This window comes from Ammodytes marinus, assembly GCF_949987685.1.
Source record: "Ammodytes marinus genome assembly, chromosome: 3".
NCBI lineage: Eukaryota > Metazoa > Chordata > Actinopteri > Uranoscopiformes > Ammodytidae > Ammodytes > Ammodytes marinus.
In genome coordinates, this window is record NC_137232.1 from 19,452,031 (window position 1) to 19,512,978 (window position 60,948).

The 60,948-nt window shown below is 40.7% G+C and overlaps 5 protein-coding genes across 9 annotated transcripts in view; 2 read left to right on the top strand and 3 right to left on the bottom strand.

Moving 5' to 3' along the window:
• lrfn1 (leucine rich repeat and fibronectin type III domain containing 1) overlaps positions 1–17,815 on the top strand; it is a 128,877-nt gene extending 111,062 nt beyond the window's left edge. The window contains exons 4-5 of the mRNA XM_080053869.1: positions 12,389–13,784; positions 15,911–17,815. Of these exons, the coding sequence (XP_079909995.1) occupies positions 12,409–13,784; positions 15,911–16,823 (2,289 nt within the window). The 5' untranslated portion in view covers positions 12,389–12,408 and the 3' untranslated portion in view covers positions 16,824–17,815. The remainder of the gene's footprint in view (positions 1–12,388; positions 13,785–15,910) is intronic.
• A 3,334-nt stretch (positions 17,816–21,149) lies between these two features.
• On the bottom strand, positions 21,150–24,323 carry nkapd1 (NKAP domain containing 1). 3 transcript variants are annotated; one of them, XM_080025198.1, is made up of 6 exons: positions 24,265–24,323; positions 23,921–23,997; positions 22,955–23,025; positions 22,668–22,802; positions 22,422–22,475; positions 21,150–22,083 (listed from the first exon to the last, which is right to left on the bottom strand). In XM_080025198.1, exons 2-6 carry the CDS (start codon positions 23,987–23,989, stop codon positions 21,633–21,635), a joined length of 780 nt encoding a protein of 259 aa, XP_079881324.1. In that variant the 5' UTR covers positions 23,990–23,997; positions 24,265–24,323; the 3' UTR covers positions 21,150–21,632. The 3 variants fall into 3 exon arrangements, with proteins under 3 accessions (XP_079881324.1, XP_079881325.1, XP_079881326.1); XM_080025199.1 differs by having other exon boundaries at positions 24,106–24,317; XM_080025200.1 differs by lacking the exon at positions 24,265–24,323 and adding an exon at positions 23,356–23,439 and having other exon boundaries at positions 23,921–23,972.
• Positions 24,324–29,244: 4,921 nt separating this feature from the next.
• Positions 29,245–38,450, top strand: dixdc1a (DIX domain containing 1a). Of its 3 annotated transcripts, none has more exons than XM_080025048.1 (16): positions 29,245–29,378; positions 29,661–29,827; positions 33,162–33,322; positions 33,433–33,578; positions 34,559–34,648; positions 34,904–34,957; positions 35,062–35,112; positions 35,419–35,523; positions 35,644–35,697; positions 35,792–35,884; positions 36,152–36,229; positions 36,616–36,777; positions 36,933–36,999; positions 37,143–37,251; positions 37,518–37,626; positions 37,883–38,450. In XM_080025048.1, the coding sequence occupies exons 2-16, from the start codon at positions 29,805–29,807 to the stop codon at positions 37,964–37,966; spliced, it is 1,386 nt and encodes a 461-aa protein (XP_079881174.1). In that variant the 5' UTR covers positions 29,245–29,378; positions 29,661–29,804; the 3' UTR covers positions 37,967–38,450. The 3 variants fall into 3 exon arrangements, with proteins under 3 accessions (XP_079881174.1, XP_079881176.1, XP_079881175.1); XM_080025050.1 differs by having other exon boundaries at positions 35,795–35,884; XM_080025049.1 differs by lacking the exon at positions 29,245–29,378 and adding an exon at positions 29,481–29,552.
• A 438-nt stretch (positions 38,451–38,888) lies between these two features.
• Positions 38,889–43,011, bottom strand: pih1d2 (PIH1 domain containing 2; the record flags this gene model as incomplete). Its single annotated transcript, XM_080024779.1, has 5 exons — positions 38,889–39,029; positions 39,190–39,464; positions 39,609–39,842; positions 39,955–40,081; positions 42,832–43,011. The coding sequence occupies 5 exons, from the start codon at positions 43,009–43,011 to the stop codon at positions 38,889–38,891; spliced, it is 957 nt and encodes a 318-aa protein (XP_079880905.1).
• Positions 43,012–43,578: 567 nt separating this feature from the next.
• On the bottom strand, positions 43,579–49,317 carry tmprss5 (transmembrane serine protease 5; the record flags this gene model as incomplete). Its single annotated transcript, XM_080024780.1, has 13 exons — positions 43,579–43,587; positions 43,962–44,114; positions 44,236–44,378; positions 44,508–44,606; positions 45,026–45,210; positions 45,376–45,538; positions 45,715–45,758; positions 45,865–45,978; positions 46,203–46,344; positions 46,715–46,828; positions 47,802–47,882; positions 48,260–48,398; positions 49,216–49,317. 13 exons carry the CDS (start codon positions 49,315–49,317, stop codon positions 43,579–43,581), a joined length of 1,488 nt encoding a protein of 495 aa, XP_079880906.1.
• Between the last annotated feature and the right edge of the window lie 11,631 nt (positions 49,318–60,948).

Genomic DNA, 60,948 nt, shown 5'->3' on the forward strand with positions numbered 1-60,948 from the left:
AGGGGGTGGTACCAAAAGTGAGCAATTTTTCGTTGACTCATTTGTTAAACAGGCTGTTTTCACAGTCTTGTTAAACCAATTTACGGACTGGTCCACAAAACCATTCTAGTCTGTATGTTTAGGTCATATCTGATGATTTTTTTTTATATCAGGCTAGTTTTTATTCTTTTGGAGGTTAAAATGTATGAATAATTAGGGGCGCAATTTCTTGAGTGACAGCTATCCACCCGTTGTCCCTCACTTTGCCTCGGAGGTATACGTCAGCTAGATGGGCATATCTCCCTCCCACCGACTACACATCAATGCCCTTTTTCGGCAAGAAGAGTGAGGCGGAGTAAAAAATCTCACAAGATGGCGACGAGCATAAGCCAGGAGAATTGGCTGCAGTAAGGAGGAAAGTCAGCTCACAGTAGGATGCATCATCTGGAAACCATGAATATCTGTACCAAATGTTTTGTCTCTATCTATGTAGATGTATTTGTGGTTTTACTCTTAATGACAATAACCACATTGGGTCTGGAATACTGTGTGTGTGTGTGTGTGTGTGTGTGTGTGTGTGTGTGTGTGTGTGTGTGTGTGTGTGTGTGTGTGTGTGTGTGTGTGTGTAAACATTTGTTTTTGGGTTCACAGACAATCCAAATCTTTGCCTTATTGTAAGCGATTTGAAGGCATTAATTGTTTGTTAATGTATTGTGTAATATCCAGATGGTCTACATTGTTTATTTCAGTTCCTTTCTTACAGAACAAGCTGGTCTTGAATCCATTTTCAAAACATTGCAACAGTTTATATTAATGACAGATCAATGCCTGGCTGTGTATTTCTACAGTGTATTTCAACCAGGAAAGGTTTTAATTTCTGCCACTTGATACATTTTCTCTCTGCAGTGTAAATCAGCTTTTTGGCAGAGTCTGAAACACATAACGAGCGTATATACTGTAATACAGAGCGGGATCGTTGCAGTGTATAAGGTACCTTGGGAGGCGGATTTAAAACCAAGTGTGATTTCTTCAGGATCACTGTAGCACATAGTGGCACCATAACACACCTTTTCACAGGGTCCGTTCAACTCGTCTGCACAGGGCAAGAGGTCACTGACTCGCTACGGTTTGGATCAAAATAGTAGCCATGTGGATCAAATGGAAAATGTAGAGGACAAACAATGAGAAAAATAACAAAAACTGTCACTACATGGGATGGGAACACATGCAGAAACAACATATAGACGAGACGATCATGTTGCTACAGTATTTGTACATCACAGATTCTTGTCTCTGGATTTTAAAATAACTAAGCCTAGAAAATAAAAGAAAATCCCATAAGCTGGCCGTCATTCAGAGCCACTGTCTGTATTCCTCGTATTGTTTTCCAGCAGCTCCTGCTTTTATCATGGCTTGTTCGTCAGTTCTTCTATTTTTTTTTCTTCTACGACAAATATGTCAACTGTTCTTCAACGATCTCTAGGGAAAGTGTCAAGTGTAACAGCTACAGTGAGAAAAGAGCCACAACCCACACTGTGTATTGTCAAATGTTTGTCGATGTCAGGACATGCTACCTCCCAGAATTACTCAGAAATAAACAGGACAAACTTTAGCCGAGCCCTTGTAATCATTCAGTATTGTTTCTTGTGATTTAGATATACTTTAGAAATGCAGTGTTTTGGAGTAAGTAAGGAAAGTTCGACTCAACTCGACTTAAAGCTGTGGTACAGTCCCCTCCATAAGTATCGGAACAGTGAGGCCAATTCCTTTATTTTTGCTGTAGACTGGAAACATTTGGGTTTGACACCAAAAGATGAATATGTGACAATAGCTCAACATTTCAGCTTTCATTTCCAGGTATTCACATCTGGATCTGATACACAACTGAGAAGATATCATTATTTGTAAAGGAACACCACATTTTTAGGCAAGCAAAAGTATTGGAACAGATAGACTTTAAATAAATTAAAGTGAATAAACCGTAATATGTTGTCGTAAGTACTTTGCTTGCAATAACTGCATCAAGCCTGTGACCCGTTGACATCACAAAACGTTTGCATTCTTCTTTTGTGGTGCTTTTCCAGGCTTTCACCGCAGCCTCATTCAGTTGCTGTTTGTTTTGGGGGGTTACTCCCTTCGGTCTCCTCTTTAGCAGGTAAAATGCATGCTCTACAGCGTTTAAGTCTGGAGATTGACTTGGCCAGTCTAAAATCTTCCACTTCTTGCCCCTGATGAACACCTTTGTTGTTTTTGCAGTTTTTTTGGATCATTATCTTGCTGCATGATGGAGCATCTTCCAATGAGTTTGGTTGCATCTTTCTTTAAATTGGCAGACCGAATGTTTCTGTAGACTTCTAAGTTCATTTTGCTGTTGCCATCATGTGTTACTGTGTTGTTGTCAAGATGAACCTTTACCAAAGTGATGGAAAGGCTAAAGTTTGGAGAAAGAAAGGATCTACTCATGACCCCAAGCATACAAGCTCATCTGTGAAACACGGTGGAGGCACTGTCATGGCTTGGGCTTGCATGGCTTCTTCTGGGACGGGCTCATTATTCTTCATTGATGATGTAACACATGATGGCAACAGCAAAATGAACTCAGAAGTTTACAGAAACATTTTGTCTGACAATTTAAGGAAAGATGCAACCAAACTGATTGGAAGATCCTCCATCATGAAGCAAGATAATGATCCAAAACACAACAAAGGAGTTAATCAGGGGCAAGAAGTGGAAGGTTATAGACTGGCCAACTCAGTCTCCAGACTTAAACCCTATAGAGCATGCATTTTAACTGCCAAAGAGGAGACTTAAGAGAGTAACCCCCTAACACAAACAGCAACTGAATGAGGCTGCGGTGAAAGCCTGGAAAAGCATCACAAAAGAAGAATGCAAAAGTTTGGTGATGTCAATGGGTCACAGGCTTGATGCAGTTATTGCAAGCAAAGGATTTGCGACAAAATAGTACGTTTTATTCACTTTAATTTATTTAAAGTCTATCTGTTCCAATACTTCTGCTCGCCTAAAAATGTGGTGTTCCTTTACAAATAATGATATCTTCTCAGTTGTGTATCAGATCCAGATGTGAATACCTGGAAATGAAAGCTGAAATGTTGAGCTACTGTCTCATATTCATCTTTTGGTGTCAAACCCAAATGTTTCCAGTCTACAGCAAAAATAAGGGAATTGGCCTCACTGTTCCGATACTTATGGAGGGGACTGTATGTGATTTCTGATTGGTCAAAATTAACATGAGCTGCCATTTTCTCCACAAATCCTCCACCCCAGCTTTAACTCAACTTGGTTTGTTAGCAGCACGGGTGGTTTTCCACTGCAAAAAGTACCTTCTGAACGTGGGCGGGGTCGACATACAAAGGGTAGAAAGCCGACTCCGGAGCCAAGTAGCAAAGCAGAAATTACGAGCAGTTTTTGTTCTATTAACTGAACCAACCGCCAAAAATACAGATGGAAGAAATACCCCCCTTGTATCTGTTTGCTAATAGAAGTAGAAGAATATTGCGACGGGCTATTAAAAGGGAGGATTGGTGTCCCGGTGAGTGAATCGGCCACTAATCGCGCGCTATCATTTCTGTCCCAGTTGGCTACTATAGGCTAGCTGCCCAACATGTCTCCTCTCCTGTCGTGTACAGTATGTTTAAAGTAACATCTCCAATAACTAACACAACTGGCATTTAATTAAGTTTTTTCGGATCTGTGATGCAAATCAAATGAAAGAGAGCCAGAGAATGCTGCATGCGGCGAGACAAAATACACTCGAAAAGTCCTGTAGAGTTATTACAACAGAATGCAGCCGTAGTCTCTGGCCAATCAGTGGGCGGCAGTCTGCCGACGTCCCCTTTTAGCATCGGCTCAGCTCGCTTGGAACCTATGCGAGGCAATACCAAAACCAGGTACCATGAAATTGCGGTGGAAACGCCAAAAATGCGAGTTGAGTCGAGTCGAGTTGAGCTGATACCATGCAGTGGAAAAGCGCCATAAGAGGTGGTACCAAAACAGGGCAATTTCTCATTGACTCCCATGTTAAATAGGCCGTTTTCACGGCATTATTAAACCTGTTTACGGCCTGGTCCAAAAAAACATTCTAGTCTGTATGTTTAGGTCATATCTCTATGACAACACTGAGGGGGGTGAATTTTTTTATCCAACGCTAGTTTTTATTGTATTGGAGGTTAAAATTTACGAATAATTAGAGGCGCGTCCTCTTGAGTGACAGCTAGCCGCCCGCTGGCCCTCACTTTGCCCCGAAGGTATACGTCAGCTAGATGGGTGTAATTCCCTCCCCCAACGTCACATCAATGTCCTTTTTCGGTAAGAGGAAATGAGGCGGAGTAAAAATCTGACGAGATGGTGACACGCGAGATAGCAACAGGCATGCCTCCTAGTTTCATGTTACACTGAGCGGACTGCAGTGTGAGCACAGGCAGATTTGAACAGGCATGGGGAGGGCAGGGCAGGGACATGTCTGAGCGTGTAGCAGCATGACCATACATGGAAAATCCACTTTGTGTGACTCACACCGCGATGGGCAGCAACCCCAGACAGTAAGCAGGGAATTTATCTAAAATGCATGTATGTCATTATCTGACACTTTGGCATCATTTAGAATGACTGTATAACAGTATAACAGCATTAATAGGTCAGAAAAGAGGAAAAAGCATAATAGTGTCGAGGCTAAAGCCGTTTCAAACTGAAACAACGTATCCGCAGCCACCTTTGTTGTTTATCATCAGGGCTTCGACGGTGCATGCCCAGCACGGTTATCATCCGGTTACGTCCGCCCCAGAGCACCATACATTAGGCTCTGGCCCACCCATATCAGATGGAACGATTTGATTGGCAACTCCGAATTTTCTGACATAGTTAAGGAGCTTCAATAGATCGTGCCCAGTCCAACTGGCAAATTGGATTTGCCAGCGGAATGTCTGGATTTCAAGGCTAGGTTATTCAGGCATCAAGTACAATTTTGAGGTGATTTAAATAAGTATTTAAGTGTATATATATATGCCTATATATATATTTTTTTTAAATCCTATACTTTTACCTGTAACACAGTATTTTTAAATAGTGGCATCGATACCTTTACTTTATTTAAAGGGTATACATCTTCTTCTAGCACAGATGTCATTACACATGAAACCACACAGTTCATCTTTGTCAAAATTGCTGCGGTGTCCTCAATCCAAAGGGTGAAAGTTAAAATGCTGGCTTCCTCCTCTCTGGGTGTGAAGCTTTGCAAAACCTCTTAAGGCAAATCTAAAATAGGCAAGTGGCCATTGTAAATCAGAGGGCAGTGCAATGTTTTATTTATTCGATTAATCGTGACCGCTAACATATGGGAGTCGGTCAGAGTTTGGGGGTGTTCTCTTTTTCTCTCTATTTTTCTAACGTAGTATTGGAGGCAATTTTTGCATAAAGTGGACTGACCGGAACAGGACCATATCTGATTACTCTATTATGCATCATATGGTGCTGGTGATTAATGAGACTATTTTGGCAAATAATTCAGTGAATGTGCTGTGATCACAAGATATGTGCGGAAACGTAGCATGTGAGACTCAAACAGCAGGAAACAATCACTTCACATGGAGAAGCACTCACATGTCATTCATGTAAATCAGGATACTTTCCCCCTTTGATTACTTGAGTGGTCTGACGTATAAAGGGAGCATCATATAACATATTCTTTGTGAGGATTGACTGATGTGTTTAAATTCTTAAACAAATGGTGACATGCTCAATCATTTGAATTGTTTACTAGTTTCAGCCTCCATAAAATAGGAATATTTTCAGGGTTTTTGCATTATTGTTCATGTTTCTTTACTATTATCTAGAATCTAGAATTCAAAAATTCTTCTATCATTTTAACTTCAACTTCATTCAACAACAAGGCTATACAGTATGTCCACAGTGCAAATGTAAACCTGATGTTCTCAAATGGTGTTTAGGGAAGCTCCTACAGCTACATTTTAAGGAGCTGCAATAGTTTGTGCTTCTCAAGAATTAAAAATTTTAAATGGGTTGTAATTGAAAAGACAGTCTTTGCTGACATAATTATAATATGCAAATGCTCCTCCTGTTTACTACGATACCCACCCCATCCCGCTTGATGAGAAGCGACCTGAATTCCGAGGGGCTGTGGAGCCTGGTATTAGGCGTACACTGGTGGAGACAGAGCTGACTCCGATGAACCCGGGCTGTCAATATTTATGCCTGCATCTTGACAAGAGTCACACAAGGGCAGCTAGCATTTCACCGCCTGAGCCTTCTAATTGGCGTTTACGGTTCCCTGACTAAATCATGTCCAGAAAATATCCTCACGAAGCATTGGCTCCAGGCAGATGTGTTTCTTAGGTAAGGACAGACTCTGGCACTGTGTATATTCAACGTTGTCAATGTCACTTACAAGGTTTGCTCGAGCTTCAACTAACTGCTACTTTAACGTTAATCCAGGGCTGCCACTAACGATTATTTTCATTTTCAGCCAAAAAAAAGTTTAACCACTAAAACACTGTCATACTGGCCCATGTTGAGAAAACAGTGCTTTGTGAAGTGCCGTGAACATACCCTCAGTGCTGTGCCTGCAGCAGCATGACCATATAGAAAGATCCGGATCACAGTGAGCTAGAGTTAGAAAAAACCTCCTGTAATAGCGCATTCAGAGCGGTGCAGAGCCAACTAAAACAGCTTTGGTATAGTTTAACAAGAACATAGGACATTGTAACAACATTTATAAGACCGAAAAGCATAATAGGTCCCATTGATTTTAATAATTCAAGCCCTTATTTCTTTCTGATTCAGAGAATATCCTGGAGACTTCATGAATCCCCTTATTAAAATGTTCAACACCATGTGGGTGTAAATGAGAAGGTGCAAAAGCACAAACGTTTTTTCTTCTTGACTTCTTCCAAAGTCGTGAAGATGCATCATCATCCTTGCAGCTGTTTATCCTGTGATATGTGTAAACTGGAAGCTGTGCATGAAGAAGTCATTTCACAGTCAGAAAATAGGACAAGCTTTTTGAGGCATCTTTCCGCCTACTGCATTGTTTATGATGCTCCACAGAGTCTTATTTTGAGGCATTTAGAAGTGAGAAGCGGATCATTCTAACAGAGCTCTACTATGAAGCTGTGTAAGAACATTTTTAAGTTCATCACGCCCTGAAGGCTTACTAAGTTTATGTTCCTCTTTGTTTTCTCCTCTTGGGCATTGAATGCTTTCTTTGTTTGTTCATATGTTTTTATCTTCTTGTGCAGGCAGAGGGATATGTAGATATGTGGTTGTTTTTTCCTTATGTATTCTCCCATGTTTGTTTTGTGGGCGGCTGATCGTTGTGATGGGCTCACGTGTACATGCAATGTGCAGAATGGCACTTGAATGTAAATATAGTTATTCACTATTGTCTCTTGTATGTTGGTGAAGGATAACCATCAACAATAGTATTTGTGTTTAGGAACAGGGATCAAAAACGATTCAGCCAATTTTTTTTGATGGATCGGGATCAGCTTTAACTGTGATCTATTCAAGATCGTTTTCTTTCTCTGATAGGACCACTGTCATCATGTGATTTACATTTTTTTGCAAGAACATCCCGAGTAAGGTCTGCAACTAATGATTATTTTATTATTGATAAATCAATCAATGCTTTTTTCAATTAAAGTGTCCAATTTCCCTGACACCAAGGTCATGTCTTCATTAGCCTCCTTTGATCAAACTGACGGACCAAGGTGTGTAGTGTGCCTACGGTACCATGAAGGCAAAAGTCCTTGCCGGAGCTGCAGACCCGGGTTCGACTCCAGCCCGGGAATCTCTTCTAAAAAAGGTTAAAAAAAGACAAAACAATCTTAAAAAATAAAAAAAATCTTAAAAAATGTACAGACCAAAACTCAGAATTATTCTATTCACAATGGTAAACAGAGTAAAAAAGGTTGAAAATATTTGCGTAGCTGGAACCAAACACTAACCAAGCTTTGGTATTTTCACTTGATAGCAATCGATTATCATAACTCTTAATGATTCATCCTTCCGTCAATTGAGTAAGCATGTTTGTCTAGTTTGGTCTAAGTGTCCAAAGTAAGAGGACAATTCCCACAAGGCTCGATCTTCAGCAGAACATTTTACGACCTCTATTTGAGATAAAACAATTCATTTAAGAGTCAATATAGCCCCCACACTGTCGGATGAAGGACAGCTCCCACTGGTACAGGGTTTAACCACCCTCAAACCTAAATACAGCATATTATGTCTGCTCAAGCGGATAAAACAAACCTCAACACAACCAGTACAAGCAACGCAGGCCACACTGTACCTCAGACTTCAAAATATAACACGTTGAAAACTCGGCTAAGACAAAAGGGTTTTGACAATCCTGCTTACATTAAACGATATACAATTATAATCTCTGACATTCTGGCACAATAACACCTCCCCTTCAGTACATAACTGCCTTCGAAGACGTCAAACATCTCCCTCTCCCTGTCAGTGCCACTGCCATGAAAAAAAGAGAAAAAGAAAAGCCTCTTGTTATCTCACAGGGCGTGTGAGATAACAAGCAGCTTTTTTCCAGCATTTCAATTCACTGTTTTATATTCAGGCTTGTTTCCCGTGCACCCACTCGTATACACCTCTAATACAGATGAGTCATCACTCATTAGTGTCCACAGGGAGAGCTACTTAACCGTCAAATATATCTGAAATGTCTTTACAAAGTCTGACGTGCATTTTAAGCTGTACTATGGAGGCAGAAAAAAAACGTATATAGGATTCTGTATTGGCAGATGTTTTAATGGGTTAGGGACTATTTTAACTGTCAATTTACTGTTCCTGGATAATTATTCTTCAGACTCATACAATGTTTAACCCTTGACTAGAGTAATAATATAAAGATATTTAGATTGGAAGGTATACAAAAGCAGGGTGTGGCATTTTATCAGTGCTATGTTTTTATCACCATCACCAATTCCATGCCTTATGCAGCTCAGATCTCATATGCAGGTTGTTTTTTGCAGGTCTGCCATTCATACGTGCAGCGATTCAGTCCTTTGTAGCCAACGGCAACAAATGTCAATTCAAGCTTGATGGATTTTAGGCTGCGAAATGGATCCAAATTTAGAAAACCTGAGCATAGTGTTGAATGTCAGGTTCACCGTTGGGTGGCTTAGGGGGTCCAATCTTCACATTTTGACTGTAATGGATTATAATGCTTGTCTGACAGTTTTCAGATTGAGTTTGCAAATAAAGTTTACCTGTCACAATGCTGAAGAAGCTTTTTCTAAATATCTCAAACCCAAAGACTGTGCAGATGTGTCATAGCTCCGTAGTAAGTGCATAGTTACAGTATATCTGTAAGCATCCACATAATGTAAGTATAAGTGTCTTAGGAATCATTGTTTGCATCTAGTGTATGTGTGACTTTTATTTTGGTTGTTTAAGTTTCCAAATTCAGTATGTGAATGAATACAAGCTATTCTTAATAGAAAAGAAAGAATGTATGCTAAATAATCCCTTGCTCCTGCATGACTTGAAACGAAAAAAGACTGGACACACAAAAAACAATATTAAAAGAAAACCTAAACTTAAATTTAGCCTATGTTCCCTCTTGGTGTCTACATAAGGACTTGGTGACCTCTGCTGATTACATGCAATAGAACAGAAATAGAAACGTGAGAATGATCTGCCCTTTTCTTTTAATCTACCCGGGCCATTCGTACATTGTTTCACGTGCCTCCTTACTTCTCACCACCCATTATGATTAGAGCTGTGCTTTTTATCCGGCCAGCTCAACATAATTTTAATGCAATTCAAAGACCTACATTCTACATCAGAGTTGCCGTGGCAACAAAGCCCCCCCTCCCCCCCACACCTCCTCCCTGAGATGCTGAGAGATCAATAGAGTATCCTCGACGGCGGGGCAGGAAATGCTCTGGCGCAGATGGTCCTCTGAGAAACCGCCAGCTTTGTGGCCTAGTTAACATCTGAAAACTAACACAATTAAGCAAGGTCACCGCCGTTATATTGAAATTTAACAATATCAAATTTAATTTGGATCAAAGATCACAGCATTGTGCAAATCCTCTCACACTACTGGAGCTACTGGAGCTCTAATATAAAGGAGCTTATTTAACAGGAAGTATGACCTGCAGTGCTGTAGCCTGCTGCATTGTTTTAGCTCTCCCTACATTTTGAAACAAAGTATATTTGGAGAATTAATTTAGACAAGGCAGGCACACTGTGCCAACAATAAATACAATTTTCTCTGGAGGGTTGGGAAATTTTTCTAATGTTTGCTTTCACACATGGAAATGGTTTAACAACATCAGTTCAAATGTGACTGAGCACAGAAAATAACTATGTGTAACTGTTTTTGTTGTTGAATAAATTGCACTGGGGAAATGTTTCTAAATTTTAAATGGTTAAGGTGGGTTTATTTCAGAGAGGTTATGGCTAAGCCGGCAGAGTCCCGAAAAGTAGGGAGGGAGTTGTAAACACAAGCCGAGCCAAGGTTTGAGTCCAGTGATTTTCTTAAATACAGTCTAATGGTCTGACGAAATGTAGTATGAAGTAGAAGTAATACAATTGCAAGTATTGAGATATTTTATCAACCAACATTAAAGAAACTATCCCATGGGTCTGAACTTGTCTTCTAGCTTTTTATACTTCCTTCAGAAAATGGCATCATACAAACCTAGGTTTTAATGAGAGCCCTGATTGAACAGCAGTATTTAATAGTTAACGAGATGCCCTGTTGCCCAGTTGCCAGCCAGCTGTGTGTGTGTGTGTGTGTGTGTGTGTGTGTGTGTGTGTGTGTGTGTGTGTGTGTGTGTGTGTGTGTGTGTGTGTGTGTGTGTGTGTGTGTGTGTGTGTGTGTGTGTGTGTGTGTGTGTGTGCGTGCATGCATGTGCAAGAAAACGAGAAAAAAAAGGCAACTGGGATTTGTCATTGCTGGCTGTCAAATGCAACGCATGTTGATGTAAACCGACAGCAATGTGCTCACAATTTCTCACTTCTCTCAAAGTCTGGAACATGCATCACTACTCTTATCAGACCATGTTTGTTTACTTTGTTTACTTGAAGAAGTGAGTCTTTTTAAATAAGGTAAAGCCTGGGGAAAAGAGCTTGTGTCTGCCATGACATTTGACGTGTGGCAATTAGAATATTCCATATTTTCTTTTTAATCAATTTTGATTTGATTCAGGGCTTGTTGTGAGATTGTTGCTTTTTGCTGTAGGCCAAATGGGGGTCAAAATCGGTGCCGTAATGGACGTCATCGCCACTTGGTGGAACGTAGATATAGAGGCTCTAGAATGAGTCGTGACAAATTGAATGTAGCATAAAAACAACTGCTTTTCATGCCTGGGTGAATTATTTATTATGATTATGATGGACCTGTGAAAAAAGAGACATTGCTTTTTATTGACACAATTGATCTGTTGGGGATTTAAACGTGTCGCCCTATGGGTCTGGATGTGGTGGGCTGTAGTCCTTCTCTTAAGCCCCAGAAAAGAAAAGTCACCTGTCACCGCATAACTCTATCGACGTTAACAGGCTCTCTCATAAACAGTGGAGCTTAAGGCATTAGCAATCGAGATGGATATCAAAAAGGCTCAAACCTCTTTCAATGTGGGATCAGCAGCACATCACCGTTTGTGATCCACTGGGGTCTCTTATGGTTATTATAGCAAAGGATCACTTTTTACTCCTGTCACCACAGGCGTGTTCTTTCCCAGACTGAAATCGATACGTCTAAATGAGAATCAGAGAATTGGAACATCCTCTGTGCCTCCGCCGGCTTTTCGACCCGAAAACAAGCTGTATTTCCGTTTTCACCTTTTGCTTTTTGTTGCTGTGATTTACATGACAGGTTTCTGTCCAATTTTGCGGTACATTTCAGACGCATAGAGAGAGCAGAGAGTATGAAAAGGTCAAAAAAGTCCTTGAGCACTGCTGACAAGTGCCCTTTTCTACCTTTAATTCTCCATCCTTGTGTGGAATTCAGAGCAAGAAAAACACACAGGCCTTGTGATATGATGGAAATGTACATGGCATGTAGTTACCTAATACTGAAAAAACGGTGCTGTGATCATTCAAGAAATTATAGGATTCAGTGGTGGTGCAGCCTGGTGGCACAAAAAAAAAAATCTGTTATTTCCATTAAAAGGCCACAGTGACATGGGTTTCTGACTATGTTGGCACAGCCTTTCATCATCCCAGGTGCCATTACTTCAGAAAAGCTCCATTTCATTTTGTGATTGATACCTTGCTGGCAGACTCGGCAATCTTGGTCAGACTCTGGCTCTTTGCAGCAGGCTTCCATAAAGACTATGATATTTCAAAGATCTAAATTTTTTGACTGAGTGTCTCCTTTTTTCCCTCCTTTTGTCTGTCTCACACACAGGACCTGGATAGTGATCAACAATGGAGCGGCTGCTTGTGTGCTTGCTGCTGTGTGCGGCTCTGGTGAAGGGATACAGCTGTCCAGGCCGATGCATCTGTCAGCACCTCTCCCCCACTCTCACTCTTCTCTGTGCTAAGACCGGCCTGCTGTTCGTCCCGCCCACCATTGACCGCAAGACCGTGGAGTTGCGTCTCACCGACAACTTCATCACCATCATCCGCAGGAAAGACTTTTTTAACATGACCAGCTTGGTCCACCTCACCTTGTCCCGCAACACCATCAGCCAGATCACCCCTCACGCCTTCGTGGGCCTGCGCTCACTGCGGGCGCTCCACATGGACGGCAACCGCCTCAACGAGCTAAAGAACGACCACTTCAAAGGCCTGGTCAGCCTGCGCCACCTCATCCTCGGGAACAACCAGATCCACCAGGTGGCCGCCGCCTCCTTCGACGAGTTTGTCTCCACCATAGAGGACTTGGATCTCTCCAACAACAACCTCCACACTCTCCCCTGGGAAGCCATAGCCAAAATGACCAACATCAACACGCTCACGCTGGACCACAACCTGATCGACCACATTGAAGCGGGGACGTTCACGCTGCTCACCAAGCTGGTGCGTCTGGACATGACCTCCAACAGGCTGCAGAAGCTGCCTCCAGACAGCCTGTTCCAGCACGCGCAGGTGCTGTCTGACACCACGGGCTCCAGCTCCTCCACTCTGGCCGTGAGCTTCGGGGGAAACCCTCTGCACTGTAACTGTGAGCTGCTGTGGCTGCGCAGGCTGACCAGAGAAGACGACCTTGAGACGTGCGCCTCGCCGGACCACCTCATGGACAAGTATTTCTGGTCCATCCAAGAGGAGGAGTTCATCTGCGAGCCGCCGCTGATCACCAAACACCTCTCCACCAAGCCCTTCGTGATGGAAGGCCAGGGCGTGACTCTGAAATGCAAAGCCGTGGGCGATCCGGACCCGGAGATTCACTGGCGGTCACCGGACGGCAAGCTGGTGCACAATAACTCCCGCACCATCCTGTATGAGAACGGCACCCTTGATATCCTCATCACCACGCTGAAGGACAGCGGGGCCTTTAACTGCGTGGCGTCTAATGCGGCTGGCATCGCCACGGCCGCTGTAGAGATCGACATGATCCCCTTACCGTTGTTTGTGAACAACACGGGACACATGCGCGAGGACCCTGGCCTCTCTGACATCACCACTTCCTCCAAATCTGGCAACGACACCAAGGGCTACGACAAGCAGGACAGGAGGGTGATGGTCACCGAGCTGACCTCCTCCTCCGCCGTGCTGCGTTGGCCCTCAGAGCGCCACATCCCCGGCATCCGCATGTACCAGATTCAGTACAACAGCACAGCCGACGATACTTTGGTGTACAGGTAAGAGCCATGGTGGTAGAGAGAGGGTGGATGGAGGGAGGGAGGGGAGGGGAGGGGAGGGGAGGGGAGGGGAGGGGAGGGGAGGGGAGGGGAGGGAAGGGAAGGGAGGGAGGGACATGAGGTAGGTGAGACATCTGCAGTCACCATCTGCTGAATGACACAGCGGAGCAGTATGGCAGATTGACATATCCCTAAGATGCAAAATGATTAAGTATGTCCGGAAATAAGCAGAGCCCCTATATAGCATAATCTAGGGGGGATAAACTGAGGAGACATATTTTTGCATAAATGAAAAAAGTTATCTTAATATGCATAGAATTTACAATACAAATTTACAGATTCAGTAAACGGTGACACCTGAGTAGATTGTTGCAATCAGCTGGGTAGATTACAGAGCCTCTAAAGGGCTTGTTCGGCATCATTAAAAATAAACAATAACATGAAGGACAACTACTTCATTTCATGTAACTGTATCATTAGCAGTTGTGTGCAATAATTGGTTTAAACACACAGTGTGATTAGATGTGGTTGTCTAATGATAGGTTTGGTTGCAGTGGTGGAATTAGTATTCAAATCATTGACTCACTGTAGGTAAAGCCGCAATACCACTCTATATAAACAAGTGAAAGACAACAAAGTATTTTTCGCAAAATGTACCTTATGTCTTACAAGTAAAAATACTTGTTCTGCACTCCCTTGTGAGTGATGCATTACATATGACATTATTATATTCTTCACACTGATGCAATACCGTGTAAGCAGAATTTTCTGCTGCCGCTGTAGCTGTTCAAGATAGATAGGTTTTGACTACTTTATATACAGATTGGTAGTTTAGTACAATGGTTCCCAACCTGAGGCTCAGACCCCTTCAAAAGGTTACACGATAGATCTGATCCCTAAATTTGTTTTCATTTTTGGAACTCCTACTCTGATAATTTTACCTCTTTGGGAGTGGGACTCAAATAGTTTTTCAAATGGAACCATCTGACAAGTTCACAGAAGAAACTCATCTAAAATGTGGTGGACTTACAGAATATCAAGTAATATAATATGTGGAAAATACATTTAATTTGTATTAAAGTGCAGCACTAATGTTACTTGGCATCTCTTTGTTGCAATAAAAAAGACGAATACAGTTCATGAATAAGCACAAGTATACAGAAGCCAAGTTTGTCATAATAAGCTGCTGCAATATATTCTTTATTTGAAATGTAATATATAAAGAAAACTGCACCCTCAAACAATACCTTGTTCATTAAAACAAAGTTATTGATTAAGCAAAATGAGCTCATTCTTTTTAAAGCAGTGAGTAAAAACGCTTGCAAACCTGATTAAAACAGTTTTTAACATCAGAATAAGTTTCATATGATTATGCAATATGTGACGCACATGAACTGAATCCGGTATACCGAGAAGTATCTCAGAATGTATATATTCATAGAGCAAGTTAATAATAGTGCCGACTTTTTTTTATTATTTTTTAAAGGTTTTATCAGATGTAATGAGTTGCGCTCCTGTATAATTTTCTCATCCAGTTTAGGCATGGAGCTGAGTGTTGTTTTGTCTTTAGGTGGTACATTATTACCTACAAATGATAACCATCAAAGTCCGCCTTTAGGGGAAAGGAACAAGCTCCTAATTATATGAACGTCATGTTGACCTGAAGACAGTGCCTTTTCCTCTGTCGTATTTAGAGACGTTGCAGACAAAATATGGCCTACGGTATCCACGCACCAAAACTGCCTTCACGTCATGCGTCACTTGTCTTGCTGCCTGCAGCTGTTGTGGCAGAGACTTCAGTGAGCCTTCTCTGCTGTGTTTATCACCTTGCGGTTTACCCTTGCTGTCATTTTATTCACAAACCCAATTGAAAACCTCTCACTGCTATTTTATAATAATATTCTCTCATAAGTCAGCTTGAATGAATTGTTTGTGTGCAGAATGACGGATATTTAAATGCTGCAGCTCAGAATTAACTTGTGGTCGTTTTTGCTTTGTGGAGCTGACACATTTTGTTTGATTTAAAACACCTTATGCAGATGAGCACATGTGGGCGTTGTAATTCTGTTGATTAACCGTCTACATCCTCACCACCGCTCTGTTTTTTGTTTTTTTCTGTTCTGCAGAATGATCCCATCTAGCAACAAGAACTTCTTAATCAACGATCTGGCCGCGGGGCGGGAGTATGACCTTTGTGTGCTGGCAGTTTACGACGACGGCATCACATCGTTAACGGCGACACGTGTGGTTGGCTGTGTGCAGTTCCACACGGCCAGCGAGGTCAGCCAGTGCCGCTTCATGCACAGCCAGTTCCTGGGAGGAACCATGATCATCATTATCGGAGGCATAATTGTTGCTTCAGTGCTGGTCTTCATTATCATTCTGATGATCCGTTACAAGGCCTACGGCGGCCCAGAGGACGGCAAGACCAAGGTCAGCTCCGGCATGCAACACTCGCAGACCAACGGCAGCCAGCAGCGGCTACAGCGCTCCGCCTCCAAGCAGCCGTCTGACGAGGGCCAGCACCCAGAAGCCCCGGCGGCGCCCAAAGAGTGCATGGCGCTGGTGCTGAGAGTGGACCACGAGAAGAGGGGGGATCCATCCGCAACCACCGCCATCCTGGAGGTGGAGCTGCCTCTGCTGACCTCAGACCAGATGAAGAGGAGGACCAGCCTGGACGCACAGCGCTCTTCTGGGCCCCCGTCCGAGGACACGCAGACTGACAGCAGCCTGACGGGCTCCACCATGTCCCTGTGTCTGCTAGGCCCCAACGCTGGCACCAAGGAGGCTCCCCGGCTCAAGGACAAGAAAGCCGCCCTGGCCAACATGGGACTGCTCCCTAACGAGCTGGCACGAACTAGGCACAGATTCTCCTTCGACGGAGGGGATTACTCCATCTTTCAGAGTCACAGTTACCCGCGCCGAGCGAGGACGAGGTGGCACAAGTCCACCAACCAGCTCAACACGGAGTCCTCGCCGCTCGCCAACCGGAGAGTCACGTTCAGCAGCACTGAGTGGATGCTGGAGAGCACAGTCTAAAAAGAGAGCCGGCCAAGCTACGCACTCACAAAAGCACACATACACACAAACATGTAAACACACAAACATGTCTCTACATTGCCATATGACACACACTTTTTTGTCTCGCACACAGCAAATGATAAACACAAAGCACATTTACCTACAACCCCAAATGCAAACTTTCTGTGAGTTGCTGGAGAAGAACACATGTCTCCCTTTGTCCCTGCCTCCCCGTCATACTCCCAGAGAGGTTTGTTGGCCATGTCCTTTCTTTATGCAGCGGTGCCTTATTCTCAAAGATATACCAATGGAGGATGCTGCTCACTGTAGTCATAAACCTTCCTCTCTTATCATTGCCTCCCATTGTGATAACGGGAAGCCTTTCTTTGGATATTTTTAATTTTCTCATTTTCTTTCTGTGACATGCCGAGGAGGGTGTTGGCATTTGGATGTGACTGTTTTATTGTTTAAGAAAAAAAGGGGAGAAAAAAAACTTCATCATAACTGTAAAGTGAACAGCCAGGTATCCTGTTATGTCTTTAAGATGTTTTTAAGTTCTTTCAACAAAAAAAAAAAAAAAAACTTTTGCACAGAAGACACGAGATACAAGGACAAGTATCACCACCAGTCTATACAATAATAATAATAATTGAAAAAAAGAAACCAGGATTTTACACATGCCGATTTTTCTTCTAATGTTAGCCTAGAAAGGACGGACCTGGAAACCAACCGCGGATTCCTCTTTGACGGTCGGACTGTATGATGTTAAATAGCTATTGTTCCAGATTGTGACTGTATATTAATCGGTACTGTATCTGGCGGGTCTAGATAAAAAGACAACAAACAAAAAAGACATATATAAGTATATTAAAACATTGGTGTATGTGTACTAACTATGTAAGTAATGAAGTCATATGTCACATGACTTTTTACAAAGCATTTGGGTGTTGGCTGCAAGTTTTTACATTAAAAACCTGTGTCATCACACCGCTCCCTATTTAGTATGTCAACGTTTGGACCATTATCCCCTCATGAAGGGTATTAAAAATTTTGTGTGGGTTAACCGTTTCAGTGACGTCTTCTTCTTGTGCCTTTAGGAGGAGCAGTGTGTGTCCACTGCATGCAAGGACAAACCAATCCAGATGATAAATATTTGATTCTCCGAATACTATTTATAGGGTTTCTGCGAAAGCAAGCTGCACAGGGACCACGCAACAGAGGGACTAAATTACTAGAACGTGACGGTGAATTCAAATGTGACCAGCTGTCATCAACAACAGTGGGGTGTAGGATCTGTTGCATCCCACAGGGGGGAGACAAAGCGCTGCAAAGTCCCTATTAACTTGCAGACAGAAGTGAGGACGCTTTCATAACTGGTATTGGCACTAAGCCTCAGTAGCATCCTTCCTTTGAAGCCCCTGGAAACCCAAATCCACAAAATCCTTCTAACTATGTCATTTGGGGAGTTAGTTGCATGACATAAGGCATCTCAAGAGAGTTAGGCATATGTATCAATCCAAATTAAAGATATTGTCATTTAAGTTTAATACATTTTATAGAAATTCGGTTTAGATGAGGCGTGCTCAAGTATTTTGAGCCACTCATGGCATTTCTCTGCCCAAAAACAATGACCGTCATGGAATTTTTCTCACCACGTTATATAATATTTATGAACATTTATTTTGAATCAGATTATTGTTTATTGAGACACCCAACTTTGATATAAACATATTTTTACTATTTTAGACCAGGTTTCCAGCCACTATTAGCAGGAAGCATCAGTAGAATCCTGCTTTTCAAGTTTTAGTTTTTCTCAGGCGGGCTTTGAACCTGAAAATGTTATCTGTGTACAATTACCTTTTATAATGTGTGATGAACCATAAACTGCTTTTAGGGTTACTTAAACAGAAAAAGGCAGTGACACAGTGAGTAAAGATACGATCAGGGTGTATGAGTTTTTTTGTTTTTGTTTGCTGCTACAGAAAAGCTCCTTCTCCAAATGATTACAGCTATGTAGCACAGGCTGAGATGAAACCGAGCCGCATGGAGAGAGATAAGACCCATACAGGAGCTTTTCAATCCTCTTGAATGTACTATTTGCATCCTTGGTGGCAGAGAGTGTTGAGTTTAAGAACAGGCATTTCCCTTTTCCTCGCTCCTCATCACATTCAAACCTGTTTTCAGGCCAAAAACGCTCACTTTTACGAAGCCCATACTATTTTTTTCCCAGATACACGACAACTCAACTTCAAAGTGTAAATTGCCTCTGCTGTCAATTTTCGGGTGCAAAATATTTTCAATAGCCTGTCCATCATTGGAACTACCCTGTCGGCTCCCATCTGTAACCATGTTTCTGCTTGAGAAAATGGGAACGGCAGAGGAGGCTTCACCCAGTCTTCCAAATTGGCCAGAGCAGCCAAACTACTAGTGAACACTGAGAGAAGAGCAAAGTGTGTTGTGTCTCATCAGCAGTTCTGAGGGACTGCAATGAAGAAGAAGAAAAGTGCCTGGACTGGTTGAGAATGAGTTATTTTCACTTTAGATCCCATTAAATGTTTAATGCATAGTAATGTGCTTTAAAAAGTCCAGTTTGACCATGGTTTAGTACCAGTGACATTTAAAGTTTTATCCACGCCAACAGTTCCAACTGAAACCCAAGAGACGCTGATGTAAAATTAATTCCTTTTGTTGATTTTTAATCTTAGTCGAAAATGACACCGACAAATGGACAACAGCCTAAAATCATCACGTGATGTTTGTTTAACTACACTGCTTTGCTTTTAAATAACTCACTTATCATATCTGGTATCTATGTTTTTCCAGCAAATATTGTTTCCACTTAAAATGGAGTTTGTTAGAAAAACTGCTACTGTGGAAAGAGTCATTTTACAATTATTGCAAATTAGCATTTTGTTAATTGAAGTTACAGCCATCTCAACCACTTGAGGAGATTAGTGACACTGGAAAAACGTCATCCCTAGAATTGAGCATAGCTAAAAGCTACACAAGAGTTATGTGTGAAAATCACCATGACCATGCCATCTGACCTAGGCTATATGCAGAGACTTGCAGGAATAGAAAGAGCAGAGCACTGCAGCATGAGAAGCATCTTTACTTTCACTATAATGTAGGAGGATTTTTTTTTTAAGAAATTAATTTATGAATAGGTTGTCTCATAGATGAGTAGCTATAAAACAAGCTACATTTAAAATGTTCCCTTTTGCCAAATGCTTGTTAACCTTGACAATATGAGTTATAAACCTCCATATAACATTTTGACCAGACAAATTTCATTTTCTCTTTTCCGTCTCCAAGTCTCGGCTAAGTTGAAGCCAAGCTAAACACGGCCCACTCTCTGCTGCTTGGAGAGAACACTTAGCCTATTGACAGTGCTGTGGGCTGTTCCAGCACACAAACACTTCCTTCAGCATCCGATTCACTAAAAATACCCAGCTGGCTCAGGTCTACAACTTGTTACCAGGTTTGTTTAGACTTTGTTGGAAAAATATATTGTCTGACAAGAGTGGTTAGTAGAAACTGACCATCCACACAGTATATGATTAGGTCTTTATATGTTAAGGGCAGTTTTTGGTGTGATTAAATCCCTTTCTCAGCCATGAAATTCATCCAGCGTACAACATTCACCTATCACTGAGGCCTTACCGGGGAATAGCAAGCTGCTCCTCAGTAGAGCTGAACCCTGCCCTGAGAACTAGTGGAGCAGTCACAGAGCACTTGTGCTGATCACAAAATCAATTTGCGTTGATCTCTAGATCAGCTTATTAATGTAATATCTCCTACATAAAAATAAGGCTGCATGTATACTGGGAGAGGACGACAAAGAGGTCTTTAATCCACAAAATCCGATGGATAGAAGCCACCCTTCATGTTTTTATTCACAAACAGCCTGACAAATAAAATAAACATTTATATAAAAAAGAAGAAAATCCCAAATCGGATATTTAGTTTCTTTTGCTGGAGGTTATTTCCAGGTATTAAAGCATTAATTACTTATTCACTTGTCAGGATCTATGCTGCCACCTGATGATGTGAATGTCATATAAACAGGCCAGGGTGAAGTGTGGTCCCTACATTTGTAGTTAAGTACATTTACGAATCGGAACAGTGTAAAATATGTGTAAAATAGTCAAATATTTTCGATTAGGGATATGGATAAGGCTTGCAGTATTTTAAAGTAATTGCATACCCATATGTATATCCTAAATAGTCAGAAAACCCAACCCTTAGCAAAAAGAAATGTATAATTCCCATCCCCTTCAAAAGGGATTTGTTGACGATAACAAAAAAGAATTTCATTATCGTCTTGTTAAATAACAGAAATACTTTTTCTTTAAAACAGTAAAATGGATGTTTATTTTTCTCGTATGACAATGGGCTTCAAAACGCTTATTAAAATGTACAAATTTAAAAAATTAAATAAAAATGTAGGTAAATACACATTCTATAACAGAGAGTGGGGGAAGTTGCATAATCTCTCTCGTCTAAAATAAAATGTTTTACAATTAAAAACTGGTCAGTAAAGGACAGAGAGTATCTTCGTCTCAAGCGAGGGTCAATGATCGATCAATGAGCCTGCAGCAGACATGACGCAGACCCCCCATCTTTAACACACACAAACAATCACACACTCATCCCTCTTCATGCTGTCTGTGCTCCCAGCCACTGCACAGGTGGATGAGCTATCTCTGCACACAGCACGCCCCCACAGAGAGGACCGCCAGCTCTGGTTTGTTGCTGCCTAACAAAGTACAACACAGAAGCCTTGCTGAGAGAAGCCCTATGTGAAGTGGAGGAGAACAAAAGGAATCAGCTGTAGTTTTCCTGCTCGCTACCTGAGCTGTGCGTCCGTCCGTGTCTCTGCGGCTCAGTCTGCACAACTTTGATCTTCTTCTTTGAGTGCAGCCCAGAGTCTGAGTCCCGCTTTCTCTTTCTGTGAGAATGAGTCAATCTCTCCTGTTCGTCCCCACTGTCCCCTGAGCTGCTGTCCTCGTCCCTCCCTCTGCTTTTGGAAGCTTTCTTGTTTTTATGTCGACTACTTTTAGTCCTTTTCCTGCGCTCTTTGTCCTTGGTAGGGCTGCTCTCATCGCTGCTGCTGCTGGAGCAATCCACTTTCTTGCGCTTTTCCCCCTCCTCTCTCTTCTTCTTTTTCTTCTTATGCGAGGATTTTTTGGATCGTTTCGACAGACTTGCTTCTGTGTCAGATTTGGACTTTTTCAATTTGTGGCGTGCAAGCTTCTTTGTGGAACTGTGTTTTTCCCTGAAAAGAAACAAAATAAATGTAGAACTAGGCAGAGCCTTGGTAGGATTGTATGTATGAAATTTGATGCATGCATACGGGCAAACCATAGACTTTACACATCAATATCTGTTTTCATAAGATTACTGCAAACTCTTTAGAGGAGAGCATTATTATGGGAAATGTCCATTTCATATTTTTGGGACTTATACCCATACTAGGGACTTAACAACTCGACCTCATGACCTCTAACTGAAGGAAGTATGGAGCTAAATCTCTGGTGTACCCCTTTAAAATCTGGGTCACATTTGTAGCTCTGTAACTCGAACTAGATGCAGTTCTGTGTATTGTTTACTTACTTGTTACTTTCAAACTCTTCCGGGTAAAGCTCCTTGAAGCCACTATGTCCCCACCTGTGATGCAAACACATGACATGAAGATGTTAATGTATCAATCTGGTATAACTTTGCCTTCATTTGCATTTTAGTCTGGATAAATGTTCACTGTCCCTGACAATTAAATAATGAAAGTTATTTACATTTTACTTTTCAACTTTGACCTTTTTTTTGTACAAATTTCAGTTAAGATTTAGTTGTGTACCCTACCTGTCAGGATCTTTGGCCTCAAATTCATACAGTTTGCGCGTCCAGTATTTAGCCTCTCTGTCATCGTGTTCTGAGGCTCGATCTCTGCTTCGACTAAATTCTCTGGGTTGGTCTCGATCACAGTGCATTCGCCCCCTGGAATATCAATCATCAGTTAATCAAACGGCGAAGTACAGTAAAAGCTCTCCAAACATAGACCCTCATCATGAAACACACTCTCAAATCATCTGTGGTGTCACTTGTGTTCCGGCAGGTTCAAACTAAACTGGGACGATCACTGCTCCTACCTCGCACTCTCTGTATCCGACACATTTTTCTGCCAGCCTCGCATTTTCCACATCTCCGTTTCCTCCTGGATCTAAAGTGGGTCAACAAAAGTAAGTGCATTACAGACTGCACGGACACACATATGTTTTTAATACTTTTTCAATTCACCAAAACCATTCAAGTAGACAAGATTGAAATATGTACTAATGTTATTAAATATATACCCAAATAAATATTGGGAAATAATACAAATTAGTGTGTGTACCATCCAAATATCACAAATCTACATTCACATGTAAGATCACTGATATTTGTAACCAGGGCCAGGATCAGATTATCAAAAAAAACTTAATCTATGTACATGTCAATTAAACAAGATCATCAGTTCTTTTAATAATCAATCACTTTTAAATGTTCAAACCTAGTTCCAGCCTCTCAAATGTGAGGGTGTGCCGTTTCAACAAGCAATCAGAGGACGTCACCTGGGAGGTTGTGATGAGCCCCACTATTTGTTTGATATTTAATAGAAAAAAAAAGATTCAATCGATTTATGGAAAATAATAGTTGCAGCTCTGCAATTGATAATAAGTGTTATTCAGAAACCACATTCTTCATAAAACGTGAATAGCTCTTTTCATGGTGTCGTAAGCAAAAATGATGGGGAAAGTATGTTTACTAGTACTACAATACATGTCACCATGTGTCCCACCACAAGTTATCAGGTGTCACTTGCTATTTAATTTAGGTTTGATATAATTACATTTTGTTTATCAAGTTATTCTATTTCATCCGAACCACAAAACAGCACCACAGTGACCATTAAGTTAAATCAACAAGTCTTTAAACATTTAACCTTAATGGGGGGGATTTAATGAATGGCAGTTCTATTTGCATGCATTTGTTGACGCATTTTGTGTCTTATAAACTGGGAGCCGAGTATGTTTTCCCACTTTATCACACAAACACGTTTTATCACCTCAACGCACCTTGTTGTGAGCGTCAGTGTGGCGGATGACATTCCTCAACAGCGTCTTCCCCATCGACTGCTTTGACATGATGACACCTGACAAGATACAGATGTAAGTCAACAAAACCTAAATTACGGTGACTATACTTTAGAAAACGGTGATATATTTCTGTAAACATGAAGCAGCAAATAACCTAACTTCACCTGTTAGCCTAGCTCGCCGGCTAACGCGGTTTAAAGTAAAACGAATTCCCCCATTTTAAAATCTCACTCAACATAAAACTACTACTGCAACAACTACAAGAGCCAATACAGCTAAGCTTTTAGCGTTATTTCGTAAATGTGTACATATCAAAACTGTACCTTTTACTAAACGAGTCGCATTCAAGAAAGAGTAAAACACGGCTCACAGCGTCCACCGGTACTTCCGCTTTGGTCATACACGTGACGCTTTAACTGAACCGTGATTGGCCCAATCACCACGCACGAATAGAACTTATATTACAAAATAAAATAATACTTACATATGCATTTACATTTTTTAAGAATCATGTTAAAGAACTATTAAAAAAAATACAGCTAATTGTAAATATTTCATATGAGTCCAATGGCTCACACTACGTGAAATGGAAGCTTGTGATGAAGACTTTTTAAAATAGCAATAGGCCTACCAAGTATAAGTTATCAAATGAATGCAGTTGAGAAAGACTACAGTATTCGCCTCTGAGTCCAAGTTTAATAATCAGAAAATGGAAATACTCAACTCAAGTGAAGTAGGTCTACAAGTATCTCAAAATTGAAACGTTAAATTTAATAAATGAAGTCTACTTGGTTTAAGTTGACCATATCGACTGGATATAGCTCCAAAGAGACTAATCCTCATGTTCAGTTCCTACATGTTTTATATAAGGAACCTGCAAATAATACACGTTAAAGAAATATGACCGTTTGTGAGTAGCTTGAAGTCTGATGATCTATCTAGGTTATAGCTGTAAATATCTTCTCCCTGTTTTCCGTCTATATGCTTTGTGTTCAGCTTGGCTGGACTTCTATCAGGCCCAAATAATAAAAACTACATCTAAAATCATCTACACTCTGCCACAACTGCCCAACCCAGTTCTGTAAAGTCCACAGAGGAGCTGGCCATATAGTTGCAAGATCAGCCATCAAGGTTTTGATCAATTGCCATGGTAATATATCAACACAGATATTGGGAGATGGATCACTTTGAAATAACTAATTATAGGCTTGTATTACCCCACCACTTATGCGAGCCAATATTTTAAAGGCAGGATTTGATGAAGAGTAGGTTATGTTCAAGTAAGTGGCAGCCTAATTAGTATTTTTTTTTTATTATTAAGGCGTCAACTAGGTTACATGTATGAAGCTGCTCCAGATTACCACTGCCTAAAAAGATTGCAATATAAGCCAGTAGGAATCATGGATTTTGGCTTATGATGGAGTATTATAATACTGCAGTAATGCTTCTTTTACTGACGAAAGTATCCAAATTCTTCTTCCACCATTTGCAATTTATAAATGAAAAATGTGCAAGATGTATAAAAAACTCACAAAGCAGAATTCACTGAAGGTTAGTGGAAATATTTGGAATCAAAACATGTTACAAGTTGATAGAGGATTTCTTAAGAATCTTGAACATTTGTTTCATTCTATTACTGTATTTGAATGAATGAAACACAAAGTTATATTCATATGAAGATAAAACTTCTCCAAACATTTTCCGTTTCATGATTTCAGAGCAGCATAGTTCATTTTGATATGGCAGTTATTTCATGGGCCAATATTTTGAACAGTAGCTGATTTATATTCACAGACACCCCCTCACTCTCTCCAGTGTTATCTCCCAAACAATAAACCTGAACAGCCAAAGACCTCTTTACTAAATCGTATTTGACAGCAAAAAATGGCTCTTACTCTCCTGGACAAAATCTTATCGGTCCGTGGTGCTTCATTCGTATCTGTTTGAAGGTCACTGACATAAAAGATGGTTAAATCTTGTTTCATGGCGGGCACAGTAATAATATACAATCAGATCCATGGTGACCACACAAATAGTCTGTTTTATTTTATTAACTAATTTGATTTACAAATTGGACGCCTGCATGCTGTCTCTGTGGCAAACAGGCTTTCTTCTCACCTCCCGGCTCCCTAGCGGTGGAATGACTTTCCCACCACACTCTTATAGCGGTAAAGTCACTACTTATGTATTATCCCTGTTTCTAGAGAATATTCTCTGTTGAAGAAACACTTTGCTTTGTTTCCACTAAGTCCCTCACTAGTCCCATCCTTGTTTCTTCTTCTTCCGTCCCTGTTCTGTAGCTGAGTTTGTCCTTGTCTTTGTAAATATTGGAGCAAAAACCCTCAAAGTGACTCAAAAGAATAAAAAAGTGAGTGTGCAGTAACAACATTTTTTTTTTATGTATTGTGTTTTTTCTCTAGTGTTGGATTTAGCTGTTTAATCCAAAAGCAAATATGTGGTTGATAGGGGAGAACGGGGTAAGTAGGCACACTTTTTACTCTAGTGAGAATTGCTTATCACCTAAACATCTTTCAATAGTCATTCCTATATTAAATTGAAGCTTAAGGTGTTGGCTTGAAATGTGTACCCCTCACTTTTTCTATCTTATTGTAATAAAGAAGAAATTAATCATCAAAGACACCCTTACACATTGTGACAACCAACCCCATCAAGGGGTCGGTTGTCAAACACTATGGGGTTGTTTGTCACAATGTTATCTTAATGGGAATAATCTTAAAAAGAAGGCAAGAAAGTAGAACTAAATTTGAAAGTTTAATTGCATTGTCAAGTTGACAAATAGGCCTACATAACGTTCTGTAGCCTTGGCTGCTGGTCTAGCTTGGGATGCACTGGGTTGTTTTGATTTTGTTGCCCTTTTTTCTTTTGCTTACTAGCTGCCTTTTCCTGCTATATTCTTTCCTTCTCTGGGGTGTCAGTGAGGATACAGCTTGACAATTTATTTGGGTTATTGGGTTCCTTTTCTGGCTGCAGCCTTGAGATAACATGTGACAACCAACCCCCCAAAAAATTTGACGACCAACCCCAACTTGAATTTCTTGCTAGCATCAAGGCCAACAACCATCTGACAACTAATTAGCTTGCTAACCACAATCCAAACTATAGTTTACCCTTCACACTTTGTATGGGTAACAAGTGTTTTGTTATAAACCCATTTTGTAAAAGCTTAGAAGAAAAATACTGAGGAGCTAAATATTTTCAATTTGACATGAAAAACACAAACAGTCCTCTCACCTCAAAAGCAGCAGTCTAACTCCAAGGAAGACTATGTAGGTGACCTCTGATGCCAATTCTGGATATTTACATATCAAAATTTCACAGACAGCGCCTTCTGGTTCCGAGATATAACGATTGTGACAACCAACCCGTGTGACAAATTACCCCGTTCTCCCCTACTTCGATTCACTTGCCTGTTATTAAATTTTTTGTTTCAACCCACAAATTGCAAAAGCATAGCCACATTTTTCCTACTGTATGTGTGTTCCTATTTGCAAAACCAGATTGCCGGGTTGTATAACACATTCAAACATGGAGGTATCACAAGAGGCCGAATAACCCATGTGTCTCTCTCTGAGCTTTTCTTCACGAATGTGAAAAGTTACAGTGATCCAAATATTCATGTTATGATATAATGTAAACAAATATATATATTTGTAATAAACAATAAAATTTTTATAGCTACTAGTTTTAAATTGTAATCTAGATCATTAATATGTTGAACTACTAAATGTCATGCCATTAACAATGTTTACATTATTCGTTGTCCTTTATACAAACGAGAAAGAATATGACCCTTGTACAGGACTAATTATCTTTTTTATCATTATTAATATCAGTGTCCTCAGTATGAGTTATTTCAAATTTAAAGCTGATTATTTATTCCGAAAAGGCTTCTTGGTTTGGTTTTAGGAGTTTTACCACGATTATGTAAACTGATTAAAACTAATGTTTTGATTAATATTAAAATAATATGTAGGGATTTAACTCACGCTGAATAAGGTTTTTAATGTTATTGTACTTCATAAATACTGAGATTAAATGTTATGGCAATGATAAAACTTTGATATTACAGCTCTAAAAGGTTTAACGTTTAAAGTGTTAAATTAGTTTTATTTACACAGACCAAAATCACTAATCTTTCCTGGGGCTTTACAATCTGTACAACATATAAACCCTATTCCACCCCTGGTACCGTATGTAAATATGTATTTACATTATTGCTAGTCTTCTTCACTAAGTGCACTTAGATTTTTATATAATTGAATATTATCCATGGCTCCTTTTACACCACTCTATTTAATTTAAAGCTTTAATTACTTGTTACTTTGCAGATTGAGATCATTAACATGAAATAATAATCGACAATTAAATGAGGCTGTATTATTAAAAATGAAAATACCCAAAAGTGTATCCAGTAGGTGCAATTAGCCCCTTGCTGCATTAGTCTATCTATACAAACATGTCCATGGCTGTGTTTCTTCATTCTACAGTTTAGTAGCTCCATGTTGACGGTGCTTATACACAATTTAAGACACTCTCATTTTGTTCTGGGCAGAGCTGCAAGCTGCCACATAGAGACCTATTTCATATTCTTGTTGATGACACCAGCAACATTTCTAACAGCTTAATGACAGAGTGCTCTGCCATAACGCTTCCTAGTGAATACTTAACACTGGAAGCAAATGCCATAGAATAGTTTGCTCTGCCTGCTGCTCAAATGAAAACTATTTCTAAATTGAGTTTTAATCTGATGCCTATACTGTGCAGGTCATTTCTTTATCATTTATTTCCGTCATAATTGCAGTGAAAAAGCTGTAGAGCTGTAATTGTGCGTTCCACAAATACCATTTTCTGTTTGTTTATTTCCAACCAACTTCCTTTTGATTGTGTAAATATATCATTAGCCTTGCATGTGTTACAGCTTGTGTGGTATGCGGTTGTTGCAAGCCTGTGATTTTGTCAACACAGAGCATAGACTTCACCACACTGAGGGATTCTTTTTTTCTCGAGCCATATGTCGGTTCTCAATTTAGCTGCAGGGACATACAGTACAGGAAAAGCAAAGGGAAAGGAGAGAGAGAAGGAGAAAATATTCCTCCTCCTCCTTGCAAAAGGAGAGAGCAGTGGGGAAAAGGGAGGGAGAAGGGGGAGGGTAAACAGACCCAGACAGAGCCATGTCTGACATCCTCGCTCACTGAGAAAGAAGGAAGGACTGATACAAAGCAAGTAGTGCGACTGAGCAGAAGGGTTAGAGAGAGAGGGAAGGGAGGGAGGGAATCCAGAGAGGGGAATCAATGCAAAACAAGAGCCGGCAGAGAAGAAAGGGTGAAAAAGATGCACAAGAGCTGCATCAGTTCTCGTCCGCGAGGAACAAAAAACATTGTGTTCGTGAATGGGAGCTGGTGAGCTCAGGCACAAGGCGAGTGCAGTGAGAAACCAGGCAGACTTCAGTTGCTGGTGGTGTTGCTGAGCACCAATCCTCCCTCTCTCTCTCTCTCTCTCTCTCTCTCTCTCTCTCTCTCTCTCTCTTGCTCTCTCTCTCTCTCTCTCTCTCTGTCTGTGTGTCTCTGCCAGCTATAGGACTGAAGCCCTGGTATGATTTAAAGGGGTTGGGTTCATGGGATTTCTTTAGAGCTTCATGTTTTAGGGAAAATGCTGCTAGAGAGGATTTGAACGTGCTGTTATTTCTGATTGAACACAGTGTGTGACGTGGAGCTGGTTTCAGGGCTGCTCCCCTCCCTGCTTCCTCCGGCTGTGTTTGGGCTATGGTCCTGACTGAGAAGAAGAGCATCACCGGGATGCGGTGCTGCAACTACATGGGAGCTTTAAGCCTGTAAACACTAGTATGGGAGCCAAACAAATGAAATGGTAAGAGCATGCTTTTTAGATTATTATGTTTGCAGAGTGCCAATGCAGGTGGCTGTTTTTGTCTACAATGCATGAGAACATCACTAGCACAGACAATAGGCTACAAAACATCAGGCCTACGTTTAGGACACATGACATCATCTTCATCGTCTTCAATCAGAGTGAGTTTCCTCACTGTTGGCATTAACAGTTCCTATCACCATAACACTATGACTTTGATACCCTAGCTGTGCAGTCCATTGTTCAGTGTTTACAGTGCGGTAGGTGTGGGTGTGTCCCTGTATGTGACTGTGGGAGCAGAGCTGCTATTGCCTAGCAACCACGGCCTATCCAACTTCCATTTAATTATTTGTATGATTTGTTTTAATAGAGGCTATTTTAAAATAAGAGAAACAAGAAGTTGTCTTTCTAGGCTCCCTTTTGGACTATAAACATGTTTTTTATTTTTGTATATTTCCCTATATTTTGTATCACAACTATAGGCTCCTAAAATGAACAAATAGCCTACTTTAAATGAACTTCTAAAGGAAAGTCTACCAAGTGGTTAACATGGTGGAAACATATTTACATACATAGGACTACATAAGTAAAAGCGCCAAACTAAAGTGCAGGAGTTGTATCAGCAAAAAGTAGGCTAATAAAAATATCAAAAGTAGAAAGGAGGACTTGTTCTGCTGAAATATGTCCTATGTGACTGAAATATTGTTTCATGAAACATTATGAAATTGTTGACACTGTGTCAATGTGTTGCCATTATTTTTAGTTAAGGTGGAGCTAGTTTGAAACATTTGACATACAGTTGGTAGTTCCCAAACTAAGGGTCCGGATAAATCTGAGGGGTTGAGATATATAATGAGAGAGAAAGGAAGAGGAGCAAAGTGGTTACTACACATATTTGTTTTCATTTTTAGGACTTTATCTCTAATCTTTGCTTTTTTTTCTAAACTATTGAATATAATATATCTGTTTGAAATTATCTAAATTAAATCTTAGAAGTTTAGAGGGCGATTATCTCTTTGGTGGAACAATGTTAACAATGAAGAAAAAAAACATCCAAAAGCAGACACTGATTCTTTCTAAGGGTTCGGTGTAAGTATGTTTTTAATCTTAAACAATGTGTTGCATTTCATAAGATTATCTTGTGTTTAGCAGTAACTAACAGGTGTCAGATAATTAAGAGTAAAAAGTCCAATATCTCCCCGAATTCCCTCTGACATGCAGTGAAGTCGTATGGCTAAAAATAGAAATACTCTAAGTAAAGTACCTCAGCAATTCATTAAAGTAAAGTACTGGAATAAATGTATGCAGTAACTTTCCTCTGCCACTGATCACGTTATGTTAATCTGTTGCGCTGAGGCTCATCTCTTGCAAATCCCTGCGCTTAATCTTCGGTTTAACCCATATGTTCCACATCTATCAGTATGTATGTAATGTGTTCATTTGGGTGCAAAGAATCAACAGCGAGCATCTAAAATAAAGTGTTTTCATTTATTGAACTGCTGCACCCTGAGACAATGACAGATGGTATCTCTCCATAATGTCGCTGTCTGCAATGACAAGATTAGTTGGAGGCGGCTGCTTTGATCCCCTTTAGCAGAGACACTTAGGGATAATCACAGCAGCAACTGATAAAACTCTCACTTAATGTTTGTTTAGGTGACCCGATGCACTTACTTTTCCAGAGATGCAGCGAGGGCCGAACTAATTGAAGTTTCTCAGTGTCAGGACTTTAGCCAGAACATTTTTAATGTGACTTAACTCTCCTAAATTATATCTTTATACTTTGGCCCAGACGGAACTATTTTATAAGCCAATGGATGGATTGCCATGACATTTGGTGCATTTATGTTACCATCAGGATGATTTAAAATAACTTTGGTGTCCCCTTAACTCTTCATCTGCTGCTATCATCAAACTTTAGTACGAAAACTTTGGGTTATGAGCATATACCTGCAACACATTCCCATCATGCTCAGTTATACCAATTGCTAATCCATAAATTTTAGCATGCTATATCCGAAAGTATGGCAGTGGTGCAGTATAAATATGATAGTGTAGTATAGGCATGGAAGTGTAATGTACATATGGAACAGTGCAGTTTAAAGTACGGAAGTGTAGCATACAATATGGTAGTGTAGTATATGGTGGAGTTTGAGACACAGCAGGCAAGTGTTCACAACTTAGTGAACATGTCAAACATTTCACCTGCTTAGCATCAGCGAGTTAGCGTTCTCATTACAAGTATTTAGTATGCTGACATTAGCCTTTTGCTCAAAATTGGCCCCAAGTACAGTCAAACACAATTAGCATTATAGCTGGAGACTCTTACTCCTGTTTGCAATTTGTTTGGTGGCTGAGAGACATACCTTTACGCACGTTATCATATGTAATATGTGAAACATTATCCTTAACCAAAAAGTGATGGATTATACAACTGTTTACTGTGGTGATAGTTGCTTTCGCTGAGTAATGCTATTAGAGGAGCAGAAAATCTCATTGGCTACAATCTGAATCTCCTGCATATGCATGGGAGGAGCGTGTTTAACTGTAAATGCAAGCCCCTTGGGACATTCTTAGGTTTGTAAGCACAGTTTAAGTCCACAGTTATTTTTTCCCTTCTTAGTTGTTTGGCCTTGGGGGCATGGTGATGAATTGTGATGCCTTTCCATCTGTTCTCTAGCATAGATACCAGATCTGTTTCCCCAGATGTGGGCTTGTTTTTCCCATGCAGACACCGAGGGGAAAATAACGAAGCCCTTGTTAAAGGACCATGCATAATGGTATAGGTCGCAGCCAGGTCACAGTAGCTGTATTTTTACAAACACAGTAGAGTCAAGATGACAGCCAGACTTTCCTTCAGGCTACTGGAGATGCTCCCGGAACACGCACAATCGTAAAAGCTGCAAGAAAAACAGGCATTCAGACACTAGGATTATGTTTTGAAATGATGGCCAAAGGGGGAGCAAGCTATGTAAAGAATTTCCTGTTGGAAAAATGACAGAGTTGCGCCTGCAAATCCTGCTCCCGCTCTGTCTTTTCTGAAAAGTTTTCTGTCCTGTACAGTTTTTATGTTTTTACTAATTTGGTTATTCTTTAAATAGTCTGTGATAGGTTGTATTCCTCTGGGCACTCGCACTGCACGTAAAACGGAAACGGTTTAAAAATATTTAGCCCAGATGGGATTAATTCATATTTTATGCTCCTTGGGGAGATATTATAGTGTATATCTTAATTTCTATGTGACTAGGTTTTTATTTATTGCCATTCATTTGGCAGGAGATGCAAACACACACTCACTCACTCCTGCTGCCTGTGCCCACACCATCTGTTTCAGTCTCAGCTCCGCCAGCCCTGCTCACTCCCCCAAAGAGGAGTACATTATCTGCCACGCCACTGACACCCCCAAAGAAGAAGCAACTCTCCATGATCAGTGTGAGGACCAGGGGGACACGCGGGATGACAAATCTGAGCTGACAGAGAAGAAATCTGTCACAGGTCGGTTGACTGGCACATCAACCCCAGTAGTAGTTGAGTGAGACGCGATGCAGTGAATCCTATACCAAAAACCATGTCTCCCCTGTCTGTCCCCCTGTCATGCCTTTCAGAGGAGGTGTCTCTGTGTGGACTATGTCCCTCCCTCGGGCACAATGGGCCGGAGGAGGAGAAGTCCTGGGAGGAGCAGCTGGACGCACACCAGGAACAGCTGGAGAAGGAGATGCAGGATGCCAGGAGGATGGTCTTTCGCCTGCAGGTAAAAAAAAGTCCTGGTGCTGATGATCTTGCTTTTTACAAAAACAAACTGCACACCGCCAACTGTGAACGCATTGACAGAGGGCACTCAGACTACAGATGGACCAGATGAAGGCTAGAGTGTGATTTTAGCCTCCAGCCTAAATCTCCGATTTGTTTCAGCAATTCAAATAGATGAAATAAAAATGATAAAATAGGAATATACAAATATGAAACATGAAAATATAACATCTGATTTGTTCTAGACTCCATTACTCTGTTGAAGAACGACATGTTCCATCCTGTAAATGATGATCACCAGATTGACTCACCAGACGTTATTTGTCCATTTCTTAAACTGTATTTATATTTTATTTAACAGTTGGTAGTGCTGACATCATATAGCTATTCTTACACTGTAAAATCAATACACAGCTGGTCCAGTATTAATACATCTATGCATAATAACTGAGTAACAGTAATTATGAGACAGGTGGCCAAATAGTAAGAAGTCAAAACGGGTACATGTATTGTATAAACAAGATGACAAGAAAATACATGTGCAAATAAGCAGATTCTGTTAAATATATCGTTTTAATTTCATATTTTAGCTATTTCGGTTATTCTGATTATCAGAGTACATTATCTATTCTATGTAAAGCCTATATGTGTGTACATTTATGTATGTTTACTGTGTATGTGGGTTAGAGCAGACAAGAGGCTGAAGTCTGTGTGTATTTTCAGGCTTTTCAATACATTTTATTTTGATACAGTTGAATTCCGTTTCATTCGCTGGCACTATGATCTGAAATGGGAAATTTGTTGAGCAGCCAAGTATACGAATCCCAAAGTGCTGTATTTACAATGACAAATGCAGAAAGAAATCTGGCTTCCCTGCTATGTATATTCTATATGAGTGCTTACATGCCTTTCTTACTTCATGGCTATATATATACACCTCTGTGTGCATTGGTGTGATACTGGGTTGCTTTTTGTCCTCAGGCTTTGCTGCTCCATGGCTCCCTGCCTGAAGAGGACCAGGATGGATCTGTGAGCTTCGGTGATAGCCGTGCTAACGCTGAACAGCAGCTGGTACAGTGCCCTCTCTCTGCTAACTCCAGAGCACAACACTTGCTTGCCACTCTGTGTGAAGTGTCAGTGTCAGCCCTTCTGTTGTGATGATGTTTGCAGCCATCAATCCTCTCGAGAGAGTGCCAATACTACTGTAGAGCACAATTGAATCTCTCTGATCCACTAGCCCGCTGTCATGCAGCTCCACTGCCTCCTCATACGTTCTGACATTTTTCCATTCTCTAATTACGCTGCTCATACCCTCTCCCTTTGAAGGTTCTAATCCGCAGTCGCCTGGACCAAAGCATGGAGGAAGCCCTTGATCTCAAGGTACAGTACAAAGAAAATGTAATTAGACCTAATATAGATGAACTGCCTCCCGAGCCAAGTGTCCCTTTCTTGAATGGTCTGTGTTCATCTTGTGTGGCTCTTAGAGGGAACTCCTGAGACACAAACAGGAGGCACGCCACCTTCAGGCCATCAAGGTAAACCTCTTACTCTAATTTTGTCCCTTCTGTGTGTGAATTCAAAAACGGATTAAAGGATATAATTCAATGCATTCCTCTCTTGTGCTTGCCCAAACTGATGATTCTGTAGTTTCTCACACACAATAAATATAATGTAAATATATCCACACACACACACACACACACACACACACACACACACACACACACACACACACACACACACACACACACACACACACACACATATATATATAGTATATATAGCATCTGTATTCAGGTCTCCACTGGACATTTCTTTGATCTCCGCCTCTCTCTCATTAGGATGCTCTGCAGCAGCGGCTGGCCGTGCAGGAGGATGCTGTGCTGCAGCTAAAGCAGGAACTACTGAGGAGCACCATGGCCAAAGATCAGCTGGAGGGAGAAAATGTGAGACAAGTGATGATTTCCGTTTGACATGATCATATATTTGACCTGCATGATTGTCTACGCTGGTCTACGTGTGGGCAAGATAGCATTCATATGTCATGCTTGTGTATCTGTTTCCAGGCAGAGTTTAAACACAAGTTGAGCGAACAGAACAAACTGCTCAGTGAATATGAGGTTTGGCCTTTTGTTCTTTACACTTGAGTGCATTCTTTGGATACATATGCATGAGTGTACAGACTTTTCTCATGCATTTATCTTGTTGCCATAGCAGCAGCTGGGAAGGAAGGACAGAATACTGCAGCATCAGCAACAAAAGCTTGACGATGCTCAACTAAAAGCACATGAGGTCAGCCGTGGACGGGTAGGGATCAAGATATGTTTCAACAATATATGGTTGGATGTATATGACATGTATAATAATATTCATACAGCAAGAACTCAACAGTGGCTCATCATCAACAGCTACTGTATATCGACCAAGGCTTCGTAGGTCGGATTTTGTCCTTCTTTTAAAGGGCATTCGTTAACATGATGATAACATTGTTTATATCACCATTATCATCCTTTAAAAGATGAAAATCAACCAGCCATATTTACGTATTAACATGCGTTGTTGTCCATTTTGCAGTCATTCAGAAGTGAAAGTGGGGGTTTCAGTAACTCGGTGGCTACGTCTGCTCCTGTAGCATTCAAACACAGTGCGCCGGTAATTATTCTTTTTTAAATTCAGTTTTTAATCAGTTCCTGTTTATGTAGGCGGCTTAGCCCAACTTGGTAGAAAAAGAAAAAAAGAGTTATGCATACGTTATGCATGACAAAAATAAATACATTCATGGTAAATCAAAACATGAGATATGAAGAAAAACGTATAAGATCATTAGCCAAAGTGTTGAGATACAGTGTTAAAATGATGAGATACTTAGTCAGAATGATGTAATAAAGGGCTCACGTCATGTAGATTCTGTGACAGTGTTGCTGTAATGACTCAGAATGGGGGCGACAGAAGTTACGAACTATAGCATTAATATGAAAAACAAAACTGCATGTAGGCCCACAGAAACTGTATGACTATTAGGAATATGTTTGTCACAGGGAGAGGAGCTGCAGCTGGTCAGGGAGGCACTGCGCAGTTTGAGGGACAACTTCTCTGGCCATGACCCCCAACATCACACCCTGGACACACTGGAGCAGGGCGTGGCCAGTCTCATGGACCGCTTACTCTCTGTTGACACGCAGCGCAGACAGGACAGAGGGGTACACACACACACACACACACACACACACACACACACACACACACACACACACACACACACACATATCCGTCACCTGATGAATGATGAGTCAACTGTTTACCATCATAGACTGTATGTAATTGTTAACCATGAGTAATTGGTTTCTTTTTCTAGGAGGAATTTAAATCACCAGGACGGAGGGCCAACTCCACAGACCGTGAATCCTGGCCACCGAGCTCAAGTAAGACACACAAGATCTTTGTGTTGTCGTCCTCTGCAACATGCCGTCCAATTACACTGCTATGTATGGAGACGGCAATACTGGCTACGAGGATTGAACCATTTTAGACCATGATTGTTTGTTGGTTTTGTTATTGTTCCCAGAAATGGCACATTCGCACAGCAGCCCGGGTTTGGACGCCACCGTCTACACTAAAGTGCTCTACTTCACCAATCGCTCGCTCACTCCGTTTCTGATCAACATCCCAAAAAGGTGAAAATATTACCACTTTATGGTGGATTAATATAACAGTGTTATTGTTATATGTTCCCTCACAGCAGCGTGAATTGTTTTCTGAGCAAATTGTTGTTTGGGTTAGACCTGCATGCTGATGACAAGTGGCTGGATTCAGATATGACTAGAACCACATATGGAGATGCTATATTGACAGTGCTGGAGAAATGTTTAAACTTCACACGCTTTATATCTGTGTGGGTGTGTGAGTGCAGAGAGCATGACTGACAGTGTGCTCTTTACAGGCTGGGCGAGGTTACACTGCGAGACTTCAAGGCTGCGGTGGACAGACATGGCAGTTTCAGATACCACTTTAAGGCCCTCGACCCAGAGTTCGGCACAGTGAAAGAGGAGGTAGGTGTGGGAGTAAAATGGCAGCCCAGACTTCTTTACACATCAATTTCAGCAGGCAAATATGAAATGCCAGTTTATAAGAGTAAGATATGCTAATTAAATCAATGGCTGTGCTATACTTCAAAACACTGTGGGAGGACTGATTTACATTCTAGAGAATTTCGATTACACCGAGAAGTGATTTATACTTTCTATCTGGACCTTTAAAGACTTGAGTGTTTCTTGGATATGTAAATGCGGGATGTTTGCTGTCCAGGTATTCCATGACGGAGCGTTGGTGCCTGGCTGGGAAGGGAAGATTGTAGCGTGGGTGGAGGAGGACCGCGGAGAGAGGAGGTGAAGTCTAAAAAAAACACAGATCACCACTACAAACCTCAGTTGTTCCCACTGGACCAGGATTCCACTGAAAACACTTATGATGCCATAATAGAGAAAAGCTATTATACCATTAACTGGGACCAATGGATCTAACACCATTTCGATGCAAAACCACCATGTTTAAGAAGTGAATGTTTCATAAGAAGAATCTGACTTGACATTTGGGTACCACTTTTTTTTATTTTCAATGAATGGATATAAGACATTGTTTAATTATCAATTAATGCTCAGTAATGTGATAACTGAAACTGAATGTGAAAGTAAAGTTCATGCGATCTTCAACAAATAACGTGTTATAAGCTGTGCTCTAAAAAACTGTAATCAGTTCCGACCTTTTAAAAAAAAGTGTTTACTGACATTTCTTCACATGTTCCAGTTTGCCAAATAGTGATAATGTTGTTCTGCATCAATTTTGATGTTTTAATAAACATGAATTATTGCACGGATCATTTTGTTGTCAATTATTCCCCGGCATGCGGTAATGACACTGTACACCAACTTCTAGCCATTATACACCTCCACTCATACACCCACATACTGACTAACAAACCCCACCGATTGCCACTAAACTCAATTCATTTTGGGGGTTTCAGAATTACAATCACTGGTGCAGATCAACCCACACAAAACAAAAGGGACACAGTGACATGTTTAGTTTAGTATATCTTTTTTTTTTGGGAAACTGTTTGTTTTGTTAGCTGAAGTTTTAAGGCAATATACTGTATGTTGTTTTACTAAGCTTTTCAGATTGCATAGCAGGAATTCAGTTTGTTCTGGTATTTAACTTTTAGGTATTTTCAGTGTCAGAGTTTCCTCGTGGCTTCACAGTCTCTTCAGCCCTTTCACAGCGGGACTGTTCACCTCTGTGTACATTAGTTGCTCCATTAAGGTCGGTCAACATCCACTCTCAAAGTAAGCGTTCGTTTCTTCTTGTTAAAGATGGCCGACGCAGTGTCTTCATTTACAGTTTGTGGGAATTCCAAAAGCAAATAGTAGTCGTCTTCCACCTCCAGCAAGACATCGTCCTGCGGGGGAAACAACAGATCCAGCAAAACTCTCAGACTCACAAACGTGGAAACAGGCCAATTATATGTATTTTTTTATGACACCCCACTAAGCACCGACACACATTGGATTCCAAAGCGGCTTCATTATAACTGTTCAAGGGAGTGTGTAACCACAAACCTTGGAAATTCTCAGCTGGCAATCTGACATGGTAGAAACCTTCGGCAGCTCCACTGTCAGCCACACGCTGCGAGGAACTCCTGCTGCATCACTCTTCACCTCTAGTTGGTACTTTGGCTTCTCAGGCTGCACAAATGTGGTGGATATGACCTGGATCAAACCCTTCTTTTTCTGCTCCGTGGGTTTACAGATAATTTGGGCCGCCCGGTCCTCGTCTTGCTTCTCTGAACTGAGAGAGGAGATCTGTTGCAGAAGGGCAGCTGGGGTCTGAATCGCTGTATAAAGAAAAAACACCATTGATTAATAAAAACTGTGGCAGAGAGGTTGAAATATGATACACCTGCAGCAGCAAAGCAAAACATCTCCAACAGAAAAGGGCTCGTAGCAGCTTATCAGAGTATTAGACTTATTGCTGGTACCTGTGTCTGGTTGATTGGAGATGTTGGACCACTGCCTAAACCCAAGTCGCCGGTGTAAGTCACCTGGGCTACTTTTGGGGCTACAGCTGACGACAGTGTACTGCTGAGATAAAGTAATCTCATGCTGCTGCTGACGGGCAAAGCTCAGTGCCAGCATATTGACTTCATCTTTGTCTTTCTTACTTTCCTGTAGCACTGCAGGGTTAAATGCCACATCCAGCACAGTGTACCAACCTGCAAAATAAAGGGGGGGAAAAACAATGTATTAGTTGGCTTGTTTTCATTATTACTGCAAAGGGCACACATGTGCAGTAGTTTGTGATGCAGGCAGAGTTGTGACTTTTACCTTGACCTTCATTTGTGCTCGTTTCCAGTTTTCCTCCGAACACAGGTACAGGCATGCTGGTATCCTGAGGTGCAGGCACGCGTCTCCAGCTGCATATATTGATGTACAGCAACCCTTTCTTGGGCCCCTGTTGAGGACACAGATGTACGCATTGTCTGGTTCAAAACGTCACCCTATCTCTATCCTTTTTGAAAAAAGGACAAAGGGGTAGCAGCTTAACCATGTGAACGCATAGCTGAAACAACAAGTCAATTAAGTGATTAGTTGACCAACAGAACAGCTTTAATACACTCTCTTCATGACTTGGTTTTTGGGTGGTTTCGTATGAAATTCAAATTGTTTGGGTGTTAAGACTATTGTTTGGACAGAACAAGACATTTGAAGATATTATGTGCTTGGGATGGACCTTTTAATGTGTATCTTAGTGATATCATTGATAATGTCTGACTCTGTGCCAACGCTAGGGGCCCAGTGTTATACGAAATTCTGGGACCCAACCGTTTCTGTGTCTTTATCAAAATGTGTTACCTTCTCTTTTTCTCAATAGTTATCAGAATTTTTCACCATAACAAAACATACTCAATTATCTTTTATTTATTTATCTATTTATTTATCATGTGGTGGCACCTGGACGTAGCCTGGCATTCCCAGACCTGCCACTAGGCGCTGGCAAATTAAATTTGCTGCGCGTGTTGGTCTGGAGACGCTCCGTTGAAGCTTATCAAGACTACCAGAAATCTGGTATAACGTTTCAATTGGTTCTATCTAATATGGGCGCGCCAGAGCCCTTTATATGGTGCTCTGGGGAGGACGTAACCGGATGACGACAGTGACGTGCATGCGACGTCGAAGCTGTGATAGTAAACATCAAAGATGGCTGCGGATATGTTGTGTGAGTTTGAGACTGCTTTGGCCTCGACCCTTAACGAATTGGAAGACGGGACTCATAGCTTTCACTAGCAAGTAAGTGGAATGTTCTGTTTTGCCGACCGACAACGGCAAACGTTTAATTGAACAGTTTAACAGCTGTTCGCTAAACGAACGGGGCTTACGTCACTTGTGCATCGCTCTGATTGGTTGTAGTGCTATCCAACTGCGTGCAGTGGCATTTGAAATGCACGAGTAGGAGCCGCCCCTAGAGTTGGAAATTACTATTGATCGTCGCCAGACCCTCTATCGTTCAAGATATCAGGGTCAGGATTTCCAGGCTAACCTGGACGAGGAGTCATGAAACAATTAAGGTTGCGTTCCGAATCGCATACTCTTTCTTTTTTCTATTCTACACATTACATCCGACGATAAAAAGAATCTAGTTAGGATGCAGTAGGCATACTATTGGGACATACTTTACTCTCTTATTTCATCATAACATTGCGCCTTGATCTTGCCTCTTGCTTTTATATCCGTCGCATCCCCGTTTGTTTTCATTTGGAGGCTTCGTCAAAGTGACGTCACTTCACGTGCGCACTGGATTGTGGGTCAGAATTGCCCAAATAGGATGCAGTTTTCAACACTAAGGGCCTATCCCATCCGAAAACTTTTTTTTGCATAGGAAATTTCCTTTCCTATCGAGATGAACCGGAAGTACTCGGCGGATAGGTGATCCGAATTCTCCAAATGCTTAGGAAAGGAGCCTCGATTCATCCTTTAACCCTCCTTTAGCATAGGTTACTCCTGACCAACCTATGCTAAAGGAAAGAAGATAGTGGTATCCCATAATCCTTTACGGCGGCAAGATTTAAAGTAACAGGCCACCGCCGGAGTTTACCGACTCTACACGAATACGAACGAGAGGTAAAACAGAAGAGAGGAGAGGAGAAGAGAGGAAGATTTAACTCGGCTAAAACAAAATACCCCCCCCCCCCCCCCCCCCCCACACACACACACACACACACACACACAGGCTAAAGATAATAAAGAACTCATAAAAGACCAACATCATAATAGTTATTTTCGTAGCACATAATTTACACCATAAGAAAATAAAATACCAACTTCACATTTAATGAAGTTACTGGGGGCAGTTCATTTCAACATCAACATAAGTGTAGCCTCTTTTTATTCCACATGTGAATTGGGATATATGGGAGTGATTCTCACTCTGTTGGCGACAACCTGATTAAAATCAATATGAAAAGAACGCATGGATCAAACGAGCGCTTGTTGTGGTCAATTTTCGGAGAATAGTGTAGTTTCACGCTAGTGACTCACGTCAGCAATACTCGCCGTCGCGCAATGACGTCGGTTAGGAAAAGTGGAGTCGAATTCATTTGAAACAGCGCTGTCCTTTCCTATGTTCGATAGGAAGCACCTTTCATCTCTCCTTAACCCCGATGACGTTTAGGGGTTAAGGTATAGGAAAGGAGGCTTATAGGTTAGGAGATTGGACTTTTCGGATAGGCCCTAACAATCTTGGCCGCATGAAGTAGGACATCCGGGTACTTCTAACCATCCTAAATCTGGCCACAAGAATCGGGACATCCTAAATCTTCTTTCTACATACTATATAGTAGAAAGTATGCGATTCGGAACGCAACCTAAGAGTTGCGGCATCATTATTACTGAACTTCCTGTTTGTCACATAATTTGGTGCAACACCTTGATTGAGTTTAACCCTTTGGGTTTGTTGAAATTCATGCATGAAGTGATTATCCCCATTGCTTGGCATTTTTACGACTTTTGAAAAATGTAAAATACATTTTAACTTTAATTAAGGTCTAATTAGGGTATTTTAGAGTAACTTTTAATATCCGGCTTTGTCGGAACCCTATTGCAAATAAAACCGGGCATCATTAACGCGACACACCTGCGCTTCCTCTGATAAAATGTTGCGACAAATAGTTTAGCTTCATGGTAAATGGGTTAATTTTTACCTACCAATATTTCGGTACAAAAAGAGGAGTGGAGCTCGGGAGCTGCGCCGAGTTCAGCTTTCTCCTTCTTCTGTTTCTCTATGAAGCCCTGGTAAGCTTCGGGATCATTCTGAGAAAGATCATCCAGCATGGACCAAAACTGGTTGACCTGCTGTAAAACATCTGTACTGCCAGTGGAGGACATCTTCAGGTGACGGCGACGTTCCAACTTCGAAGTTTGCACGGTAACTAGCGACACTAGCTTGCTAGCTTTCTGACAACTAAACTATTTTATATGGTAGAAATATGCTGAAGTTGATGAGTCAAAGTTTGAAAACCAGCTTGTCTATAGTGTTACAGATGATGTGCACTGGTGTAGAGACTGCCTTTATAAATATATACAAATCAATTGCGCTAAAATATAACAAACTAGTTAATTTCTGTCAAATTTAGGTAGCAAATTACTCTAGTTTAGCTAATGTTGTCAGTTGCCATGGGAACAAGCCGAGAAGAAATGTCACATGCGTCACACACACAGAAGCCACCTGGCGGCGACAAGCAGGGATGCAGACAAAAATCACACTCGACACAGTTTTTATAGGCATTATTTATATTCAATACATGAAAAATATAACGTAAAAAGGCATTTTTGATGTCTCCAGTCTGTATTTTATGTGTACACAATATGACGGACATTAAAAGTAGAAATAATTTTCAAATGTCTTAAACAGTAGGCTAATATCAGTAGCATCCTCTGCTTGTTGTGCCATCCTCAATAGTCCTGCAAAGAAAAGCAAGTCAAAAACTAGTCATTACTAGCAATTTTAAAACTACACTTCCATTGTGCAGTTTCCTTCCTTTTGTTGTGATTAAAAGTAGCCTATTCTGATAGGGCTGTGAATGATATAATGAAGGTGTCTGATTCACCTTTAGTCTCTGATATTATATCTTAGACAGAGGCTAATAGGCTTCATCATATTTACAAGATGTTTTCTTTGTAGGCCTGTGCATTATCTTGATCTAAAATGTCTAAATTTAGAGGAGTAAAAGGTATCTTATTCCCGTCTTTGAGTTTTGAATGTGGAGCAGCGTAAAGTAGCAATAGCCATACTTGGTTATACTGTATACCACCGAATTTCTAAACAGTCTGTTTACCTCAATGGTGTCATAGATCCAGCCCAAGAACTCTGTGACTTTGGTGTAAACTCCAGGATGGTTAGGCTCAGCGCAACCCGTCCCCCAGCTGACAACCCCGACCAGCCTCCACACATTTTCATCCTGGCAAACCAGAGGGCCCCCACTGTCGCCCTATAGAGGTACACACAACAAGCACTCTTCATTACACAAACACTGTTTTGTTTCACAATCATCCAGCCTTCATTACAGCTGCATTTCACGGTGAACAAATCACAGACACATGGCATCTGACCTGACACGCATCCACTTTTCCCTCTGTGTATCCGGCACAAAGCATCCGTGGCGAGATTTCTCCGTTGTACATGCAGGAGCTGTTACACCTCTTTGTGCTTATAATGGGAACTGGCGCCTCTTTCAGGGTGTCAGGTGACTGCACTATGAGAGAACACACACATTTTAAGGCGGCTTTGTCAATACACTTGGCACACACTCTGTCTTGTGTGTGAATTAGAGTTGCAGCAGTCGTATATTTGTTTTATAGCAGCGCGGCCGGCAGCATCTCACCACCCTCAGGCTGTGTGTATCCCCATCCAGAGATCCAACACTGTGTACCTCCCGGAAGATCATAGTCATACTGAGGCAAGCACACAGGCCTAATTGTATCTAGTTAAAGGGCGAGAAAATAGAGAAAATCAGCCTTATAACATTAGAATTCTGTAGGGTTAAAAACATGGGTTGAACTAGGAATTTTCATTTAAATAATTTTATATTAATTAAGGATGAGAGACATAAACAGACCAAATTTTTTCCCCCTGTTGTGGTTTTGTGTTTTAACAGGCTCTTTCAGGTTTAAATTTCCCTCTGAATATGGTTTGGTTCGCAAGGCATGGTTCATTTTAGGGCCATGAAATCACCCTTTCCTCAAACAACTTGTTTTGCTTATTGTGACTTCACTTGGTTGTTGTACTTTTTGACTAATTTCAAAAATCTATGGGCAATTATATTAAACTTGTTATAGTATGTTTTTCACAATTCACATGTCGTGTGCAAAGATTGTGGGGAAGCTCACTCCCAGACTTTACCCGAGAAATTCAACGGGGTCTGCAGTTTCATCAGAGCTATATCACTGTCATGGCTCCTGTGGTTGTAGTTCTTGTTGAAGATGATCTTCTCCACGGCGTATCCAGTGTGCTGAGCCATTTTGGCAGCGCTGCGGGTCACAATGCCAGCATAGACCACCCAGCTGGAGACCTGAGGTAGCCTGTAGCTGACATTTGAGATAAGAACAGAAGGTGGCACATACTGATGAGAGAATTGTCATGTGTCCAGTCAGTGTGTGCTGCAGAGCTGTTAATGAGTGATTATTCTCCCTTCACGGACTGTGTGTGTAACCCCCAGACCTTTTTGGTGCTGGTAAGGTCAGCAGTCTTACTTATGCACACAATGGGCAGCTGTGACTACCCATTGACTGGTGATGATGGAGCCTCCGCAGGTGTGACGGTTGCTGTAGTAAAGGCTGACCTGCCATGGCCACCTGCCCAGCGTGGCCTCCACTCCGCCGATTATCCTGGGCAGCTTTGCTCGTGTCCCGCACTCTACAGAGATCCATTCATCAAAACAGGAGTTGGGGGTTGTTCAGAAAGTGCTGCAGCAAGTGGCATCATTCACTCTGCCTGCCACTGATATAGTGCTCTTTCTGAAGTCTTATTAAGTATAACTTGGAAGGACAGGGTGTTGGTGCTCAAAGTCAAACTAAATCAAATGTTCTCACCAAAACATTGCAAAGCGATAACCTTCCCTGTGATACAGCTCCCCCTAAATGAAAATAAATTGGTTACTTACGATACATAATGAATGTGTCCGTAGCCGCTATTTTTCTGCATAATTATGAGTATGATGTCCGGAGACAAATTGCCCTCACCTGAATTGCCACATATTTTCCAGATTGCTCTTGTGTTCTGAGGTAATTTGTATAAATCCGTCACTGTAGTTTGGCCCGATATCAGTTAGATTCACTCCTTTGTGCTCTGTCAATCTGGTAAGAGAACGTGCAAATTGGGTGGAAGTGAGGGAATATTAATGTAATTCAGACTTAAAGAGGTGTGAGGAAAAAATTGCATATGAGGTATATTAGAAGATCATAAATAACCGAGCCTTCAAACTCGACAGAACAGAATAAGATTTGACTAGAAAGTTAATGAGTGTGCGCTTCAGTCTCAATCAGTGGTAAATTTGAGAGGTGGTTTGTAAGATCCAAACCTAAGATAACCCAGCTGTCTGCAGACCTGCGTCCCCAGCGAGGAGTTCCACCTCTCGTAGCACACGGGCAGCCAGGTGGGCTGCTTCTCCAGCTGGATCTCCAGGAGGGAGCTCTCCGGGCTGATCCTGTAAAACACTGAACCTGATTGATTGAAAATCCCTCCAGAGACAAAGCTCTCAGTCAACAGTTAACGAAGGAGCCTCTTCTATGAGTGGGAAATGATTAGGAAAAAAACAAGAGGGATCTATGCTAATGTAGTCAATACAAACAAGATTATTTTGTGTGATGTTTTCATGCAAGTCAATGGGCATCTCTCAAGTGGGAATAAAAACAGCAACCAGAAGCAGCTGTTAATAAATGGTAAGTTTGCTACTGTTCAACTCTAAATCACTTAAGACCTGAACCATGACCCAGTATAATTAATCGCACAAGAATCACACAGATCCTGCACGGTTTGCTAATTCATAAAACAGTGAAAAAAATATATTAGAGAGAGGAGAAAAACGCAGACCTTTCCTGGGGTCAGAGATTGATACATCTTCTGTCACGTTGCAGAACGGCGTCTCCTTTGTGTCCCCAAGTCCCACTGGACTTTGGGAGTAGACAGGCTTCAGCAAGAGTCTGACTATATGTAGATAAAGATATACAGTAGTTATTAAATGAGACCACTATATTGGCCGATATTGTTCTTTATGAGATATATTGGTATATCAAGATATTATGTCCGCCAAGTGCAGATATGTAAAATCATTTAGTTTCCCCAATACAAAGTTTGTCCACCAGAGAGCACTGACGAGTTTATTTGGGTTAGAATCTTTTAAAAAAACTTAAAGGAACAGTGTGTATTATAGGAGTACTTAGCAGCATCTAGTGGTGAGATTCTAGATTGCAACGCTTCCTTGCTAACCCCTCCCTTTCCTTTGGGTGAATTTACAGAAGCTATGGTAGCAAGATGCTAGTTGCAAAAGATGGCAGTATCCACCACTGCCTCAAGTCCTACCACAATATCAAGTAATGAAGTGACGATCTATTTAGTTATTTATTCTATAGTACTTGTTGTTCTTTTTCTGCATGACATTTTAGTTGCAACAATTCATTTATTAGTCACAAAAGAAAATGAATCTGAAAATATGAATTTTTTCAGTCATTCCTAACATTTTAATTTGTTCCATTTTCTCAAATAGCAGAATTTGCTGATTTTCCTTAACTTAATTAAAATATGTTGCATATATTTAGGTTAACTGTTGGTTGGACACAACTAACAATATTTGTTAGACATCACCTTGAGCTTTAGAAAATTGTTTAAAATAAGTTTTAGACCAAATGATTAATAAATATACTGCAAAAGCTATTTACAGACGAATCAGTTAAGAAGATGATACTAGCTTTTGCCCTAATCTTAATGTTTTGAACTCTCAAATGGTGAAAGTGTTTTTGCTTCTCCTCGGTCGGGCTCAGCTTTATAAATTCCCAGTGACCTGACCATACAGGCCACAGAAGCTTCAGCAGATGTATTTAGAAATTTGGAAAAAATAGTTTCCAGTTCCTGGTTACTGTCAAGCTAATTTAGTAACTCTTTTATCATGCCAATGACTCACCTAGAAACCAGACGCCTACAGCTAAACCTCCCAGGAGTCCAAGTGCACACACCGCTGCCAGCAGCCTCACCAGCCTTTGAGCTAAAGCAACAGTTACAGACTGGAGTTAAAACCCTTTTGATCCCAGATATGAGCTGAGAATGGTTATTAAATGTCAACTGTAACATACACAGTACACTAACGCACAGCACCGTGACAGAGGAAGAAATTAATACACTATATTCTGTACATGTATGCCACAAAATAATTGAAAACTAAATCTCTACACTGACATTTTTACAAGTTTTACTTCTTGTCATTTGCGCTGATGATTTGATTCAGAGCTTAAAGTCTTAAGGCTTACTATGACCACATAGTGTAGCAGTGTGTCTGAGCAGTTTGTGCTTTATTTCTGAAGCAAGAATGCAGTAGTAGTCTGATGTTTGATGCGCCTCAGGTGGTGCGCCACTGGAGCTCACCGTGACTAGTAGAATGAATCCCGTTTAACCAGCCTTGTTCTCCCCTGGTCTCTGGGACTCCCGCTGTTTTCTCTGAATGAAAGGGATGTGCGACAGCTGCCGGATTCTCAATCACTGATAATGCGTCTCCATCAAGACTCTGCGAGAAGTACAGTTTTGCACATCAGACCTCATTTACAGCTTATCCCATTTGGATGGGAAAGTTGGCAAGTTTGCTTAATTGCGACCAAAACTACCTGCAAGCCATCTGCTCCTCGGCAACTGTGCCCATAAACTGTGTGTATCTCACGAGGTGTAATGAGCAAGCTGAAGCCATTTGTTTCTTCTTGTACAACGTATTTCAATTTGAGTTTAAGACACATTTCACCTTTCCTATTCTCTGAAAAAAAGTTTCATCATTTATGTGTGTTTGTCGGGCTTACTCTCCTCCAAGGAGCAGCTGCTTCTGTGAGCAACATATTGGGAGTATTACAGTAATTATAATAAAGCTCTCCATGGGTGTGAGACACAGACTATGTATTATGCCATTACAGACCAAAATCCATCTAAATAAATGCCATACCATCTGCTCTCTTGTATTACAGAAGCGCTAGAGTTGTGCTAAACATGTAATTTTGGATAAGCAATTGGCATAAGCTGCAAACAGTTCAAGAGCACTTTAGAAATGTAGTACAGCTGTAACAGCATAGGATGCACATGAATTATATATATATTTAAAAAAAAGAAAAGTAAAACACAAGGTAATGCGATAGAATCAAGTGTGATGCAAGTTTGAAGTGAACACTGCATGTGTAGCCCGCAGCTGTTGTACTGTGAATTCAGAGTGTTCAAGTGAAGGTGACAATCTGAGCGAGGTGTTGTTGTCGTTTGTGGACTGCATGACATTAGACAGCCGGAGCAAGGTGTGGTGAATATTAAGTCCCCGCTCAAGTCTTACCATGTTTTCCTTGCGTTACAGTCCTGAGGAAAAGGCAAGCCGTGTCTCCGTGCTCATCCGTATGGCCCGTGCTGGAGGTAGAGAGGTCCGTCCCGCTCGCAGTCCATACACCATTTGCCATTTAACAGAATGCAACTCTGGACTTTCCCTTCACAAAGAGACAATGAGGTCAGCAGTGGTTGCAGAGAATGAGGCTGTTGTTTAGTCCAGGGGGGGGTCATGAGGCCTGTAGAAAGCAAGCTGAACCAGGTCTTTGTCGAGGGGGGGTGGGGGTGGGGCATCTCCAGAGATACCTCTCCCCAGCTGACTATTGATAGGACACCTGTTGGTTGCTAGGTAACACTTTCTATCTGTGCCAAGAGAATATCTGTTTTCCCACCGAGACCACGTTATTACCTGACAGTTTGTAGCTTCTGAGAAAAGGTCATTATTGCAGATTGTTGAAAAGTCTCATATCACACGTCGATCCCCGTCATTTGGAATCCAAAAGCTATCATCCCTCAGCACTCAGGGACAAAATGAAGTCTGCTCCATCTTCCTGCTGACAGATGAGACTTTCTCTTCTCGTCTATTTCCCTTCAACCGGCTAGCACTCCGGCCGTCTCTGTCAACTATTGTTTTCTATATTATATTAAAAAATATCTTCTTTGCTTGATGTACAGCAGAAAAGGTGACTGGAGTGGCTTCAAAAAGGATTGATTAACTCAAATAGTAGAAATTCATTGCAGCTGAGACGAGGAACCAACTGATTTATTTGAAAGGTGTTGAGAAAGCTGTTCAATGGAGATCAAAGCCCGTCTTCTCGTCACTCCTCAGAACAAATGTAGAATTTTTATTGGAAAAGAAATGACCTTTTTTATAGTTGTATAGGCCAAAGAACATTTGACACAAAGGTTGTTATATACTGTATATGCTGTATGCGTGATGTGGGATTACCAGAGACCAGGTGACAGGGGAAAAAATGCCAGGAAGAAAAATTCCTCCTCGTCTTACTGTCAAAGGCCCAGATCTATTTAGCTCATCTTACAGGTATCGTATGGAATTATTTGGAAATCAAACAAAGAGTAATGAGCATCGCGGCATTGGTGTGAATTCCAAGTGACGGAGCACCAGCTGAAATTCATATCACAAGGGGATGTGAGGTTATTAATGTTTGACAATATCAACATCATGCTGAATAGTTCTGCTGCACACACACAGGAGCACAGTAGAGAACATGGGAGCAATTTTCACAAGGATTTCATTCATTTCTCCCTTCTAGTGAAATTGTATTCCCAGACTGCTGAGTGAAAAGTCATTGGAAGTTTCTGCTATTATTCAGTTCTCCCATTCCATAGGTTATCATCCTTCATGCATCCTTTTGTGGCAATATATGCTGTCCCAGGTATGATAAAAACATAAAGTCGAATCAACACCACTTTCACAAGAATAGAACTGACGTAGCCGGGGGCGCCCTTAGCTCAGTTGGTTGGGCGTCCCCCCCATGGGCCTCGGCCAGCAGCGGACCCGGGTTCGATTCCAGCCCGAGGTCGATCTCTGTATGTCACTCCCCTCTCTGCCCCATTTCAACTCTGTCTCTACACCAGTGCTTCTCAATTATTTTCTGTCATGCCCCCCCTAGGGGACAGAAATTTTTTCGCCCCCCCCCCCCTAATTTGAAATACTATTGAGAACCTGCCAATATTTATTTATTTATTTATCTGTACAACACCACTGTATGAGTTTCTGGCACGAGCATTCTGCATACAATCACCTTATTATCAAATTAGATAACAAAAATTAGCTGAGATAACTTCTGCAGCAAAAACATTCAAAGTTCAGTTTATTAGCTCAATTTGTAACATTTATACAAGACTGCTCAGTCTGTGTGAATCTCAGGACAGAGAAACAAGAGCAAATGATTCACTGAGGTTTGCATTTCATTCAACACAATTTTAAACTGTAAACATAGTTAAGGTGGTGTTTTTTTATTATTATTGGCCAATAGGCCTTCTGTCATGCGATAACCAATAATTCATTAACGTTATTATTAGTCTACTTGCTTGATTTCTTTTTAAATAGCCTACAGAGACACTTGGAGACACATGTGGACATTTATTTACTGCAAATCGCGGCCTTTCGCGCGGATATGACCATACACAAGCACACAGCGCTTGCTAGCACTTGAAAAAAAAACATTTTTTTTTTTTTTTTGTGTCAGTTGGAAATCAAGGCAGCCCGCGCCCCCCCTGACAACTCACGGCGCCCCCCACCATTTGAGAAGCACTGCTCTACACTATCAATAAAAGCATAAAAATGCCAAAAAAATATTTTTAAAGAATAGAACTGACGTTATCATGCAGAATTCACTTAACATTATGAGAAGCGACCACAAAGCCTCTGCCAGTAAACTGTAACTAAAGATAATTCACTGTCAAAGTGAGCACCATAGTATACTTTGTCTTATGCTCATCTTCTATTCAGAACTTTAAATTTCACTCTCTCCAATGTGACTACAACAATAACAGTCTTCCACTGGGGGGTGTCACAGACATCCCAGTGTTGACGACATTCATTCATGTCCCACAGTCTGTGAAGAGGCTGGCTGCAGCCCAGTTTGGAGCTGCCTCTATCCTCCTCTGCTCTGAGGGGGGGAATAACTGTGTAGTGAGATTTGATCAGCCCGGCTCTCATCTCAGTCATTAGCATGTGTGCCTTGCTGAGTGTCCAAAAACTTTGAGAATCAGACGCAGTCTCTCTTAGTTCTCCCGCTCTGAAGTCCCACAGTAGGTCCTAACTGAGCAGAAGAGAGAGAGAGAGAGAGAGAACTTATTTTTTTAAAGTCTTGGACAGCGTTTGCCTCAACAGCTGTTTCCCAGCCCACCAAGGCATTTAAAACTGATTCACTGATTTGTGGGCTTGCTGTCGTGAGAGTTGAGCCATTTGATGGTGTTGGCCCCGACCTCTTGGCACTGCAGAGATGGCCATTAAATGTTGGCCAGTCCACAGATGAAGGGCAGAGTGAAGCATGTTAGATGCTCAATCAATCCCAATGCAGTGCTACTAACTTTCTTTTGTCTGATGTAGCACCAGAGCCCTGTCGGATGAGTACGCACACCTCATCAATAGCACCACCTGACATGTTCCACTTTTGTTCATTTGAATGGATTTAAAACTCAATCTTACCGAAAGGAATTAGTTCAGTATTTTGGAATAAGCTTAATAGCTAACCTGGCTCTGCCCAAAGGTAACAAAACCGGCCTAGCACATCAAACGCTTACTAATTGACATGCTAATTCTGGATTGCTAATTTAGCATGTTCATTTAGCAATATCTTAACTGCTCTGCTGGTTTATTAACTAGTTTTCAAGCACTAATAAACAAACTAGACATGTCCAGGCATTACAACTGACACAGGTTGGTGTGCTCTGTGTAGTCGGCTCATCATTGCTGGATGTTTATTGGTTCTAATGACTATAAATACCCTAAAAGAGTAGCTTAATACAATTTGTAAACTTACTTGTGTGTAATAAATAGAATGAATAACAAGTAAATGATTTAAATCATAATCTTTTCTGATGCTGATAAAAAAATTGGTTCAGCAGTAATTACTGTAAACAGAGCAATAAATAGATCTTTATTTTCACACAAGAACACGACATGCTTACCTTTTTTATTTAAAGATTGTACATTAAACTGCAGAATATTAACAACAAACTGTCATTTGTCTAGTTTAAAATAAGACCAAAAAGATTGCCTCATCTTTTGAAATGTTCTGATTGAAACTGTAGTAGCTTTATGCTCAAGGGACGTCAAAGCATGCATCCCGGCAAATAATTAAGACTATGTGGAAAGATGCTAATGAAGGTAACACTTAATCTCAAAATAAACTCTCCTTTTTTTGTGAACATTCTATACAACAGATGAATATGGTCAAAAATAACAAATGGTCCTTATCTTTGCTAAAGCATGGCTGAGTTTGATGGGTCTGCGCGTGTGCAGGGTGTCGTTACCCTTGGGTGTCATCTGAGGTTTTGATCGTTCACTATCATTGACCTATGTCTTTCCTGATGAGGAGATTGAAATTATTTAACCCCGCCTGCAGCCTCTCTCTCTCTCTCTCTCTCTCTCTCCACACACTGCACATATCACTTAGACCTCACACATATATGACAAACGTTCACCCTGTATACTTTTCATTTTGTTCTATTGGCACTTAAGTGTAATGACACAATTATGTGTCCAAGAAGTGAAGGCTCCTGTAAACCATCCAGGGTGTGATGCAACACACAGGGTATTGTTAACAGAGAAGAGTTCTTCAATAATTACATTGCTCTGATGGCTGCCACAGTGAGCTTGTGGAGCAGTTATGTTAAGCCTCTGTGCTTGAGCCCTGCCTGTAGAGTTGGCGGGATGTTAGTTATGGTATCATACCGCCCTCTTGTGGTGGATTTAAAGACTTCCTTTTAAATCTGCTGAGGATAACCCTGCATTTAAATCAAAAGCTGGATATAAATTGTGTAAATATTCAGTAAAACCATTATCATTCAAATTTAAATATATAATGCAGGATGATTGCTTCCTCATATATAGGTTTTTCATTCATTTAGTATGCTAAATGTGTTGTAGTCACTGTTTATGTAAAAGTGCACCTGCTGTGTTAGACAATTTGTGGCTTTTTATAGGCTTTGACATCTATTTTAATTTGGTCTTTTCAGTGTGCTGGGTGTTGTAATTACACAACAATACATTTATGACAGGTGTAAGCGTGATTGTGGCCGCTAAACGGTGTGCAGTTGTGTCTGTATTGAAAGTGGCAGGATGAATAAATAGCTGTCATGTATCTGTTTGTGTCTTGTCTGGTAGAGGCTAATGATACTGAGGATGGGTAAGAGCAGAGCGGCTCCCAACCAGATGGTGGGTAATGTGGTTTGCTTTAGCTGCCCACCACGCTCACTCTAATTAAACAGAGAAGATTACATTAACACACAGGCTCCCACTCAATCTGCTCCTCCACTGAGCGTGGCCGTGCATCACAGTGGGAGGCGTGGGAGATCAGAGGTGGACGGGTTACAGAGGTGATTGTCATTTTTGGCAAAGTCCAAATTACACTTTTGCTTCAAAGCACTTATTAATTGAGTTAATATCTTGGCAAAGAAAGGAAAGCTGGAGAAGGTTGGAAAGAACCAGATGGATCCACTTGAACCATCATCAAGCTCGTTGACTTTCTGAATGCCCTTGAGCTAGGCACTCAACCACCATTTGCTCCAGTTATGAGTTGAATGGCTCACAGGTTAAGATGGACCTGAATTTAATTGGAAATTTAAAAGAAATCCATATCATTAAATATTTCTAACAATCAATACATGCACGAATAAAAAAGACCACCTAAAAAGATTATAAATGGTGTAAATGAATGTGACAATATCATTTACCAGAGATAAATAAAGATGAAAAAACAAATATGATTTAAAAAAAAAAATATATATAGGGGAGAACGGGGGAATCTGAGGCATCGGGTAATGTGAGCCACCCCCTGTATCTAGGCAACGGAAAACATTTGTGGTCATGTGAGATATGTGTTACTAGAATCATTTACCCAAGTATTTGAATAATTGAAACTGAATCAGGCCTTCTTGGAAGCAGGTGAAATTTACTTGCAAACAGCATACAAGGGAATCAACAATGTACCTGGCTTGATACATGGTTGAATACATCGAATGAACAGTGTACAGAGATTATATGTAGTGAAATGTGTAGGCGTATACACTCGGTTTGTGTGTCCAGCCCGTTTTGCTGGCGAAAGCAGAAACATTTTAATTAGGCAGATATTCCCAGAAATTCATCTCAGCTGGTGTTATCCTTCATACAATGTCTGATAACAGAATATGGGGAGTGAAACTACTGTGCACATGAATGCGTCATACCTCTGTATTGTGCCAAAATCTTATTAGGCAGTTTCTTCTTCAAGGCTAAACAACAACTTGTAGCAAAACTGGGACAAAGTTCAACAGCCAGAAAGCATGTATTGTGCATTAAAATATTATACAATAAAGCAAATTAAATTCTGTTAACATTCCACCCTTTTTATAATATTTAATGCAACTTTCTGCAACACTTCAAAGCAAAAGGGCAAAGCATATGAGTAAATATATTTCAATCAATCAGAGAGAGGACAGTCTTTGTAGAAGCCAGGGAACAGGAACCAAGATCGTCTTGATGGTCAACAAGTCCCTTTGTGGCATTTTGACGCAAAGTGTCCTTCATATCACAGTCACTGGGGGAATGGTTAGGCATTACCATAACCTATTCAGATTGTTCCTCAGTGTCCAATTGTCCTTATTGAAGAATGGTCAGCTTCGTCTTCTCCTTGCATCTGAAACAGAATGAATTTGAGCAGTAACATGTTCTCAAAAGAAATGCTCATCATTCTGCCAGGGTTGTTTCTAAAATATCATCCTATCCATTTTGCTTGCTCTAGATGTCACAATTAACGCACAACAACATTTTAGGATAGGTTTGATTTCATTCTTCAGTTCACATTTTTTGTCTGTGTTTGGGCAGCATTCAAGCACACACAGGCAGGCAGGCCCTCCCTTTTCTGAATGGGACTGAATCACACACACACATTTTCCTTCAGATACTCCCATTTTTCACCTTTTCACAGAGACTGAGTCTCAGTTAGACACACATGTATTTCATTCATCACATAACACATTATGATCATATTGTTCAGCACACAAATCCCTTTTAACTTGTAGTTCAAATCAAAAGCATTGAATAATTCTTTTTAGTGAACATTTTCATAAAAAGAACACAAAAGAACGCTTTTTTGTAAGTTTATGCTGGGACTTCAAATGATTGACTGCACCTTTAATCTTTAAGGTTCACTATGGGGCTTGGATTGGCAAGATATTTAGCTCTAAACTTTAAAGCGTTTAGCAATTTAGTCAGAACTCTGGTCATCTTTAGGAGACAAGCATTTTATAACCCATCATAACAGCATAACAATTGTATGCACACTTACTAAAACCTTTTATCTCCCTTCCCCTACATACTTTTTCTTTCTTTATAACAATAAACAATCAGTTCCAAACAATCTTTTTCCTCTTACACTTTCAACAACATTCTCTTATTCCTCTCTTTGGCCACCACCTTTCTCTTTACTGTTCACTCTTTTACAAGTAATTTAATTTTTAAAATGTAAAATCTAATATCAAATTACCCAGTAATCTATTTAAACAGGGTGAACACCCCTATTCCCTCCAATTGATTAACAAAATTCACCAATTTCAAACTAGAACACCCTCTATTTGATGTATTCTAAACAAAACTAATAAGTCTACTCTGCAGATGTAGACTATTGACAAACATAACAAAACAAAACAAATAGGTGAGACTTATTCTTGGTAAGTGTTAAGACCTCAAAACACTAGTAAAAATGGTGACAAACAAAACAAAGAGGTGAGACTTATTTCTTTGGCTAGTGTCAAGACCTCAAAAACACTAGTAAAAATTGTGACAAGTTTTGTATACTTAGTGACCCATCGTAACACTAATCACAGCTTTTTGTCCTTCCTAAACAGTGAAACTTCATAAACACTAATATGATGTCTAACAGTAGTTTTTTCAACCGCAACCAATTGTTTTCATAAGTTAAACTCTCAGTTTTATTCTAACTTCCTAGTGTCATGAAACAAAAGATAACTGCTAGACGTGGTTTTTTCAGACATCAACATCTGAATAAAAGGGAATGCGCCGAATCCCACACTAATGGCCATTTAATTACGTACGTGAGACTTTTGTTTTTGACAGTGTAAATTCTCAAACACCAAAAGCAGTCAGGCTCCCACGGATGGACCCAACCAGTCAGAGACAAACCCCCGGGAGCAGAACCCTGCCGGAGTATATCCCAAAGTGTTTGAATAACCAAGCTGGGCAACACTACTACTAGGAATTTTCCCCGAGATGGACTATACCAAAATGGAAAACACCACCATCGATAAACTAGTTTATCTATCTAATACATAAAACAAAGGAATTCCTAATTCCTGGACAAAACAAAATCAGCTGTTTATATTCACCTGATTTGAAGAAAGCCTCGACTCGCTCAGTTTTGGCTCTGGATTCCGTCACCCCTCCTCCGTCCAAGTAGAGTCTGCAGACAGCCTCTTTTGTAGCTCTGTTTACTGGAGGTCTTTTGTCGAGAGATCTTGGACTCCCCCGTTCACGGTGCAGGCTCTTCTTGTCCAGAGAAGAGGATGTTGGATCCGGCAACTCGAAGGACCATTTGTTACTAGAATCATTTACCCAAGTATTTGAATAATTGAAACTGAATCAGGCCTTCTTGGAAGCAGGTGAAATTTACTTGCAAACAGCATACAAGGGAATCAACAATGTACCTGGCTTGATACATGGTTGAATACATCGAATGAACAGTGTACAGAGATTATATGTAGTGAAATGTGTAGGCGTATACACTCGGTTTGTGTGTCCAGCCCGTTTTGCTGGCGAAAGTAGAAACATTTTAATTAGGCAGATAACAGGATATGGGAAATTTAGGGAGTCTTTTCTCCTCAACTACTGTGCATGAATGCGTCATACCTCTGTATGTGCCAAAATCTTATTAGGCAGTTTCTTCTTCAAGGCTAAACAACAACTTGTAGCAAAACACTTTGGAGTTCTTTACAAAGTTCAACAGCCAGAAAGCATGTATTGTGCATTAAAATATTATACAATAAAGCAAATTAAATTCTGTTAACAATATGTTTTCAAGGCCCTCTCATTTCCCCATGGCCCTGAAAGAGAGGACCTCGTGGTGCTGTGGTAAGCATGTGTTTTTCACCAAAATAGGTATTTTGCATGTAAAAGTAAATTTTCTTGCTGTCAACTTAATGCCAAAACAAATGTATTCACGTAGAAAAACTTCTATCATACGATGAACTACCAACATAAAAACCATGTGATGATATTAGCTAAAGATTAGCCTGAAATGCTAAGAGAGGTAGTTTTTCTCAAATTGTGGTGGTGGGGGAAAGTGAGCCAAATGCTGTGGGGGACTTTCCCCCACCATGAGGCACAAGTTAAGTTTAGTCTTAAACATATTTTAATGTAATATTACATAACATATGTTTTATTTTAATGTCATAACACATTGTAGAAAAGCCATCATGCCAAGGAAATACACCAGGAAGACGACCTGGGGCAACCACACGGAAAGAGCACCTTCTCATCTTTCCCTGTAACCTTCAGGGCTGGAATGTAGAGTAGGCCTAGTTGTAGAGTATGACATGCTGATGTTATAATCCAGTTGGGTCTTCTCCTGTGTTCTGAGTCCCAGGCTGTTCTCGCTGGTTCTGATTTTCCTATGCTTTGACCCCCAGACACAAGCTGGCCCTAAGGGTCCTGTGTTCTGACCCCCAGACTGTGTTCTAATCTAACTGGTTCTATCTTTCATTTGAATCTTATTAAAACCTTTTGAATTATAATATGTTGTATTTGATTTTGTTCAGAGTTACTTTCAAGTGTTTAGAACATTTGCTTTGCGTAATTGACCAAACCCCATCATTCTTTACTAGTCCGACATTAATTCTGGAATGTGTGGCTAGCTTTCAGGATTCTAACTGTTACAATATGTGTTGTTATGGTAGTTTCAGAGTGGAAAAAGTAAGTGGATCAGTTTACCCCCTTGATTTTTCTGGTCTGTCTCAGTTTACCCCACAGCTGGGGTGAAGTGAGCCACATGACAACTTTTTTTAAAACAATCATATTTTCACTGCCCTTTGTCTTGAAAAAATTCTGCTAATGCCCATTTCTAGGAAACATCCTGAATTAATGGAAAATGTGTAAATTTGAGTGATAAATCATTTTAGCTCGCTTAGAGGGGAGCAAATGTAAAAAGTGGCTCAGATTACCCCGTTCTCCCCTATATATAGATATATATATATATATCTATATATAGTATGGATATGAATGTCTTCTAAATGCAGTTTAATGTACAAATGTTTTCTTTTTCAATGTAACCACCATCCATTCAGCACCTTTACAGTCCTGGTGGTGTCAATACTTTCTACAGTCATCTCCCACCATTTAATTGCACAGTGCAGCGGTGCAAATCAACGTGCGACTCCTTATCAACAGTTTCATATGAATAATTTTAGAGGTGTGAAGAGGTAAAAACTTTCAATATATCACAGGAAAAAGAAAGTAGACATAATTTATTGTAGCAGAAATCATTTTATTTTATTTTATTTTATTATAAATCATATAGTGTCACTTTTTACACACTTTAGGGGTCCTGGACCAGTAGTTTGGAAACCAGTGCTTTATGTTACACTGCTGTATAACCAAGACAGTGTTCATTACCTAGTCAGTTTACAGAATATCCTATTGGCATCAGCAACGTCAACGTTTTTCTTTAAATAGCATTTACTACTGTAATCACAATGTTTACGCTAGTGGCCAGTGGACATGAGTTTAGTGAATGGAGTCACATACTCCCAAGTTATTCCCTGTGGCTAAAGAGAATAACAGGCTGAAAAACACACAGCACTAGAAAACAAGAGGCTGCAATCATTGTAGAGAGAAAGTGCAGACTGGAATTTAGCTGACGGGGTTGAAGTGGTGGAGCTAGAAAATGGATGACACAATAAAACATTTAAAGCGCACTCAGATGTTTCTTTATGGTAAAATAAAGACGATAGAAAAGGAAAGTAAAGGAACACATTGCACTAGCACGATAACCTGCTTAATCCCAGAGGCATTAGGCGGACATAAAACCCCAACATAACAACGTTAACGCTGCCAGTACTTGTAATTAAGATGTCTCACTTTCACTGTGCAGGGAGCAGTGGTAGACCTAATACACTGATTCCTATAGCTCCTTTTCACATCTGGGATAAAACGCAGGCCAGCTGTGGCTCGGGCTCAGTGCCATCAGAGGTCACCAGAGAGCCCCCGAGTCACTCCAGCTGTTTGCAAGTCGCCCAGATGACACACAATCTCTATAAACAGCCTGAGACTGTGAAGGTTTGTGGCAGGAGCCAATAAAGCTTTAAGAGGCATCAGCAGCACTGCTTTAGATGATGGGCAGGGTTATAGCAGCGCTGTAAAAGAGAAATGTTCAGTTCCAACTAGGACAACAGAGGCAGTAGTGATGAGCTACCCTAGTCCCAAGGGATTTGTGTTACCCCAGGGCTATATCTTCAGGTGCCATTTTGTATGTGTAGAGACTGAAGCTAAATTGATTTAAAAAAATAATTAGAATTATCTGCAGCTGTAATGCCTGGACACTTGTGAGTGATAATGCGTTAAAAATCTAGTTAGCAAGCAAGCAGGGAAACCTGAACATTTAAAGGTAAAGGTAATTAATAAATGGTTGAACTAGTTAGTTAAAGGAATGTATACATTGCTGTAATTGTAAGTTTAAAATAATGCACAAACAATGTCTTGCGACTCTTAAGGATAAACAGTTCAAATAGTGAGCATAAAGAGAATGGATAAATCGTTGAAAAATTCAGCTACTGATCCTACTGGAAGAAGTACGAATGTTAACTTGAACAGATCTAAACATTGACAATCGTATGAAAAAAGTATTGTCACCAGATTCACTTTGATATAATATATATATTTGGGTGAAATTACATCCAGTTCAAATCAATTTAAATGGTTTGAGTTCATTTTTTAAGGCAAATAAAGGAGTCAAATGAGACGAGATGCATAAAATAGTAACTTGTTTTATTCTTTTTTTTTTTTTTTACCATGCCACCGAACA

Coding starts and splice junctions, on each gene's coding strand:
- nkapd1 (XM_080025198.1), bottom strand. CDS start 23,989: ATGTCAAAGCAGTCGATGGGGAAGACGCTGTTGAGGAATGTCATCCGC. Junction 22,803..22,954: donor TCGGATACAGAGAGTGCGAG/GTAGGAGCAGTG, acceptor TTGATATTCCAG/GGGGCGAATGCACTGTGATC. Junction 22,084..22,421: donor GAAGAGTTTGAAAGTAACAA/GTAAGTAAACAA, acceptor GTTTCTTTTCAG/GGAAAAACACAGTTCCACAA.
- dixdc1a (XM_080025048.1), top strand. CDS start 29,805: ATGGGAGCCAAACAAATGAAATG. Junction 29,828..33,161: donor GGAGCCAAACAAATGAAATG/GTAAGAGCATGC, acceptor CATCTGTTTCAG/TCTCAGCTCCGCCAGCCCTG. Junction 36,230..36,615: donor CATTCAAACACAGTGCGCCG/GTAATTATTCTT, acceptor TGTTTGTCACAG/GGAGAGGAGCTGCAGCTGGT.